Below are 72,089 nucleotides of genomic sequence, written 5' to 3' on the forward strand. Positions count from 1 at the left end.
CATTGCGCTGCGGGGAGGGAGGGGCGCTGCTTTCCCTGTGTACGCTGCTCAGGCTCCCGGCTGCTCTATATGGAGGGTGCCCTGCGTTGCGTGCGGTTCCAGTTTTCGGGTACTCCACAAAAGCGCGGACTCAGTTGCACCTGTGTTTTGTGCCTTCCCCTGCCGGAGCAGCTCAGGCAGCCAGGAGCTTGACGGGCGCACTCTCCCTGGGTGTGGTGCGCCTTCTCCCCTTCGCGCCCCCAGCCTCAGTTTCTGCCTGCGCGGGTAGGGTGCGTGTGCCTTGTGTTTAGCTGCGACCCTCCCAGCAGATGTCGACCATCCAGAATCTCAGGAAGTCTTTGGTTAGAAACTGGAGGATTGTTTGCAGTGTGGTAGGGAATGCCGTCTTGGGGCCGTTTTCCCCTTTCCCCTCCCCCCTGCCTCCTGACTCTGGCGGGGATGGGCCGGTCCGCAGCTGGCTAGCTCTTCTCTGGACTTGCTCAAACCCTTTGTTCTGCAAACGGCCGGCAGTGTGTTCGGCCAGTTAATTTTCTCTCTGTCTTTTGCTATCCCACAGTTTAAGTTGCTATCTCACAAAAGCTCCCTCCGATTGTCCTCAGGGCACTCAGGCCCGGTTCTTACCCTAAGCAATGCTGCCCGCTTCTCTCCGTTCTGCCCCCACTTGCTGGTGGCAGATGCAGGCGTCTGGGGTACTTTTCTGCTGGGAGTTGCTTTTAGGCACGTAATCTGTGGGTTTTATTTATTTTTCCCCCCAGTTAGGTTGCCCTCCGAGATTCAAAAACTTCCCCCAGACCTGCCAGTGCGAGGGTTTCCTGGTGTTTGGAAACTTCCTCTATTAAGACTCCCTTCCTGGGATGGGTCTCCATCCCTAGCTCCTTTGTCTCTCTTTTTATCTTTTGTATTTTGTCCTACCTCCTTTCAAAGACAATGGGCTGCTTTTCTGGGTGCCTGATGCCCTCAGCTAGTGATCAGAAGTTGTTTTGTGAAGTTTGCTCAGCGTTCAGTTGTTCTTTCGATGAATTTGTAGGGGAGAAAGTGATTTCCCCGTCCTATTCCTCCGCCATCTTGGCTCCTCCCTCGAAATTTTGGTTAATGACTAAGGTTAAAAAAAATAAGACTTGCATATTAAATATATCAATGACAAGAATTGAGTGTGATGGCAAATATAGTGGCTTCTAGAATTAGGTAAAGAAATCATCTTAACAAATTGTGACCATGGGCTGAATCTAACCAGATGCAATTTAGCAGGGGTAAGTGTATTCCCACAGTGTTAAGCACTATACATTGAATATGGTGAGAGCCTCCTATCCCTATCTCCTACAGTGAATTGCATTAATACAAGATAGCAGTACAAGATTGATTAGTACCACATGAGAAAGCCATTTAGGAGGTATAATTAATAATGAGTAGTTACTTGCACCTAGCCCAGTGCCTGGCAGTAACTACTCGAGGAAAGGAAAAGGAAAGAAAAGAAGGGAGGAAAGGAAGGAGAAAGGGAAGAAAGCTTGGTACAAATACAAAGAAAGATAATGTAATTTTAGGTTGAATTAGCAGGAGTTGATTATCTCAAGAAAATCCCACTACATTGATATTGCTAGGGGAGGAATAGTTGGAAGGTGGAGGATACCTTGCCACCCAAATCTTGCCCCATCTTCACTCTATGTGCCAGGACATAGGCTATCACTAGATCCTGTGCTAGTGAGGAAAGAAGCTGATGGTTGAAATTTACTCTGTGGTGCACCAAAGGCACCCCAAATGACACATTTTAAGGGAGGAACTAACAAATTAGAATTTGCTCTGAGGTCAGAGCTCAGAAACCGAAGGACCACCCTAAACTCTGCCTTCACGACCCACACCTCCTATCCAGTCTACCTTTTTCCTTTTATTACAACGGAAACTTGAGTGATTGCAATAGCTTCCTCTATGCTCTTCCTGTCTCTATTGTAGCCCCCATTCACACTCACCGTCTCACTGGAGCCAGAGGACTCTTTAAAAAGGCAATTCTGATCTTCTGTAACTTTTATGTTTAAAACTCTACCGAAAGCCTGCACTGTTAGTGATTCCGATACAGCCTTCTTTCTCCTCCTCTCCTTTTCGGCTGTCACCCCAACCGCATCCCTCCCATTATAAGATGCTGTCCTTCTCTGCCTCTCCCACTGTCAAAGTACTCTTCTCTGGAAGAATATTTCTTGAGCTTCCTTCACTGAATTATTTATCTATGCTTCCTGGAGCTTGACAAACCATCTCATTAAAAGCCCTGGGTGGGGGTGAGCCCCTCCCCCCTGCCCCCCATCCCAGCCTGCACAGCTAACAGGAGAAAGAGCCAAGGGGAGGAAGAGACATGGTGAGTGGAGTGGGAGTCCCCCCCCATCCCCACCACAAAGGGCCTGTAGACAGAGTCCATGAGACCCAGGGACTCAGGAGGGTGATGGACACAGGTAGGCTCCAGACTCCAGGGTGACCAGCGTGCTAGTCTGGGCCATTATCCTTCTTGAAAGCTTTGGACAAACACAGAAGGCCTGAGCCCACCATGCCTCTCAGCCTAAGAATGTCCGAGTGCTGAGCAGTCAAAGAAATAGTCATGACACTGAGGAGAGCTCCTCTGTCTCTGCCATCAGGACTCAGTAAAGTAGGACAAGTTATCCATCCTGATTGCACCTAGAGGGACAGAGCCATGTGGGGAAGAGAGTGGAGTGGGGACAGGAGACCTAATTTCTGTTTCCAGCTCTGCCATTAGCCAGCTATGTGACACTGGGCACACCACTTGGCTTCTCTGTGTCTGAGTTTTCACTTGTACAAGGGAGGCAGCACACACAGTGCAGCAATTCAGGGCATGGGCTCTGGAGCCAGGCTGCCAGGGTTCACATCTCAGCTCTCTGTGTGACAGTGACAAACCCATTTAGCCTGACAAAGCCTCAGTCTTCTTATCTGTAAATTGGGGACAACAATAGTGCCCGCCTCAAAAGATTGCTGCAAACTATATAGCAATCAGCACACAGCCTTGAGAGACACTCAGAGATGGTTGCTACATGCATCTCATCAGAGATCCTCGTTCTCCAGAGTCTGATCTGTTCAAGTCACTGGGACCTGGCTCTTCATTCCAGAGGGAACATATCATTCTGGTGGTGAGGAGACATGGTTTGCAGGTGGCCTGGGCCAGCCCTTCAGAATAAGGTGAAGGCACATCATGTGTGATGTTCTGCAAACCTTCATGTGGCTCTCCTCATTCTGAGGCATCCTGGGGAACCAGTGGAGACCAGTGCTCCCAGGCTTCCAGGACATTTGCCCATGACTCTGCATAGGATAGAGTAAGGGCTGTGAAGGAGGAAAAATAATTTCCTCTCTATCCTTCTAGGTTCTTGACTGAGGCCCCTCAGTTCACTTTAGTTCAGTTGCTCAGTCATGTCTGACTCTTTGTGATCCCATGGGCTGCAGCACGCCATGCTTCCCTGTCCATCACCATCTCCCAGAGCTTGCTCAGACTCATGTCTGTTGAGTCAGTGATGCCATCTAACCATCTCATCCTCTGTTATGCCCTTGTCCTCCCGCCTTCAATCTTTCCCAGCGTCAGGGTATTTTCCAATGAGTCAGTTCTTCACATCAGGTTCCCTGAGGCCTCTGGCCCTGTAATAAAAGACAGATTAACAGGAGAAAAACATACAGACTTTTAGTAACCTATGTACCTCCTGCATTCATGGGAGAGACCCAGGAAAATTGAGTGACTCCCCAAAATGGTCTAAGCCTCCAACTTATATACCATCGCCAGCTAAAAACAAAAGAAGATGATGAGGGAGTGAGGGAGAGCCAGTGATGGGAGGTTTTCAGGAAAAGCTCAGGGAACAAGAGTAAGATTGTCATGCATATTTAACAATTGCTGTCTTCTCCACTGATAAGAGTTTCTTGAGATTAAGTCATCCTTCTCTTCCTGGTCCAGCAAGGGAGACTCACTTACAAATGGAGATTTCCGTTATAAATGTAAATGTTTCTTACAACATAGTAACTTCTGCTAGGTTTCCAGAGCTTTTCTAGCTCTGCTGTTCCTTAAAAATAACCAGCCTAAGATAAACCTTATGCCAAAGAGATAAATTTTGAGGTGGTGAATTCTACCCATGCTCTGTGCCTACCCCAGGGGAGCCACAGCCGGGGAGGCCAGGGCCAGGGCAAGAGGTCAGCAAATCCAGGCCTCTCCTCCCCTGGCCTCTGGGTACTCAGCCAACCAACCAGAAATGTGCCGCTTACCTTGGCCTCTTACCCCAGACCTGGCTGCCTTGGCTTTGGTTTGCTTTCCATGATTTGCTTTCTGATTCTGCCAAGATTTGGGAACCTACAAAGAAAGGGCCTGTGCTTTAAGCCATTAATGGTGTCATGAGCAATCTGGCCAATAGAGCAGCCAGGACTGGCCCCACAGAGGTTTGCCACTCAGCACTGTTGTCCAAGCTGGGGCTGCCACCAGTGCCTCCCCATTCATCCACCCATCCTTCCATCCACCCAACCATCCATCCATGTACCCATTCATCCTTCCATCCACCCATCCCTCATCCACCCAGCCAACCATTCACCCATCTCTCCATCTAGGTACCCATCCATCCTTCCATCCACCCACTCATCCTTCCACTCATCCATCCATCCATCCATCCTCCCATCCAGCCACCCATCATCTAACCATCCATCCATCCATCCATCCATCCATCCATCCATCCATCTTTCCATCCACCGATCCATGCATCCAACCACCCACCCATTCACCCATATATCCATCTAGGTACCCATCCATCCTTCCATCCACCTGCCCACCCGCCCACCTATCCACCTATCCATACACCCATCTATCCACCCATCCACTCATCTATCCATCCATCCATCCATGCATCCATCTCCAAATATTTAGCTGCAGCTTATCTTGTGCCTGGCCCTGTACCTGGTGCTGTGGGAACTCAGCAATGAGAACAACACAGGCCTGGACCTCAGGGAACTTACAGTCTAGTTGGGGGAGGGGAGGGGCTTTATGAGGAGCCGCACACATGGATGTGAGATTACAGACTGTGAGAAATAGAAAGAAATAGAGGTTTTCTGAATGCCTGTAAGAGTAGGAAACCAGGAAAGAAGTACAAAGAGGTGATGCTTATGCCTGACCCCAAGGGAGAGAAGGCACCAGGCAGGCAATGATTGAGGGGAGAGGATGCAGGAGGGCCGAGTTGTGTCCCTGCACTGGGCCAGGGTGTTTCCAAGCCCTTTGCCTTGGTGGGTCAGGCTCTGGGTTCTGGATGCCTACTGGCTTTCACTTGACAAACAAACTCTTCAACTGCCACCATCGAGGTTTCTCAACCCCAAGCCCTCAGACGGTGGGCATCAGAGTCCAAGAGAAAACTTGATATAGGTAGGTGCTTGGGCTGCACAGCCCACAGAGACCTGAATTTAGCAGATCATGGTGGGTTCAAGTATTTGCATTTTCAATAAAGTCTCTAGGTGGTTCTGTTATAGGTGGTCTGCTGCTCTGTGGGCCATTCTTGGCCATTCTATGTCTATAGACATAATTGACATGTCTATAACACAAATTTGAGTTTCACATCTGTTTGTTTAAAAATCTTTCATTTATTGCCTATTATTTTAAAAATACATCCACATTCCTTAGTAAGGATTAAATGGCTTTTTGCGTTTTTGCTTCTGCCTCAACTTCTGCTCCTGCTGCTTCCCATTTACCATCCTCATCCTCATACCTTTAATAGTGCCTGGTACAGGGGAGACACAAGACAAAAATTTACTCATTACCATGAAAATGAGGAATTTAAAACATATCATATCTTGCTTAGGGACCTGGGGATATTTCAAGTCAGAAAAATAGAGCTGTTTTCAAATACTGGAAGTCTATTCCATGTAAAACACTTGTTTCCTTTTTTTTTTTTTTTAATTTAGAGAAGAGACATTTTTATTTTGGACTACTGTAATTCAGATTTGGAATATGCAAGTCTAATTCTCTTCCTGTACACTGCATATATGTTGTATATATACACAACCTGTAAAACACTTGTTTTGAATAGCCCTAGGACCAATCAGTGGAAGTCATAAGAAGTCAGAATTTGACTCCATGTAAGGAAGCTTGCACCATCTTTGCAAAGATTAATCACCTGCATTGTAAAAAGGTTACATTTCTTGCCCCCTGTAGTATTCCAGCATTGATTCTATAGCCACTTGGCAGGTATTTGGTGAAACTGGGAAGAAATAACCTACCACTCTTGAAACAGGATTCTATGGGGAAATAAAGCTAAACGGGAGAAGGAAAGAAAATAAACTCCCCGTTTCAGGTAAGGAGAGCATTATGGTTTACATTACCATACACACCATACCAATATACATTATATATGAAGTACCTGTTTTTCATACTGCAGAATAGACCAAACAAAATTAATATCCCTTATTTTTTCTTTGTTGTTTCCGTAAATAACTTAGCCTCTTACAATGTCTATGGGTCTCCATTACAAATATTAGTTCTCATAATATTGAAGTGTGGAAATGCCAGGTAACAAAAATCTCTGCCAAAATGTAAGATATTCAGCTTTTGTTACTGTAACAAAAGAAGTATTCTAGAAAAAACAATAAAGACATGCGTCATGCAGAGACAATAATTCTTCAGCTCAATTTATTATGTTCCAATTTTTTTTTTATTGTGACAAACTAAAGAATAACACTACAAATCAGAAAGCTAGATCAGAAAGCTCACTTGTCTCAGATACAGCTAATAACAAAAGCTAACACTGGTACATAATTAACAGCAATTTTCATGATTGATTGCCAATAACGGAGGAGAACATGGGACTGAAGGACAGGATTTTCTTTTTATTTATTAATTTATTTATTTTTAGGATTTTCTTTTTAAACTCTCCATCAGGTATCTCTTTCCTTGCTCTGTTTATTAGGAACTTAGATTTTAGTCATTTGGGTAATTTTTAGTCAGACTTTAAAAGACTTGGGGTGCTAACAAAACCTGGCAGCTCTGATTTCAACAACAATTTTCATTTTCATTTTATTTTATTTATTTAATTTTTTTCATTTATTTTTATTAGTTGGAGGCTAATTACTTTACAATACTGTAGTGGTTTTTGCCATACATTGACATGAATCAGCCATGGATTTACATGTGTTCCCCATCCTGATACCCCCTCCCCTCACACCTCACTCTCTATCCGATCCCTCTGGGTCTTCCCAGTGCACCAGCCTTGAGCACTTGTCTCATGCATCCAACCTGGGCTGGCGATCTGTTTCACACTTGATAATATACATGTTTCAATGCTATTCTCTCAGATCATCCCACCCTCGCCTTCTCCCACAGAGTCCAAAAGTCTGTTCTATACATCTGTGTCTTTTTCTGTCTTGCATATAGGGTTATCGTTACCATCTTTTAAAATTCCATATATATGCGTTAGTATACTGTATTGGTGTTTATATTTCTGGCTTACTTCACTCTGTACAATCGGCTCCAGTTTCATCCATCTCATTAGAACTGATTCAAATGAATTATTTTTAATGGCTGAGTAATATTCCATGGTGTATATGTACCATAGCTTTCTTATGCATTCGTCTGCTGATGGGCATCTAGGTTGCTTCCATGTCCTGGCTATTATAAACAGTGCTGTGATGAACATTGGGGTGCACGTGTCTCTTTCAGATCTGGTTTCCTCAGTGTGTATGCCCAAGAGTGGGATTGCTGGGTCATATGGCAGTTCTATTTCGTTTTTAAAGAAATCTCCACACTGTTCTCCATAGTGGGTGTACTAGTTTGCATTCCCACCAACAGTGTAAGAGGGTTCCCTTTTCTCCACACCCTCTCCAGCATTTATTGCTTGTAGACTTTTGGATAGCAGACATCCTGACTGGCGTGTAATGGTACCTCATTGTGGTTTTGATTTGCATTTCTCTGATAATGAGTGGTGTTGAGCATCTTTTCATGTGTTTGTTAGCCATCTGTATGTCTTCTTTGGAGAAATGTCTGTTTAGTTCTTTGGGCCATTTTTTGATTGGGTCATTTATAGCTTTTGTTTGTTCAGTAAGGCAGACGCTGTGGGGAGGCACACCTTTTCAGTAGTTCCTAGGGTTGCTTCCTTGGGGGGAATAGTAGGGGCATGACTGACTCAATATTTCTCCCAGAAAAGAGCTGCTTGCTATTTTTTGACTTCTTCCACTATCTGAAGACTGAATCTTGCTCTGTTTAGAAACTTACCTTCCTTAACTTGAAACTTACCTACCTTTCCTTTCTTTGCCCCTCTGGCTTCATTTCCTCCCTGTCTCTATCTCTTCTGCATCTTTCAAACTACATCAGATGAATAAGTTCTGGGGAGCTATTGTGTGTCCTGGTCATGCTCAGTCGCTTCAGTCATGTCCGACTCTTTGTGACCCCATGGTCTGTAGCCTGCCAGACTCCTCTGTCCATGGGATTTTCCAGGCAAAAATACTGGAGTGGGTTGCCATTTCCTACTCCAGGGGATCTTTCCCACCCAGGGATCAAATCCTCTGTTCCTGCATCTCCTGTGTCACAAGCGGATTCTTTACTGCTGAGCCACCAGGGAAGCCCTATTGTAAATGTGGCAACTTGACTTAATACTGAGTCATATACTTGAAAGTTGCTAAGAGGGTAGAGCTTCATGTTCTCACCATAACAAAAACAACAAAATGGTAATTATATGAGGTGAAGAATGTATTCACTAACTTTGCTGTAGCAAATATTTCAAAATATCTAAGTGAATCAAGTCATAATGTATACCTTAAACATATACAATGTTATATGTCAATTATTAATACATCTCAATAAAGCTGGAAAAAATGAAAAAAATATCCTGGCCCCAGACAGTGAAGGGTGCTGATCTGTTACTGGCCAGTTGTGTGGCCTTCAGGAATTTGCTTAACTTCTCTGTTCCTCAGTTTTACTATCTGTAAAAAGATGGGATTGGATCAGTTCCAAAATTTTATCTAAAGTAGCACACACATTACTTTCCCTCAGGCCTTTCTTTTGCATTGGCCACACATGAGGAGAGCTAAGTCAGGACCCTGACTGGATGCTCAAGACTCCTTCTCTGAGGGAGCCCTTCTCCAGTGCAGCAAATCAAGGATACTTCATTGTCTTTAGGCTCTTTCTACTTAATGGAACTTCCTTTATTGTTATTTGGTGTGAAGTGAAGTGAAATCACTCAGTCGTGTCCAACTTTTTGTGACCCCATGGGCTGTAGCCTACCAGGCTCCTCAATCCATGGAATTTTCCAGGCAAGAATACTGGAGTGGGTTGCAATGTTATTTGGTGTGAAGATAGTGTCAAATGCAAACTTTTGTTGGTTTTCTTCCATCTTCTTGACAATAAATTCTTGCCTTGTAAAAACAAACAAAAACAAACAAACAACAACAAAATTAAGTAGCACACACATTACCATGCTTTATATGCCTCACTGGAATCATTTTCCAGTTTTTGAAGTTCCTCTAGGAAACTTGTTTGTCTTAAAGAGGGTCTTTATGTCTATTGAATACTACAACCCTTTGCCAATTCCATCACAAGAACCCATGTTGTGAAGTTTTTTAAAAACCATTTTTAACCTCTGAGCACATTTAAAATTCATTGTAAATACTTCAGTAACAGTCATGAGAAGAGAAAAAAATCTACTCTGGTATGTGTTTCTGTTCTTAATGTGAAATAAATATAGATGGAATTGTTGATTAATATCTTGAAGGAAAGAAAGAATTTCTCATCTACTCTGTGCCAAGAACATTGCTAGGTCCTTGTGAATATTATTTCTGGTAATCCTCAAAACAACATGGTAAGGAAGGCATTTTCTTAGTACACAAACTGAAGAAAATGAAGATCAGCAAGTTTACAGGAAATGGCAGGACTGGGATTTGAATTCAGAAGATTAAAACCTATGTGATTGCAACACTGTGAATATACTAAATGCTATTGAATTTTACACTTTAACATGGTTAATTTTATGTGATTCTTACCTGAAAAGACAAAAAGAAATTTAAAATCAGAAAAAAAAAGTATATGTTTATAGTTTGTATCAATGTAACTAAATCACAATATGGTCAACTGGAAAATGCTTAAGACTCAGCTCTGACTGGCCAGCTCTGTGACCACGAGCAAGTTATTTCACCACTCCAGGTTCCAGTTTTCCCCATCTATAAAATAAAGAGAAGGTGGACTAGCTGGATGATTTCTAGGCGCCCCTTCAGCTCTTAACAGTTTGCAGTCTTGTTTCATCTACCGCTGAATACTGGTCTTCATTGCCCCCTAGTGGGTGAAAGCTGAACTGTCACTGTTTCTGTATTCGTATGAGATTTCAGAAAAATCGTTAAAATAACAACAAAAAACACAAATGGAACCAGCCTTTGACATCATGCAGATAAAGAAGTTGAATATTTTGCTATCAATTTTTTTGTCATGATGACACAAGATTAGACTCATAATCTTTCTAAACAAAAATAAGTGCATAGTCTCAAATGTGGTCAAGAACAAAGAACAGATCATGTAGGCATTTCTCTCTCCTCCACCACCCTGTTAACCCTTTCAATAATCTTTCAACATTTAAAAAAATATTATCAACAAAATTAAGAAGGAAGATGTATAGGAGAGGACTGCAGAAAACCAGTAATACAGATATGGTGAAAGGTTAATGCATATAATATATATATAAAAAAGGAGTTTCTAGAAATCAATAAGAAACAAAAATGACTATTCCCCAAGTGTGCTAAGGACTAGAATGGGCTATTCACTCAAGAAAAAATAAAAATAGTCAATAAATACATGAACAACTATTTATTCTCAAAGATTGAAAGAAATGCAAATCAAAACGAGATTATTTTTCATTCATCAAATTAGGCATATGTGGTTTGTGAAGATAATATTCCATTAAAAATTGAGTGTTTATAGAAATAAGCCTTCTTTTATTTTACTGTTATTGGTGTAATTTGGGACAACTTTTCTTCTAGATGACAATTTGATAATGTATATTAAAAATCGTAAAAATATTCATTCTCATTGACCTAGAATTTTACTTATAGGAAATAATAGAAATGTGAATTGATTAATATTAGGGACATACATTGCTGCTTTACTTTGTAAAAAGGAGACCATTGGAAAACAACCTATATGTCTAGCAATAAGTGTCTGAAAATATCGTGGTTTTTTTTTTTTTTTTTTCAGAAGCAAAGGAAAGCTTTATTCTTCAGTCAAAGAATGGAGAGATATAAGCTCCAGGTTTAGAGAACCAACTCTTTCCTGATTATATGTATTATGGCAAATCCTTCAATAGACTATTATGCAAGCATTAAATATAATCCCTAGAAGAATATATAATGACCTAGTGAAAAATGTCATGTTTGGTAAGTGAAAAACATTACAATCAGCTTGTGTAGTATGATATCAATTTTATTTCATAAATGTGTTAAAACACACACATACTCACTAAAAAGTAATATTAAAAAATCTGCTTACCTCAGAGTAATAAGATTAAAGGAAACGTTCATTTTCTTTATCTTGCTTTTCTGTTTCTTTTTTTCCTTCAGGTATTTTTGGTTGTTGTTTGTTTTTTACCATGGGTGTGTATGACTTTTGTAATCAGAAAAAAAAACAAAAAACCAAAATTTTAGTGTCAGCTGGTGACACTGTTTTCCTGTTGGGAACAGATGAAAAAAGAGACAATTCAAAGGATATACCAACACTTGTTCTTCCAACTCTATGCTGAACAATATATTACAGGACACACCCTTGGCCGTAATGTTTCTAAGTCAGCCAGGAACAACGAAAGAGAAAAGAGAAGAGATGAGCCTCCCTCTTGCTTCCTCATGAATGAACCACAGGAAGGCATGATTTGTATTTTAATTCTAATCAATATAGCTAGCATTTCTTTCATCAAAGCAGAGTTTCTCAATTCCTTTTCATCAATCATTAAGTAAAAGAAGCACAGCTTGGCATGTCTGGCTAAAATTCAGGAGTGCTATAATGAAATTCATTACACATTGACCCATAATTCATAAACTATGAAAAGAATTGACAGATTGTTCAAAAATACACATACTTGCACTCACAAAACCCGCCATTTAAAAGGGCACTTAAATATGGCTGAACCAAAATTCTGTGTTGCCTTGGAGAAGACAGAGTGATTTATGAAGATACAGGGATCACTGTAGCAATTCCTACACAACTAAAGGTGATGATTCCTTCACATCTTGAGTTGTGAAGACACTTGTTCTAGCTGGGAAAGCACGAAATAACCCTTCACTCCCTTAAAAAAAAGAAAACCATAATAACTCTCCTACAAACATCACCACATCCATGAGTAAAATAAAAGCTAGATCCTTGCTTACCAGTTTTTGCAAACATACCACTAAGGAGACATTTAATACTAATAGCCTTATTTTCATTCTTTATACCTAGTTTCTATCATTATCCTTTCCTTTTCTTAAAGGGAAAGGAGTAAAGAATGAGGGCTTTATTGGTGATGTTAAATTGAGGAAATTAAAAAGCCAGCCAAAGAAAAGGTAACTCTGAAAGGTGATAGATATATTAATTAGCTTGACTGTGGTGATTATTTCATAGTGTGTATGTACATTGACTCATCAATTTGAACACCTTAAGTATATACAACTTTTATTTGTCAATTATACCTCAATAAAGCTGGGAGGAAAGAGAGATCAGATTGCAAAAAAAATGCACATATGTGAATATTTAATAAAAAAATTGTATCACAGTTTACCTGTCCTAAAGATCAAATGTAAGAAAAGCACTCTGTGGTAATGAATCCTGTATCTCCATAGCAAAGAGATAAAAAAGTGAAATGATTATGTGGATGACTAAGTTTAAAGTATATATATATACATTGCCATTCAGGAGATGGGACTGGAGCCGCTGGTTCAATCTCTGGGTCAGGAATATCCCCTGGAGTAGGAATTGGCTACCCACTCCAGTATTCTTGCCTGGAGAATTCCATGGACAGAGGAGCCTATGGGCTATAGTCTATGGGGTTGCAAAGAGTCAGACACAACTTACTACTAAACAACAATAGAACTACTTCAGGTAATTCAAATGAAAGTAGAGATGTTGAATTTTGTCAAAGGCTTTTTCTGCATCTATTGAGATAATCATATGGTTTTTATCTTTCAATGTGTTAATGTGGTGTATTACATTGATTGATTTGTGGATATTAAAGAATCCTACATCGAAACATGTATATTATCTAGGGTGAAACAGATCACCAGCCCAGGTTGGATGCATGAGACAAGTGCTCGGGCCTGGTGCACTGGGAAGACCCAGAGGAACTGGGTGGAGAGGGAGGTGGGAGGGGGGATCGGGATGGGGAATACATGTAAATCCATGGCTGATTCATGTCAGTGTATGACAAAAAACACTACAATATTGTAAAGTAATTAGCCTCCAACTAATAAAAATAAATGGAAAAAAAAAAAAGAAAGTAGAGATGTCACTTCCAGCCTGAAATTACTCATATTGGTGCTTCAATTTTCCCAGTGTGTTCTAAATATTCAGTTATAGAATTGAGAGGAAATCATCTATTCCACATTTCCTGGAAGAACTATAGCCAAACTATTTCCACAGTGGATAAGAATCTGCCTGCCAATGCAGGGGACATGGGTTCTATCCCTGGTCAGAGGAGATTCCACATGCTGCAGAGCAACTAAGTCCACATGCTGCAACTTCTGAGCCCATCCTCTAGGGCCCATGAGCTGCAACTACTGAGTCTGTGTGTCATAACTACTGAAGCTCATGGGCCTAGAGGCTGTGCTCCACAACAAAAGAAGTCAACTGTAATGAGAAACTCACTCATCATAAGGAAAAGTAGCCCTCACTTGTCACAACTGGAGAATGCTCACACGCTCACGTGCAGCAATGAAGAGCCAGTGTGACCAAAAGAAAATAATTAAAAATTAAATGAATAAATTTATAAATAAATAAATAAAATAATAAAAAATTAAAAAAGAAAACCTGCAAAGACAGAAAACTAGTTTTTAAAGTATCAATTTTGGATGAGCAAATCCTTTTTAAGAGCTTGGAGATCTATGACAAGATTCAATGCTTTCTGAATGGTGGTGTTGGAGAAGACTCTTGAGAGTCCCTTGGACTGCAAGAAGATCCAACCAGACAATCCTAAAGGAAATCAGTTCTGAATATTCATTGGAGGGATTGATGCTGAAGCTGAAACTCCAATACTTTGGCCACCTGATGAGAAGAACCGACTCATTGGAAAAGACCCTGACGCTTGGAAAGATTGAAGGCAGGAGGAGAAGGCGACAACAGAAGATGAGATGGTTGGATGGCATCACCAACGCGATGGACATGAGTTTGAGTAGATTCTGGGAGTTGGTGATGGACAGGGAAGCCTGGCGTGCTACAGTCCATGGGGTCACAAAGAGGTGGACATGACTGAGCAACTGAACTGAACTGAGATCTATGATCTTCTAGCTTAAAAGTGACATCATTATAGCCCAATCAAAAGGATTTCAGATGCTTGTAGTTGAGGTTGGTCTGATAATTTATTACATAGTTTTCCTTAGTGAGGGAAACAGTACATGTGGCAAAAAATCTGTTTTTTTTTTCCCCTTGTGATTTTGACTGCTGAAAGTTCCAATAGGCAAAATAGAGGGCAGGAGAGAAGAGGACTAAATCTGTGACAGATGGAATGATGTAGAAATGATGTGCTGTGGAGAGACTTGTGCTGATGTACTGGATATTCAAATCACTTGATTGATGCTAATCCAAGTCTCTTTAAGGTCCAATATGTGGGAGGCAATAGAATATTTAACAAAATTATCCTTTGCTTTCAGATTTGTTTTGTCTATATTTTCATATTTTCCTAAGATCTGGACAGTAGGCCAGTCAAGAAAATAAAGGGAACATTTAAGCTCTGTTTCTATTTTGTGATGGCTTACTTTTGTTTTAAATGATGAAGGAATAAAGTGGAGAGTCAAGATCCAATTTCTAGTCCCAATACTCTTCATGAATTAAAAACTGGCATAAGATAAAAGGAAATTTCCCACCTTAATCTTTTGAGTTTGCTTCCCAATCAGTGGAACAGTGTCTGTCTGATCAATAGGTAGTGGCTGCTTGAAGTACCACGTGAAAAAATGATTCAGGGGCCACATGTAGGACAGTCTGAATGAGTGACTTGATAGATGAATATGCTCTATCACACTCACCAGTTGTTTGAAAAGGGAAAGGGAAAAAAGAAGCACATACATTGTATACTGGTTATTCAAAATGCACTTTTTATTCACTTTAACACAGATGTTTTTTTTTTTACAGTTGAAACAAAATATCTGATACACAATTTCCAGTTTTTAGCAGCACCAGCAACAAGAGGACTGTGGAATACCTCAGGGTACAACTGAGATGGCTGAGGCAGGCACAAATTAACCTGAAATTCATCAATCCACTGAAGATATATGAAAACTGAGGCCCCCTGAATGTTAGCTTAATACATGAAAATAAATTAATAGATATTCTGTATGATGTTTTAATGGACCATTGAAAAACATTATAGTTCCAATTAGAAACATCTTGTTCCAAAAAATTCAGTGTTCATGAAAAAAACACCTACTGAAAATATTGCACTGCACATTCTAGAGTATATAATTTTCTATATGCACAGTTCCTGATATTCATAGATATCAGCCTTTGGTGTTTTTTCTTTTAATCTTAACCAAACTCTATGTCAGCACCCCACTGAGTGTTACTTACCAAAATGCCGCCACTTTTTGTCACTTAATATTAAGTGTTTTTGTTAATATATTATGTAGTGATTTGGTAGAAAAAAACCAGTATGGCTAAGAGAAAAGGGGCTTCAACTGACCTGCCAATAAAATTAACACTTGTCTTGGATGGACAGGAGGCCTATGAATGGGATACCCAAGTAATTTTTTTTTTTTTTTTGCTTAAATGATCACGTGCCATTCTCATAGTGACAAGTACTTTTGTGAGTGGATGGAGGTCTTTATGAAGGCCTGAGATCTACAAATAGAAACTATTATAAGCTGAGTGCAAGTAGAAAGAGAAGGCCCCAGGTCTCATGCACTTAAAAACAATTAGCAATTAACAGTTCTGACATACAGATTTTCACTCTAACATGATTGTAGCAAAATGATCATAGTACTTGGAAACCAGTGTGGCTGGCTATAGGCATAGGCAGGATAGGGACCAATACTTAAGAGCTGTGGGGTCCCAGTTCTGGCTTCGACTTCTGGCATCAAAGTTAGTTGGACAATGGGGTCAGGACCATATTTAAATTGGAAATATTGGGTATGACTGGATTAAAATATCATCTTCCACTTAATGTTGCCAAAAAGTCCCAGAGCTCTTAAAGTACACAAGGTCCCACTTGTAAGGCTGATTCCATATGTGGCTACATTGGAGAGTTCTAGGCTATATTCCTGTGAAAGCTCCTGCCCCCTTCCTGACCTAGGTCTTTTTTACGGTCATTTTTAACTGTCCCTCATTACCTTGGGTCACTACTTTATCACTGATGTTGTAAAAGTACAGATTAAAAGCTATGCAGGACAAATAAATCAACTGACAAGAACTAGACTGCATATTCATAATAAAGTATATAGCTAGCAGTCATGGTAATCAAACTTTGATAAACTGTTTTTGTATTTTAATGTGGTATCTTCAGGATGTTTATATTTGACATGTAATGACTACTTGGAGTTCAAGAATTTTTCCTGCCACAGTGCAAAAGCAAAAGAAAGAGCTATGTAGTTGCTGTTAAAGGCTGATCCCAGAATAGTTTGAGAACTTTTAAAGACCCTTTCCATAGTCATAGCTGTTATCTTAAGATATATCTAACTATAACATGGCACTTAAACGTAGCTTGTAGCTCATAGATTCCTAGAACTTAGAGCTGAAAAGGACCTTAAACCAAACATCTAGCCAGTATAGAAATTCTTTTTATGGTATTTTAACAGATGGTCATCTAGCATCTCGAATATTTTCACTGGAAGAGGGTTCACTATTAAAGCAGACCATTCCACTGCTGGACAACTCTAATTATGAGTTCATGCTAATGCTGGGTTAAAGCATGTTCTCTTGTTACTTTCAACATCCTAGTTTGGCCAGCTGAACATACAGTGCAACATACAATAAATCAGTTCCTTCTTCTACAATAAATATTCGAGTTAAGGAACCTTATGAGAAAAGCCCAGTATCCTCCAATCTATTCTGAAGGCTTCTCTGAGAGCATAGTATGGTAGACCAAAGGACCATCACAATTATGAGCAGAGTGCACTGGATTAAAAGCCATATACTAAGCAGCATTGCTAGATAAGAGGTTGTCAGAGAAGCAACACCCCTGTGCAGCAAAAGTAGACTTACGAAGTAAAATCAAACCAACCATTTATTTGCAAGGGTGATTGGCATAATGAAGCATAATCCATTCACTAGGACCCTGTTACTTCAAATACAATGAGTATAATAAATTTCCAGAGTCATTAGTGTATCTCTTACCGAGATGGCATTTTTTTAAAGCTCAGAGGGGAGCAAACCATACACAAGTGTTTAAACAAGGCAGTGTACATCATTCATTATACTTAGCACTTCTAATCTTTACAACCTCTTTATAATTCAAGCTTAGGACATCCTAGTTTGCATTATTATCTTTATTGTAGTACATCTCAGAGCCTTATTTTTCTCCCCTTTGGCAGACATGTCAGAAACTGCTTGGTAAGAGTCAATGGTGACATTTGTTAGTTGATTAATGAAACGCTTTAAGGGATAGCTGTAGCTCTTTAACTCCTTCATGCGGCTGGGTTCTAAGATTAAACTGTGATTTGAAAAATATTTAAATCTCTCAGGACTAAAGTTTTCTGAAATGTCCTGATACACACAAGAAGGAAATAGCAGAAATTACACAAAATACAATTGGCTTGATAAAGCTTTTTTTTTCCCTTTAAATTGCTCTACAACTTCAACTTGAAAGGCTCTGGTTCACATCAGAAACTTATCTCTCATCCTTTTGTATATGTGTGCACTAATAGAGGGGCACAGTGATTCTCACACTACTGACTGATCAATTTGGGGCACATTTTTAAAAGGCTTCCTACTTTTAACAGCATGAAGATCCTGCTTTGGAACCACTGTTCAAGTCAATAGTGTGACCTAACATGCAATGCTCCAGTTGTTCCTCTACAGCCAACACCTGCCTGACAGCTTCTTCAAAGGCCACTGTCACATTAGTATCATCTTTGGCACTTGTTTCTAGATAAGGGTAATCTCCATTCTCCATGCACCAGGACTGCGCCTCCTCAGTTGTCACTTGCCTATCCTCTTTGTCTACTTTGTTCCCCAGAACTACAAAGGGGAAGTGCTCAGGGTCTTTCACATCTGCGTAGTAGATGAATTCTTTCTGCCAATTACCCAGGTTCTCAAAGCTCTGCCGGTCATCCACGCTGAAGGTCAAGAGGCAGCAGTCTGCTCCCCTGTAGAAGGGTGTCCTAAGGCTCTTGAAACGTTCCTGCCCTGCAGTGTCCCAGATCTGGAGAGTTACAAAACGTCCATCTACCTCCAAATCTCGATTTAAGAACTCTACCCCTATGGTGTGAAAAGCCTGGGAGTCAAATTTATTGGTTACATAACGGTTCATGAGTGAGCTTTTCCCAACTCCACCGTCACCCAAGAGAATGACCTTTAAGAGCAGGGATTTCCCACTCATTGTTGCAGCACCAGATGGAGAAGAGTTTATAACCAAGAGGTCCTGAAAATAAAAGAAAAAGTAGGAGGGAAAACAGTTAAACCTGAAACTGAAATTAACTTCATAGTAAATCAACTTCTTCTGAATTATGAGGCCTTCTTATTTACCTGCTCTCTATTTCATGTTCATTAAATGATATAGCAGAAGGAATAAAATTCTTTTTTGCATAAGGGAGAAAATAGGTCTTGTTTTTCTGAAGTCTCTTGCCTGTGCCAGGAAAAATGGCTGAATGCCATGGATAAATGGACTAGCAGATGGTGGTATAATCTGGTTCAGTTCTGACCCTATTCTACGGAAGAAAGCCTAGAACAGGAATGCTACTCAAATGTGTAACATCTTAACTTCTGGTTTGGACAATTCCAAACAAGAGGCAAAGAGTATGAAATTGATTAGAGGGGTCTGAAGTCTGTTCCTGATGGACCCAAGAACAACTGAGGAGAGAAAGCTGTGTAGGCTGGAATCTTGAGTTTGTTAGTAGAGGTTTTGGTTAGGATTACATTGGACCCCAGAACTTGAGAAGAAGAAAAAGATTAGCTTTCTTCAGGCATTTGCCCCATTATATTAATACTTGCATTGTTATGGATACCCTTACAAGTAAAGGATCTTCCATAATCTTTTCTTCATGGAACAATGGCACTCAAGTTGATGATTGTTGACTGGTATTATTATAAACAGCTATCATTAAGGAAGAGAATCTTGGATAGCTTATTAAATTCTGGATTTAGGTTCTAATTCCATAATGACACCAATGAAAATATACTGTAAACTCTAAAGAGCTAATGATTATACAGTATCTTTATTGTTACCTCCACATGTCTATACATGGACTATCTAGAACATATCTTAAAAAGATCAAATGTTTACTGAACAACTATCTTGTACTAGAGTCTGTTAGGTTCTTTCAAATTAGGTCCATTGTGGAAACTCAACAATGACGATGTTTATTGGGTGTTATTTATAAAAATGACCCAAATAGATGAAAACTAATCACTCATCAAAAGAGCACTTGTTATATCTCATATTTACACTTAGGTGATGATAATACTGCATATATATACTGCATATAGAATTTGTAGTGACAAATAAAATGATTAGCATACAAAAAATTTTAAAACAACACTAAGAAATGAGCACATGAAAAAGAACACACACATTTGAAATGTAGCTTGAAAACCTCAGTAGTCCTTAGAGTTACATTGCTGTGTAGGTGTACTATGTATTTTTCTAAATATTCATTTTAAGAGATCCAATAAAAACATATAAAACGATACCTACCCAATTGAGAATAAAATGTAAACCTACCCAGTTGGGTCTTTGTCACAATTTTAGTCTTTTTCTTGTTGTTATATTCTCTCTTTTTATGATTCTAAAAAACAGATTGGGAAACATTATTTTTAAAAATTTATTTAAAAATAAAGTTCAGTTCAGTTCAGTTCAGTCTCTCAGTTGTGTCCGACTCTTTGTGACCCCATGAATAGCAGCAGCACGCCAGGCCTCCATGTCCATCACCAACTCCTGGAGTCTACCCAAACCCATGCCCATCAAGTCGGTGATGCCATCCAGCCATCTCATCCTCTGTCGTCCCCTTCTCCTCCTGCCCCCAATCCCTCCCAGCATCAGGGACTTTTCCAATGAGTCAACTCTTCACATGAGGTGGCCAAAGTATTGGAGTCTCAGCTTCAGCATCAGTCCTTCCAATGAACACCCAGGACTGATCTCCTTTAGGATGGACTGGCTGGATCTCCTTGCAGTCCAAGGGACTCTCAAGAGTCTTCTCCAACATAAAAATAAAGTTAAGGCTATCTATATAGAAATACTCAAGTCAGGAAAAAGACCAATCTCAATTTACCTACAGAGGATGCTTTTCACAAATATACTTAAGAGTTCAAATGGCTAAAAATGTTTATCATGGACAAAATAATTTTATTGGATGAACATTAACTCCGTCCTAACTTGAATGTACTTTATATGGACTGCAAGGAGATCAAACCATTCAATCCTAAAGGATATCAATCCTGAACATTCATTGGAAGGACTGATGCTGAAGCTCCAATGCTTTGGCCACCTGAATCGAAGAGCCGACTCATTAGAAAAGACCTTGATGCTGGGAAAAATGGAAGGCAGGAGGAGAAGGGGACAACAGAGGACAAGATAGTTGGATGGCATCACCGGCTCAATGGACATGAGTTTGAGCAAGCCCTGGGAGATGGTGAAGGACAGGGAAGCCAGGCGTGCTGCAGTCCATGGGGTCACAAGGAGTTGGACATGATTGAGCGACTGAACAACAACAAAAAATGTTTTACATTGTCTCTCTATTGAGCTCTCTATTCAAAGTAAAAGTAAATTAAAGAAAGTAGATGATATTAAGGAAAGGGAAAGCACAGAGGAGTTTAAGATATGTTGAAATTCTAAGTCAGACATGAAACTCCTTCCCTTTCTACCTACCAATGATCTCCAAGAAAGTTATTAATGTATTCATCAATCTGCCTGGAGGGTGTCTCTGCAATTGATTCCACAAGATCAGAGAGGAAAAAAATATGTTTGGGGACTCCATGTTTACCATATGTAGTCTTGGCTAATTTACTCAATTTTGTTCATCTGTCTTAAACACAGGTTTTAGCATTTAACTGGCTTTGTTAAATTCAAATACAACTTCATTTAAAATTATAATTAATTATGGCAAACATCTTATTTCAGCAACATCAAGAGTACTGATCTAAAAAGAAAAAAACAGTTCCTAGTTTGTTGAGTGTTCTAACTGAGGAATTAAGAAGTTTTTAAGAAATCTCCATTGCTTAGCAATCTCATGTTAATTTTTATATTGGTCTGTAGGAAAACTTTACAGAGCAGAACTCTGGAACTCTCACTTGAAGAAAGTACTTAGGCACAATTGACAGTATAAAGGGCCCATGCCAAGTGAGCGTCCTTAAGTTCCTAGCAAACAGGTGTTCACATCATTAAACAACTCACTAACTCTACTTTCCCAGCTGCTGCAGATAAACTCAAATGACGGGTCAAGGACCGAGTGAATATGGAAACCAAACACTCAGCTCCAGGAATAATGAGAAGTATTAATAACTATCTGAGATAGTGCTACAGTTGCTTGTGCATCCCCTATTTGGTTGTGTGCACACATAACTTCTGGGTGCATAGGCTCTACAGCAGGGAAGAGCAACGTGGTTCAATGTCAAGTGCACTGGGCTGGCAGCAATCAGGACACAAGAGTCTTCATCACTACTTTCCTACTCATTTATTTTATGAACTTGGGCAGGTCACTTAATCTTGCTGTGTTTCTTCCTGTATAAAAATAGAGCTCATAATACCTACCCTACTTAACTCACAGAATTTGGGAGGAAATGAATAACTTAAGAAATTTGCAAAGATTTGTAAGCATTTATTGAAATTTTTGGCTTGAGGTTTTTGTTCCTCTTGCTCCTCACCTCCTTTCATTCATTCACTGGTGGGGGCCTTGTGACTCCATATTAACTCTTCTCAGAAAGGGCCTACCAGTGGGAGGATAACACTTCTTCCTTTTCTCTTTCTTCCATATCTGAGAATGTCCTGTTCCCCAAAAGTTTGGATTATCTGCATATACCACAGAATCTTAGCATTGGAGGGACCTTATGGGTCTTCTGGCCCAATACTGCAACTGACGCTTGAGAAAACATTTGAGTGCCTGTCGTGTGCTCTGTTCTTACTAAGGTGATCCTCCATTTTCCTCTGTTGTCTCCAACTCCCCTTTGTTTGCTGGAGGTAAAAATGGATACAGTTTAGGCTTGTCTCCTTGCCTTCAGTCACTAGATCCTGCTCATTTTTCTTTGTGATATCCTTTTTCAGTCTTTTACTACTATCCTCATTTTGGTCCACATCTCTTTGTATCTAATCTATTGTGAAAGCTTCTTAGCTTCTTAGCTCTTGCCTCCCTGCCTCTAGTTTCTCCTTACCTAATTCATATACTTTGCAAAGCTTCCATCACTTGAGCACCCACTGGGTGTAGACCCTGTTGGAAAGCAAACATGTTTGAGGCAAGGTCTTACCTTCAAGGAGTTTATAATTTGACATATAAGCTTCAGACCTCCTAGTTGACAGTTGAAATAATATTATACTGCCTTATATTGTTAAAAAAATCTTTTTTTCCTGCACAACCAAATTCTAAATTTCTGGATCCTAGGGCCCTTGTTTGTATATGTCTTTGAAGTCCCTTTATGTGGCACCAGAGGGATAATTGATAAGTATTTGTTTATTATTTAGGTAAATACCCAGAACTAATGCCTCTGAATTGATGCAAAGACACAATAGATACACAGTTCTGTAAGACATCCAAATATTATTAGTTATAAGGTGACTAAAGAGCAGAAGTCATGGGCTTACCTGGATCGCTTTCTAGATAGACGGGACTTAACAGGAATTCCACCTGTTGAAAGTCAGTGGAAATGCTCCAGTTTTCCTCCCTTTCCCCTCACATTTCCAATATACAAATTTCTCAATTTTCAACAAAAACCAGAGCAGAATAATTATCCCCACTTTATGTTTCCAGTGGGTGCTAGCATCATCATCATCATCTGAGTATGATACTCTTTAGAACATACTTTAAAAGAACTAGCACAGTATAAAAGTAAATCAAATGATTTTTTTCTTCAGGATATGCCACATTTATACCAAATATTAAAAGAGGGTAGCATTAAGTAGGCAAGGAAATTCTTGGATAACCCTGAGTGCATTTAGTAGGAAAGTCAAATCCCTTATACCTCCCTTAAGGGTCCCTTATTAGTTTAGGATTTGGACTAAAATGTTTATTCTAATTTTGGCCCTATTCAGAGAAAGATCTGCCTTTAAATGACTGAGACATCCCAGAGATACCATTCCCCTTTCCTACTTCACTCCCCAAAACAGATTAACAAATATTTTCTAAGGATAGTTTATTCACTTTTTTTCACCCCAAATAGGGTCTCGGTCTTAGACAGTAAGGTGAATTAGGAATTGACATAAGTGATACTCCCTAGCTTTCTTTGTTCTCCCACACTTTTGTTACCTTCTGAACCTGTTGTACCTGCACCCACATAGGCTTATTAAAATTATTGTATTTGGTTGAGGATGCTTAGGGGTGGAGATGGAGGTGCGTGAGGAGGCAGTACAATGGTAAGAAAGAGGTTGAACCTTTGAAAATAGTACATTTCAGTGTGATGATGGAGAGAAAAACAGAAAAGCAAATTGGAAACATCAGTTCGGCTGCCATGAGTAGGATGATGCTCAGATCCATAATGCAGATTGTTTGGGAGCAAGTTTTGAGAGAGATGTGTACAGCAGGGCTGAGGGTAGCGGGAAGAGAAGCTGAGGAGGGCTAGGCAGTGGGTGAGAGTGGCTCTGGTAGCAATCTGCACCAGGGGGAGGAGCCATAGTTAGAGCTGTGGGGAATGCCCACCTTATGGTGACACATCGGTTGAGGCTATTCGACTCACTGTGGATTCCTGGCACAATATTTGGAAATACTACACTGGCGAATTGAGTGGGGCTTTCCTTAATCTACATAAAAATCAATGCAAATAGGAACTGACTGGATCTTTGAGACCCTCTACTTGAAATGGTGTAGATTGTTTCCAATACAACCTGATGCTTGGGGTTGGGAATAGGGGATGGTTCCGAAGCAGGGAAGCCCTCTGACGCACTGGATTCATTTTGCAGAGCTAAACAAGTTATCAGCTACATCCATACTCTGAGTCCAAATGCCACATCTGTCATTGCCCCTGAAATGCTATTTTTACATTTATGCCCATATTTATATCTTACATGCAACTAGAAGGGTCCAAGGTGGAATCTCACCTCTAACCTCTCCTCACAACGACGGCTCTGGGGCTATGAGCCCGAAGGCAAACTAGAAAGCAATTTGGCACTGTCCCCAGGCCACTTCTTCCTGAGTAGACAGCCTGGAGAAGAATAGGTAAGGTTTGGGTGACATTAAGTGAGCAGGGTACAGGGAAAAGAAGCTTCCTTAGGAGTCTGGGAATGCTGGCATCTCCGTGATAGGGGTCCTGTTAGCATCGGAGACCCAGAAAGTGAAGATGTCACGCATAGTTCCAGCTACCTCGGACCCAGGTCATCTCACTGCACCCCTAGCTCTGAGAACCCGCGGCTGTGGCGCATGCGCACTGAGCCACACCCGCTCCCCACGGAGCCCTGCGCCTCTGCCTGGCTTTGGCAGCTGCTCTGGATTACTCAGCAACGCCCCCCTCCACCATCACCTACCCCCGCCCCTGCAACTCCGACGCCCGCGGTGCCCAGGCCCCTTTCACAAGGTGCAAGTGCCCCCGGGTATCACCCAGACCTCCCTTCCTCCCTCTGCCCCCGGGGGCCCCATCTCCCCGCCTCCCGGGTCCTCCAGCCGCTCAGCCCCTCTCGCTGCACCCTCGCCGGCATCTTACCCAACACAATGGGAGCGAGGCGGGAGAGGGCCGTGGGGGCCAGGCCGGTGAGCCCTCCGTGCCGGCAATCCGGTTCCGCGGCGACACCGTCACCGCTCCTGCCGCCTCCTCGTCCTCAACGGGGCGGCAAGTGCAGCTTGGACCTCGGTAGCCTGACAGCTGCCGCTCGCGCCCGCCGCTGCCGCCGCGCAGCGTCTCGCGCTCGCGCCCGCCAGAGGAGGGGGCGGGGCCCGCGCCGCCTCCTATCGCCCTTTTCCCGGCGCGGAGGACCCGGCGTAGCCGCCTCCCGCCCTCGCCGGTAGCCAGCACTCTCTGGCTCGCTCACACTTCTTTCCGGCTCAGTGGCCAACCCTGGTTTCCTTTGTCTTCCTCCCCTCCCCTCGCAGATCAGTAGGCACAGCGACAATGGACCCACAAACATTGCTCTCCCACTTAGCTCCTCCGTAGCCACAGTCCCATTTCTGGCAATTACCTTCGACCTACTGCACAACTTAGCGACTAAACCATCACCTACCTCCTTTACCCTACCTTCAAACCCGCTGCTTTTCTCAAGATGATAGCACATACACTTAATTATTCTTGTTTAAAATAATTCAGGGAAATACATGATCACGACACATTACTAGGCCCTGTAGCTGGCTAATGCTCATGAAATTCTCAAGGCAATCCGAGAGGAAAGGTTCTCATCTGTAGCTCAGGCATAGAAAGCACACTGCCCTTTACCTTTACAGGTTACCGTTCTGGAGGGCCACCCTGAGAGCATTACCTGAGGTTCCCAGAAACGTTACTGGGGTAGAATGAAATGTTCCAATTTGGCCTATACACCCACCCAATCACTTCTTTTTGTCTCCTGTGCCCCTCTGGTGTTGTGATGTACTGTGCTTTGTCCCTCAGTCGTGTCCGACTCCTTGCGACTCCATGGACTATAGCTCGCCAGGCTCTTCTGTCCATGAGGATTCTTCAGGCAAGTTTACTGGAGTGAGTTGCCATGCCCTCCTCCAGGGGATCTTCCTGACTCAGGGATCCAACTCAGGTCTCCCTCATTGCAGTCGGATTCTTTATTGACTGAGCCACCGGGGATGCCCGTGCCCCTCTGGTACCTCCAACTAATTTGTGATTTTTTTTTTCACCTGAAATCAAAGGAGGATGGAGCTTCTGGGGTCATTTAGCCTGCATTCCATCTTTGTCAAGCAGATTCATCTCTGAAGCTTCCCCGTTGCCTGATAATCTGTCCCTAATGTGGCACTACGCCTCATTCTCCATGTGCTCCCTCAGGGCCTTCAGGTACCCTCCCTCTAAGAAGGCCACACTCTCTCTACCTCTTCCCAAGTTAACCACTCAGTCAAGCCCATAGGTCCCAGCTTAAATATCACTTCCTCAGGGTAGCCTTTCTCAATCCCAGAGTAGAGAAAGTGCTCCAATTTATTCTCTTGTAGTCTGCTGTATAGCCTGCTGTACTTTTCTTTGTAATTCTTTGCAGTTTATGATGAGATATTTTTTTAATTTTAAAATTTTAATTGGCATATAGTTGATATACAATATTGTGTAAGTTACAGGTGTACAACAGAATGATTCACAATTTTATACTCCATTTATAGTTATTATAAAATATTGGTTAAATTCCCCATGTTGTACAATATATTCTTGTAGCTTATTTTATACATAATAGTTGCATCTCTTAGTCCCTTACCCCTATCTTGCCGCTTCCCCCTTCCCTCTCCCCACTGGTAACCAATAGTATGTTCTCTTTATCTGCGTGTCTGTTTCTTTTATTATATTCACTGGTTTGTTTTATTTTTTATATTCCACATATAAGTGATGTCATATGGTGTTTGTCTATCTCTGTCTGACATTTCACTTAGCATAATACCCTCCAAGTCCATCCATGTGTGGGTGCTCAGTTGCTTCAGTCATGTCCTACTCTTTGCAAACCTATGGACTGTAGCCCACCAGGTTCCTTGGTCCATGGGATTTTCCAAGCAAGAATACTAGACTTGGTTGTCATGCCCTTCTCCAAGGATGCATGCATCTTTTCAAATTAGTGTTTTCATTTTTTTCCGGATATATGCCCAGGAGTGGAATTGCTAGGTCATATGATAGTTATATTTTTAGTTTTTTGAGAAACCTCCATACTGTTTTTCACAGTGGCTGCACCAATTTACATTCCCACCAACAATGGACGAGGGTTCCCTTTTCTCCACACCTTTGCCAATATTTGTCATTTGTGTTCTTTTTAATGATAGCCATTCTGACAGGTGTGAGGTGATATCTCATTGTGGTTCTAATTTGTATTTCTTTTGATAATTAATGATATTGAGCACCTTTTCATGTGCTTGTTGGTCACCTGAGTGTCCTCTTTGTAAAAATGTTTATTCAGATCTTCTGGCCATTTTTGGATGGGGTTACTTGAATTTTTTATGTTGAGTTGTATGAGCTGTTTATATATTTTGGATATTAACCCCTTATCAGTCATATCATTTGCAAATGTTGTCTCTCATTCAGTAGGTTGTCTTTATGAGGAGATATTTAAGTGTATAATTATTTGTTTGATACCTGCCTTCCTCCACTGGGATTCCCTTGTAGCTCAGTCGGTAAAGAATCTGCCTGCAGTGCAGGAGACCCAGGTTTGATCCCTGGGTTGGGAAGATCCCCTGGAGAAGGAAATGGCAGCCCACCTTAGTATCCTTGCCTGGAAAATCTCATGGACAGAGGAGCCTGGTGGCTGCAGTCCATGGGGTCACAAAGAGTTGGGCACGACTGAGCGACTAACACGTACTTCCTCCACTAAACTATATTGCATTATAAAGTCAAGAACTGTGACTGTGTAGATTCATCAGCATATCCACAGAGCCTAGGGCAATGCTTGTTACACAGGACATGCTCAGAAAATATTTGTTGAATATGAATGTTGTTTCATCAATAGTTATTGTTAAAAAGAAAATGAATGTATCTAACTGAATTCCTTGTGCTCCTACATAAATCAATTCTGCTCCCTATACACACTGAAACACTCTTCTGTTGAAGAAGTGCTCATAGTCCTTTAAAGCAATTGCTTTACTCACACATTCTTATCTGTAATATTAATGAAAGAGAACTTTTCAGCATGGGCCCCAATGTATGTATATGTATTTATAGATTTCATACTTGTACTACTGTGCATATCTACTTTGTATATTCATTATAATACATATACATTGAAAATATTCCAACACAGAAAATTGAAAAGAATAACAAAAAATTGTTAGTGTTCCAATGCTTTCTTTCTGCACTGTATTGAACTGTTTAGTGAACTGCTCAAAATAGCAGTCCTTCATATTTGAGCAGAGAATTCGATGGCACCCCACTCCAGTACTCTTGCCTGGAAAATCCCATGGATGGAGGAGCCTGGTAGGCTGCAGTCCATGGGGTCACTAAGAGTCGGACACGACTGAGTGACTTCACTTTCACGCATTGGAGAAGGAAATGGCAACCCACTCCAGTGTTCTTGCCTGGAGAATCCCAGGGATGCAGGAGCCTGGTGGGCTGCCGTCTATGGAGTCGCACAGAGTTGGACATGACTGAAGCGACTTAGCAGCAGCAGCAGCAGCAGCATATTTAAGTCTCTCATCCTTATGGGAATCTAGTTTATCTTTGTTCTTTTCTCACAGATGCTATTTTCCAACAGTTTGATTATCTCTGAAAATCAAACCCTCCCAACCTATTTGCAAGTTTTATGGGCCTTTTAATTTCTAGACTTGGACACCCAGTTCTGTAGTCAGGAGCTCATAACTGCTGAAGACATTACATATTTGCAGAATGTTGGAATCCTTAGAGGGTAATTAATTAATCCATAGGGTTAAGCAAAATTCTATGTTAGCCCAAAGTTTCCTAAACAAATCCGATATTAAAAGAGTCTCTAGAGACTATTTCAAAAGCATCTACCATCCACATAGACTAGAAGAAACATGATTAACACTAATCATGAGGGAACAGCACAAAGCAAATAGCTCAAAGTTTCAAAGTTCCAGCTGTGGGTTTTGGGACTCTCAGACTGGACTATTCCAAATGATCCATCATTGAGATCTGTCAAACTATGCCCTCCATCAGTGATAATTCCATGCATAATGAAATAATATAATCCTATCTTTGTAGCATAGTGACACACACACAACTTTTCTATCAAAACTACAATCATACTGTAGTTGGTAGATTGAAGACTAAAGAAAAATTGTCTCTAAATACGAAAGAAAAGGTTACCTTTGGAGAGTGACACACACATGCAAAGATCAGCATTTAGTGTATGAAATCTATTTCATCCAAAAGCGCCCAATGCTGATTCGGTTTTAAATACATTGATATGGGCTTAAAGAAGACATAATTTGAATGTGATTAGTATAAAAGAAAAGACTGATGTTGTGTTCATAAAGTGCTTATGAACAAAAGAGTTTCTTTTTTATTTTATTTTATTTTTTTTATTAGTTGGGGGCTAATTACTTCACAACATTTCAGTGGGTTTTGTCATACATTGACATGAATCAGCCATGGAGTTACATGTATTCCCCATCCAGATCCCCCCTCACACCTCCCTCTCCACCCAGTTCCTCTGGGTCTTCCCAGTGCACCAGGCCCGAGCACTTGTCTCATGCATCCAGCCTGGGCTGGTGATCTGAATCACTATAGATAATATACATGTTTCAATGCTGTTCTCTTATAACATCCCACCCTCGCCTTCTCCCACAGAGTTCAAAAGTCTGTTCTGTACTTCTGTGTCTCTTTTTCTGTTTTGCATATAGGGTTATCGTTACCATCTTTCTAAATTCCATATATATGTGTTAGTATACTGTAATGTTCTTTATCTTTCTGGCTTACTTCACTCTGTATAATGGGCTCCAGTTTCATCCATCTCATTAGAACTGATTCAAATGAATTCTTTTTAACGGCTGAGTAATATTCCATGGTGTATATGTACCACAGCTTCCTTATCCATTCGTCTGCTGATTGGCATCTAGGTTGCTTCCATGTCCTGGGTATTACAAACAGTGCTGCGATGAACATTGGGGTGCATGTGTCTCTTTCAGATCTGGTTTCCTCTGTGTGTATGCCCAGAAGTGGGATTGCTGGGTCATATGGCAGTTCTATTTCCAGTTTTTTAAGAAATCTCCACACTGTTCTCCATAGCGGCTGTACTAGTTTGCATTCCCACCAACAGTGTAAGAGGGTTCCCTTTTCTCCACACCCTCTCCAGCATTTATTGCTTGTAGACTTTTGGATAGCAGCCATCCTGACTGGAGTGTAATGGTACCTCATTGTGGTTTTGATTTGCATTTCTCTGATAATGAGTGGTGTTGAGCATCTTTTCATGTGTTTGTTAGCCATCTGTATGTCTTCTTTGGAGAAATGTCTGTTTAGTTCTTTGGGCCATTTTTTGATTGGGTCATTTATTTTTCTGGAATTGAGCTGCAGGAGTTGCTTGCATATTTTTGAGATTAATCCTTTGTCTGTTGCTTCATGTGCTATTATTTTCTCCCAATCTGACGGCTGTCTTTTCACCTTACTTATAGTTTCCTTTGTTGTGCAAAAGCTTTTAAGTATCACTAGGTCCCATTTGTTTATTTTTGCTTTTATTTCCAATATTCTGGGAGGTGGGTCATAGGGGATCTTGCTGTGATTTATGTCGGAGAGTGTTTTGCCTATGTTCTCCTCTAGGAGTTTTATAGTTTCTGGTCTTACATTTAGATCTTTAATCCATTTTGAGTTTATTTTTGTGTATGGTGTTAGAAGGTGTTCTAGTTTCATTCTTTTACAAGTGGTTGACCAGTTTTCCCAGCACCACTTGTTAAAGAGGTTGTCTTTTTTCCATTGTATATCCTTGCCTCCTTTGTCGAAGATAAGGTGTCCATAGGTTCGTGGATTTATCTCTGGGCTTTCTATTCTGTTCCATTGATCTATATTTCTGTCTTTGTGCCAGTACCATACTGTCTTGATGACTGTGTCTTTGTAGTAGAGTCTGAAGTCAGGCAGGTTGATTCCTCCAGTTCCATTCTTCTTTCTCAAGATTACTTTGGCTATTTGAGTTTTTTTGTATTTCCATACAAATTGTGAAATTATTTGTTCTAGTTCTGTGAAAAATACCGTTGGTAGCTTGATAGGGAGTGCATTGAATCTGTAGATTGCTTTGGGTAGTATAGCCATTTTGACAATATTCATTCTTCCAATCCATGAACATGGTATGTTTCTCCATCTGTTTGTGTCCTCTTTGAGTTCTTTCATCAGTGTTTTATAGTTTTCTATTATAGGTCTTTTGTTTCTTCAGGTAGATATACTCCTAAATATTTTATTCTTTTTGTTGCAATGGTGAATGGTATTGTTTCCTTAATTTCTCTTTTTGTTTTCTCATTGTTATTGTATTGGAATGCAAGGGATTTCTGTGTGTTAATTTTATATCCTGCAAATTTACTGTATTTGCTGATTAGTTCTAGTAATTTTCTGGTAGAGTCTTTAGGGTTTTGTATGTAGAGGACCATGTCATCTGAAAACAGTGAGAGTTTCACTTCTTCTTTTCCTATCTGGATTCCTTTTACTTCTTTTTCTGCTCTGATTGCTGTGGCCAAAACTTCCAAAACTATGTTGAATAGTAGTGGTGAGAGTGGGCACCCTTGTCTTGTTCCTAATTTTAGGGGAAATGCTTTCTCATTGACTCTTTTTTATTTCTTTAAGGTCCTTGTTAAACATTTCCCGCATCTTCTCAATCCTTGCCTCCAGGCTATTTATCTGTAACTCCATTTTGTTTTTAAGATTTTGAATCATTTTTATTATCATTATTCTACATTCTTTTTTAGGTAGATTCCCTATCACCTCCTCTTTTGTTTGGCTTGTTGGGAATTATTCATGTTCCTTTACCTGTTGGGTATTTCTCTGCCTTTTCATCTTGTTTAGATTACTGTGTTTGGGGTGGCCTTTCTCTATTTTGATGGTCTGTGATTCCTTTTTATTGCGGAGGTTTCTCCCAGAGGGTGGGGTTGGACGATTGGCTTGTCAAGGTTTCCTGGTTAGGGAAGCTTGTGTCGGTGTTCTGGTGGGTGGAGCTGGATTTCTTCTCTCTGGAGTGCAATGGAGTGTCCAGTAGTGAGTTCTGAGATGGGTCTATGGGTTTGGTGTGACTTTGGGCAGCCTGTATGTTGACACTCAGGGTGATGTTCCTGTGTTGCTGGAGAATTTGCATGGTATTTCTTGCTGTGGAACTTATTGGCTCTTGGGTGGTGGTTGGTTTCAGTGTAAGTATGGAGGTTTTTGGATGATCTCTTTTTACTTAATGTTCTCTATAGGCAGGAGTTCTCTGGTGTTCTCAGGTTTTGGACTTAAGTCTCCTGCCTCTGGATTTCAGTTTTATTCTTCCAGTAGCCTCAAGACTTTCCATGCATACAGCACTGATAAAAAAACTACTAGGTTAATGGTGGAAAGATTCTCCACAGTGAGATACACCCAGAGCGGTTCACAGAGTTACATGAAGAAGAGGAGAGGGAGGAAGGAGATAGAGGTGAGCAGGAGGAGAAAAAGGGGGACTCAAGAGGAGAGAGACAGATCTAGGCAGTACTCTGTCCCCTAAGTGTTCTCCACAGTCCTGAACACCCACAGAGATTCACAGAATTGGATTGAGAAGAGAAGGGGTGGGAGGAAATAGAGGTGATCTGGGGGAGAAAAAGGAGTGTCAAAAGGGGGAGAGAGTAATCATCACACTCCTGAGTAAAAATGGGTACTGAATATTGGATTCCTAAATGTCCAAAATTGATATCAAATTCTGAAAAACAAAGATTAAAAATCTAGAGTAGAGGTTAGACTCTTAAAAATACAATATTAAAAAAAAACAAAAAATTTAAGAAATATATATGAAGTTTGCTTTCAAAATAGCGTCCCCTTTTTGTTTTGCCAGGTTATAGTGCGTTATATAAATGAAAATTAAGGAGTAATAGAGGAGTAATAGGGGACTTTAAAAAAAAGAAAGAGAAAAATATTTTTTAATTAAAAAAATAATAATAGTAAAAATATATCTAGGAATTTCTCTGGAGCTGTTGCGGGCAGTGTGGGTTCGGTTCAGTTTCAGATAGCTCCTTGTGCCAGCTTACACTTCTCAATCTCTATAGGCCCCTTCTTGTGTAGTCGGTGTTAACTATAGGGATTTTAATCTGTTGCACCTGTCACTTCTAAAGCGATTCCCTTTGTTTTTTTGGCTTCTGTTTGCAGGTCTCTACAGTGTCTAATTTCCGCCCTGACACAAGGTGGTGGAGGTCGTCTCTTGTTTAGGTTCACTTCTTTAGTTGTGCTGTGGGGAGGGAGGGACACTGCAGACAAATGTCACTGGTGTGTGGGCGGAATACTTGCAGTGTTCTGGCACACCGAGTTTGCCCCCGCTCATGGCGTGTGTGCTTTCCCCATCTACACTGCTCAGGCTCCAGGTTGCTCTACAGGGAGTGGGCCCTGGGTTGTGTGCACTTCCCAGGCCTAAGCCGCTCAGGTTCAGGTTTTCGGGTATTCCACAAATGCCCAAACTCGGTTGGGCCTGCGTTTGTGCCGTCCCCATCAGAGCAGCTCAGGCAACCAGAAGCTTGACGAGCGCACCCTCCCCGGGTGCAGTGCACCTTATTCCCTCTGTGGTCCCAGCCTCAGTTTCTGGGCGCGCCGATTGGGTGCACCTTGTGTCTCTTCTGGGGAGCTGGTTCCTGGCTGCGATCCTCCCGGTGGATGTCAACCATCCACAATCTCAAGAAGTCTTTGATTAGAGACTGGAGGCCTGTTTGCAGTTTGGTAGGGAGTGCCGTCTCTGGGGCCAAGTTTGCCCCTTTCCCCTTTCCCCTCCCCCCTGCCTCCTGCCTCTGGCGGGAGATGGGCCAGTTCACAGCTGGCTAGCTCTTCTCTGGTACTCGCTCCGTCCTTTGTTCTGGGAATGGGCGGGTAGTTCCTAAGTTGAGGGCTTTCCCCAGGTTAATTCTCTCTCTCACTATCCCACAGTTTAAGCAGCCATGAAGAGATACCCCACGTCCAAGGTAAGAGAAACCCAAGTAAGAAGGTAGGTGTTGAGAGAGGGCATCAGAGGGCAGACACACTAAAACCATAATCACAGAAAACCAGCCAACTTGATCACAGGCCCACAGTCTTGTCTAACTCAATGAAACTAAGCTATGCCATGTGGGGCCACCCAAGATGGTCGGGTCATGGTGGATAGGTCTGACAGAATGTGGTCCACTGGAGAAGGGAATGGCAAACCACTTCAGTATTCTTGCCTTGAGAACCCCATGAACAGTATGAGAAGGCAAAATGATAGGATACTGAAAGATGAACCCCTCAGGTCGGTAGGTGCCCAATATGCTACTGGAGATCAGTGGAGAAATAACTCCAAAAAGAATGAAGGGATGGAGCCAAAGCAAAAACAACACCCAGTTGTGGATGTGACTGGTGATAGAAGCAAGGTCCAATGCTTTAAAGAGCAATATTGCATAGGAATCTGGAATGTTAGGTCCATGAATCAAGGCAAATTGGAAGTGGTCAAACAGGAGATGGCAAGAGTGAATGTCGACATTCTAGGAATCAGCGAACTAAAATGGACTGGAATGGGTGAATTTAACTCAGATGACCATTATATCTACTACTGTGGGCAGGGATTCCTTAGAAGAAATGGAGTAGACATCATGGTCAACAAGAGTCTGAAATGCAGTACTTGGATGCAATCTCAAAAACGACAGAATGATCTCTGTTCATTTCCAAGGAAAACCATTCAATATTATGGTAATCCAAGCCTATGCCCCAACCAGTAATGCTGAAGAAGCCAAAGTTGAATGGTTCTATGAAGACCTACAAAACCTTTTAGAACGAACACCCCCAAAAAGATGTCCTTTTCATTATAGGGGACTGGAATGCAAGAGTAGGAAGTCAAGAAATACCTGGAGTAACAGGCAAATTTGGCCTTGGAGTACGGAATGAAGCTGGGCAAAGGTTAATAGAGTTTTGCCAAGAGAACGCACTGGCCATAGCAAACACCCTCTTCCAACAACACAAGAGAAGACTCTACACATGGACATCACCAGATGGTCAACACCGAAATCAGATTGATTATATTCTTTGCAGCCAAAGATGGAGAAGCTCTATACAGTCAGCAAAAACAAGACTGGGAGCTGGCTGTGGCTCAGATCATGAACTCCTTATTGCCAAATTCAGACTTAAGTTGAAGACAGTGGAGAAAACCACTAGACCATTCAGGTATGACCTAAGTCAAATCCCTTATGCCTATACAGTGGAAGTGAGAAATAGATTTCAGGGACTAGATCTGATAGACAGTGTGCCTGATGAACTATGGATGGAAGTTCATGACATTGTACAGGAGACAGGGATCAAGACCATCCCCATGGAAAAGAAATGCAAAAAGGCAAAATGGTTCTCTGGAGAGGCCTTACAAATAGCTGTGAAAAGAAGAGAAGTAAAAAGCAAAGGAGAAAAGGAAAGATATTCCCACTTGAATTCAGAGTTCCAAAGAATAGCAAGGAGAGATAAGAAAGCCTTCCTCAGAGATCAATGCAAAGAAATAGAGGAAAACAACAGAATGCGAAAGACTAGAGATCTCTTCAAGAAAACTAGAGATACCAAGGGAATATTTCATGCAAAAATGGGCTCAATAAAGGACAGAAATGGTAGGGACCTAACAGAATCAGAAGATATTAAGAAGAGGTGGCAAGAATACACAGAAGAACTGTACTAAAAAGATCTTAATGACCCAGATAATCACAATGGTGTGATCACTCACCTAAAGCCAGACATCCTGGAATGTGAAGTCAAGTGGGCCTTAGAAAGCATCACTACGAACAAAGCTAGTGGATGTGATGGAATTCCAGTTGAGCTATTTCAAATCCTGAAAGATGATGCTGTGAAAGGGCTGCACTCAATATGCCAACAAATTTAGGAAACTCAGCAGGGGCCACAGGACTGGAAAAGGTCAGTTTTCATTCCAATCCCTAAGAAAGCAATCCCAAAGAATGCTCAAACTACTGCACAATTGCACTCATCTCACATGCTAGTAAAGTAATGCTTAAAATTCTCCAAGCCAGGCTTCAGCAATACCTGAACCACGAACTTCCAGACGTTCAAGCTGGTTTTAGAAAAGGCAGAGGAACCAGAGATCAAATTGCCAATATCTGCTGGATCATCAAAAAAGCAAGAGAGTTCCAGAAAAACATCTACTTCTGCTTTATTGACTATGCCAAAGTCTTCGATTGTGTGGATCACAGTAAACTGTGGAAAATTCTGAAAGAGATGGGAATACCAGACCACCTGACCTGCCTCTCGAGAAACCTGCATGCAAGTCAGGAAGCAACAGTTAGAACTGGACATGGAGCAACAGACTGGTTCCAAATAGGAAAAGGAGTTCGTCAAGGCTGTATATTGTCACCCTGCTTATTTAACTTATATGCAGAGTACATCATGAGAAACGCTGGGCTGGAAGAAGCACAAGCTGGAATTAAGATCGCCAGGAGAAATATCAATAACCTGAGATATGCAGTTGACACCACCCTTATGGTAGAAAGTGAAGAGGAACTAAAAAGCCTCTTGATGAAAGTGAAAGAGGAGAGTGAAAAAGTTGGCTTAAAGCTCAACATTCAGAAAACTAAGATCATGGCATCTGGTCCCATCACTTCATGGGAAATAGATGAAGAGATAGTGGAAACAGAGTCAGACTTTATTTTTTTGGGCTCCAAAATCACTGCAGATGGTGATTGCAGCCATGAAATTAAAAGACGCTTACTCCTTGGAAGGAAAGTTATGACCAACCTAGATAACATATTAAAAAGCAGAGACATTACTTTGCCAACAGAGGTCCGTCTAGTCAAGGCTATGGTTTTTCCAGTAGTCATGTATGGATGTAAGAGTTGGACTGTGAAGAAAGATGAGTGCCTAAAAATGGATATTTTTGAACTGTGGTGTTGGAGAAGACTTTTGAGAGTCCCTTGGACTGCAAGGAGATCCAGCCAGTCCATCCTAAATGAGATCAGTTCTGGGTGTTCATTGGAGGGACTGATGCTGAAGCTGAAACTCCAGTACTTTGGCCACCTCATGGGAAGAGCTGACTCATTTGAAAAGACCCTGACGCTGGGAAAGATTGAGAGTAGGAGGAGACAGGGGATTAGATGGCTGGATGGCATCATTGACTCGATGGACATGAGTTTGAGTAAACTCTGGGAGCTGGTGATGGACAGGGAGGTCTGGAGTGCCACGATTCATGGGGTCACAAAGAGTCGGACACTGCTGACTGACCGAACCAAACTGAACTGAGATCTCATGTGACTTCTGCCAATAGAAGTGTGGGCTGAAAGGAGCCATTTTGTCTTCCTGCCATGGTGAGCAGGAGGGACCCCTGACTTCCCGCTTGCCAAATTATATGTGTTTGTCTTTTCATTATGTGCTCACCCCTATTTCAGGTCTTTCTCACCTACTGTGCAGTACGTGGCAATATATAATGGAAGCTAGAGTAGTTTGGGTGAAATATGTTTCTATAATTATTTGGAGGAAGCAGTTGACATCATGGAAAAATCATGAGACCAGTTGTTAGCATGCCTGGGTTTTGATGCTGGCTGACTCTTATAGGATGTAGGTGACCTCTGCTAACCTCTCAATCCTCAGTTTCTCCACTTATAAAACAAGGGTGACATTACCTACCCTGCCATCATCATAAAGTTGCTAAATGAGATAATGTCCATGAAGCATTTTGGAAAATGAAAAGCAGTATCCAAATATATAAATTTCATACATTAATTAGTTATTGAGGTTTTTAACAAATTAATTTATTTATTTTGGACTTCCCTGGTGGCTCAGACAGTAAAGCATCTGTCTACAATGCTGGAGACCCGGGTTTGATTCCTGGGTCTGGAAGATCCCCTTGAGAAGGAAATGGCAACCCACTCCAGTACTCTTGCCTGAAAAATACCATGGACGGAGGAGCCTGGTAGACCATGCAGTCCATGGGGTGATGAAGAGTCAGACACGACTGAGCAGTATCCAAATATATAAATTTCATACATTAATTAGTTATTGAGGTTTAAAAAAAATTAATTTATTTATTTTAATTGGAGGTTAATTACTTTACAATATTGTAGTGGTTTTTGCCATACATTGACATGAATCAGCCATGGGTGTACATGTTATTGAGTTTTAACCTGGACAGGGTAGGAAGAGGTTATCCTCTCTACAGTTCTGTAATTCTTTCATAAGAGAATTTTAGAGCATTGATAACTACAGTTTGTATATTGGTTTAAAGTTTCAGAAGCTATTTTTAAAAAAAATTATGCCTCCTGAAAAAAAAATCATGCCACCATATGATGAGAAGAAGAATAGAGTTTTTGTTTTTTTTAGATGAATTTCAGTCAAGGGAAACTGAGGAAAGACCTCACCTCTTGAAATAACTCTCGGTGCTGCTAAGTAGCATCAGACGTGTCAAAGTCTTTGCAATCCCATGGACTGTAGCCTGCCAGGCTCCTCTGTCCACGGGATTCCATAGGCAAGAATACTGGATTGGGTTGCCATGCCCTCATCCAGGGGATCTTCCCAACCCAGGGATCTGACCCTAGTCTCTTATGTCTCCTGCATTGGCAAGCAAGTTCTTTACCTCTAGCGCTACCTGGGAAGCCTGAAACAACTCTAACTGCAACTAAAGCAATTTGTAGGAAAGGTTTATGTCGTGATCTTCTCACTATTATTTCACATTGCTGTTGAATTTCAATGCATTTCTTTGAAGCATTTTTAGGGCCTACAAAAAGAGAAAGATCACATAAGTATTTTTTAAAATAAAAACAAAGTTGAAACAATATCACTAATTATGGGTGGACATCCGGGTAATACAGAAAGTACTGCAGGTAAGTCAGTTAATGGAACAACTCAGTCATTAAAAAAAAGAAAAGTCTCAATGTTTAGAGGGGATAATAAACAACTCAACTACATTTATCTTCATGATTATCTATTTTTAGTATTCAGAGTTATGATCTCTGTGTTCTTCCTGTTCACTTACAAAGTATCAGACAACAAACAGCATCAGTTCAGTTCAGTCGCTCAGTTGTGTCTGACTCCTTACGACCCCCTGGCAGCACGCCAGCCTCCTCTGTCCATGGAATTTTCCAAGCAAGAATATTGGACTGGGTTGTCATTTCATACTCCAGGGGATCTTCCTAACCAAGGGGTCAAACCCACATCTTTTGCATCTCCTAAATTGGCAGGTGGATTCTTAACCACTATGCCACCTGTGAAACTCCAGATCTACCCTCAGTTGTTTACAAACACTCTCTGCAACCACATGGATGGCAGCAAGCCAGGCTTCCCTGCCCACCAACAACTCCCAAAGCTTACTCAAATTCATGTCCATAGAGTCAGTGATGCCATCTAACTATCTCATCCTCTGTCATCCCCTTCTCCTCCCACCTTCAATCTTTCCCAGCAGCAGGGTCCTTTCCAATGAGTCAGTTCTATGAATCAGGTGGCCAAAGTATTGGAGTTTCAGCTTCAGCAACAGTCCTTCCAATGAATATTCAGGGATAATTTCCTTTAGGATGGGCTGGTTGGATATCCTTGCAGTCCAAGGGACTCTCAAGAATCTCCTTCAACACCACAGTTCAAAAGCATCAATTCTTCAGCGCTCAGCTTTCTTTATAGTCCAACTCTAACATCCATACATGACTACTGGAAAAACCATAGCTTTGACTAGACGGAACTTTGTTGGTAAAGTAATGTATCTGCTTTTTAATATGCTGTCTAGGTTGGTCATAGCTTTTCTTTCAAGGAGTAAGCATCATTTAATTTCATGGTTGCAGTCACTGCCTACAGTGATTTTGGAGCCCCCCAAAATAAAGTCTCTCTCTGTTTCCACTGTTTCCCCATCTATTTGCCATGAAGTAATAGGACCAGATGCCATTATCTTAGTTTTCTGTATGTTGAGTTTTAAGCCAACTTTTTCACTCTCCTCTTTCACTTTCATCAACAGTCTGTTTAGATAGACTCTCGCTTTCTGCCATAAGGGTAGTGTCATCTGCATATCTGAGGTTGTTGACATTTCTCCCACCAATCTTGATTCCAGCTTGTGCTTCATCCAGTCCAACATTTTGCATGATGTACTCTGCATATAAGTGAAATAAGCAGGGTGACTGTATACAGCCTTGACGTACTCCTTTCCCAATTTGGAACCAGTCTGTTGTTCTGTGTCCAGTTCTAACTGTTGCTTCTTGACCTGCATACAGATTTCTCAGGAGGCAGGTCAGGTGGTCTGGTATTCTCATCTCTTGAAGAATTTTCCACAGTTTACTGTGATCCACACTGTCAAAGGCTTTGGCATAGTCAATAAAGCAGAAGTAAATGTTTTTCTGGAACACTTGCTTTTTTGATGATCCAGCGGATGTTGGCAATTTGATCTCTGGTTCCTCTGCCTTTTCTAAATCCAGCTTGAACATCTGGAAGTTCACTGTTCATGTACTGTTGAAGCCTGGCTTGGAGAATTTTGAGCATTACTTTATTAGTGTGTGAGATGAATGCAATTGTGCAGTAGTTTGAGCATTCTTTGGCATTGCCTTTTTTTGGGGTTGCAATGAAAACTGACCTTTTCCAGTTCTGTGGCCACTGCTGAGTTTTCCCAATTTGCTGGCATATTGAGAGTAGCACTTTCAAAGCATCATCTTTTAGAATTCGAAACAGCTCAGCTGGAATTCCATTAACTCTACTAGCTTTATTTGTAGTGATGCTTCCTAAGGCCCACTTGACTTGGCATGTCAGGGTGTCTGGCTCTAGGTGAGTGATCACACCATTGTGGTTATCTGGGTCATAAAGATCTTTTTTGTATAGTTCTTCTGTATATTCTTGCCACCTCTTCTTAATATCTTCTGCTTCTGTTAGGTCCATACTGTTTCTGTCCTTTATTGTTCCCATCAAAGTATTGGACCTGATAGAGTGACTGAAGAACTATGGATGGAGGTTTATGACATTGTACAGGAGGCAGTGATTAAGAAAAAGGCAAAACGATCGTCTGAGGAGGCCTTACAAATTGATGAGAAAAGAAGAGAAGTGAAAAGCAAAGGAGACAAGGAAAGACAGACCCATTTGAATGCAGAGTTCCAAAGAATAGCAAGGAGAGATAAGAAAGCCTTCTTTGGTGATCAGTGCAAAGAAGAGGAAAACAGTAGAATGGGAAAGACAAGAGACCTCTTCAGGAAAATAAGACATACTGAGGGAGCATTTCATGCAAAGATGGGCACAATAAATGACAGAAACAAACAGCATCAAACACCAGCAAATATCACATGCATGTCTTTCACCTTGTGCGTTATATGGTATGAGTGCTGCCAATGGTACCAGAGGTCTGAAATCTACTTCAGGTGCAATAATTTTCTACTCCTCACACTCCCTCCTCATTGCTACCACAAAATAGAAGAGCTTGAAATAATCATGCAAGAACAAGCAATGCAGAATTTTTTGTGATGAATATGAATATATGAATGTGAATATATAATATGAATTGATGATTATTGACACGTGGTTACACTATATGTAAGCATTAGCCTCACCTGGAAACTTGTTAGAAATATAAATTCTCTGTTTTATTTGAGACCTACTGAACTCTGGGCATGGTATTCAACAATATGCATACTTACAAGCCTTCCACTTTATTCTGATGTACATTAAAGTTTGAGAACAGATAGTCTGAGCTATCCTGGAGACAAGGATCTGTGATGTCTCCCTGGTCTGCTATTGAGGATAAATGCATTAGTGAACTGTGATCAGGAGATACCTATGGGTCTTCAGAAGAGAAAGACTTTGTTCTCTCAGTTTTACAGCACTGCCTTTTAGCTCTCAAGAAACTTGTAAATCATTGCACTGTCCAACCACTAATTTGGTAAGAAAATGATTAGGTAGTGTAAGTCTGAATGTAAAAAAAAAATCATTTTTATAAGGATCGAGTATGACAGATCAGTATCCATGGTATGTTCTGAACCTTGACTCTGGTGGAGGTTACACAGCTCTATGCTTTTTAGTCAGAATTCATAGAAACTGTACAGAGGAAGAAAGAGAAAAAAATAAAGAAATATTACCATATGTGAAATTTAAAGTAAATTTTAAAATGTGAACACCATAAAAATAAAATTGTTTAAAGCAAACAATGCCTACCTCCCCAATATATTGTAGAAGTAAAATATATGACAATAATAGAAAGGACTGGAATGGGGAGAAGAAAACACACTGTTGTAAAGTTCTTCCACTATGTATTAAGTGGTATAAATTTACTTGAAAGTTGATTTAGATAAGTTAAATTGTAATAAGAAACACATTATAAGTGTCAGAGCAACCACTAAAAAATATACAACAAAGAAATATAGTTAATAGGCCAATTGTGAAGATAAGATAAATGATTGAGAAAAATCCAATTAATCTAGAAGGAAAGAAAAGAAAGAAAAAAGGAAAAGAGAACAGATAGAACAAGTATAATATTAATACAAATTGCAAGACTTAAAACCAACCATATCCATAATGACATTAAATGTAAATTGTCTAAATCAGTGGTCAGTGAACTTTTTCTGTAAAGGATCAGATAACCAATAGTTTAGATTTTGAGGGCCTTTGAGTATCTGAATTTGTCAACTCTACTGTTGTAATATGGAAATACTCATAGATAATATATAAAGGAACAAAACTTATTTTATTCTAATAACATTTTATTTACAAAAACAGGCAGTAGGTTGGGTGGGAGTTGGCCTACAGGCCATAATTTCCTGACCCTTGGTCTAAGTATCCCCAGTTAAGAGGCAGATTGTCACATTTCATTGATAGAAAACACTTAAACTAGGAGTAGAAGGAAAATTCCTCGATGTGATAAAAAAGCATTCACAAAAACCCTACAACCAGCATCATACTTAATGGTAAAAGACTGGAAGCTTTCTACCTAAGTTCAGGAACAAGACAAGGGAGTCCACTCTTGTCACTTCTACTTAACATTGTATTTGAGGTTCTAGCCAGGACAAATAGGCCAGAAAATGAAATAAATATATCCAGATTGAAAAGGAAGAAGTAAATTTATCTCTTTTGACAGATGACATGACCTTGAATACAGAAAATCCTAAGAAATCCATTAAAAATCACTAGAACTAATTAACAAGTTTAGCTAGATTTCATTGTTGTTTTTTAGTCTCTAATTCACGTCCAACTCTTTGCAACCCCATGGACTGTAGTCATGCCAGCCTCCTCTGTCCATGGGAATTTCCTAAGCAAGAGAACTGGAGTGGATTGCCATTTCCTTCTCCAGGGGATCTTCCCAACCCGGGGATTGTACCCACATCCCCTGTATTGCAGGCAGATTCTTTACTGCTGAGCCACCAGTAATTACAGAATATAAAGTCAATATATAAGAAACAAATGCATTTCTATACATTAGCAAAGAATAGTCCAAAAAGGAAATTAATAAAACAATTCCCTTTACAACTGCATCTAAATGAATACTTAGAAATAAATTTAACCAAGTTCAAGACATACATATAGAAAACAGCAAAACACGATGAAAGGAAATTAAAGATCTAAATAAATGGAATGACATTCCATATTCACTGACTAGGAGATATAGTATTGTTAAGATGGCAATACTCCCCAAATTGACCTGAAAAACCAACACAATCCCTTTCAAAATCATAGCTGCCTATTTCTTTAAAACAGAAATTGACAAATGGATGCTAAAATGGATATGGAAATGCAAGGGACCCAAAATAGTTAAAACACTTCTGAAAAAAGAAAACAGAGTTGGAAACTCATACATTCTGATTTCAAAACTCACTATGAAACCACAGTAATCAAGACAGTGTGGCACGAGCACAACATCAAGCAGAGTTAGGTGTGCGTTTGAAGTTTGAGATTATGGATTTGAGAAACTTAGTTGATTCAGTTGTGAGATTTTTCTCTAGCAAACTTTGCTTACTTGAAGTCAGGCACAGAGAAGGTGAATGATAGGTTTTAGCCAGCGTTTTGATGATGAGAGAGAAGGACAAGTACAATTATGTGTATGCAAAAGAGTGGTTACTTTTTAAAAAAACTTTATTTATTTACTTACTTTTGGCTGCAATGGGTCTTTGTTGCTGCCCGAGGGCTTTCTCTTGTCGCACCGAACTGGGGCTACTTTCTAGTTGCAGTATGTGGGCTTCTCATAGTAGTGGCTTCTCTTGTTGCAGAGCACGGGGTCTAGAGTGCCAGCTCAGTAGTTGTGGTGCATGGGCTCAGTTGCCCCGTGGCATGTGAGATCTTTCTGGACCAGGGATCAAACCTGTGTCCCCTGCATTGGCAGGCAGATTCTTAACCATTGAACCAGGGAAGTTCTAGTTATGCTTTTTGACCATGGAATCTAGAGGAGACAAGTGAAGCTAGGAGATGGATAGGAAAGAAGGGTTTATTTTTTCTTCTAGTTTTCAGGTAGAAGGGTGTTTTATCTTTCATAAAATTATAATAAAATATAACATATATACAAAAAATACAAAAACTATTCTGTACACACACTGACAAATTTTCACAAAGTGAGCATATTCTGTAACCAGGCCCCAGATCAAAAACCAGAATGTGGCCAGGCTTAATTCTGTTTGGTGATGCCACTATGTTTCTCTGTGAAAGTGTTAGTTGCTTAGTCATGTCTGACTCTTTGCGACCCCATGGACTGTAGCCCTCCAGGCTCCTCTGTCCATGGAATTCTCCAAGCAAGAATACTGGAGTGGGTAGCCATTTCCTTCTCCAAGGAATCTTCCCAACTCAGGGATCGAACCCAGGTCTTCTGCATTGCAGGCAGATTATTTACCATCTGAGTCACCATGGAATGTTTCTTTAGGAGGCTTCAATTCATCTCTTCCCATTGACACTATTGCAAACCTTTTTCTCCCTCACCGAGTCTCTCATATCTCTTCCTTTATTTTCGGTCCCATGTGTTGACCTTGATATGTATTTTTAAATTATTTTTTTTAACACCTAAAGCATTTTGTATTGGGGTATAGCCAATTAACAATGTTGTGATAGTTTTGGGTGAATAGTGAAGGGAATCAGCCATACATATACATGTATCCATTATCCCCCAAACTCCCCTCCCATCCAGGCTGGCACATAACACTGAGTAGAGTTCCATGTGCTATACAATAGGTTTTTGTTGGTTATTTATTTTAAATATACAGTGTGTACATGACCTTCCCAAAGTCCTTAACTATCCCTTCCCCTTCCAAACTATCCCTTCCATGAGTTCATTTTCCAAGTCTATGAGTCTCTTTCTGTTTTGTAAGTAAGTTCATTTATATCATTTCTTTTTAGATTCCACATACAAAGGATGTCATATGATATTTCTCCTTCTCTGTCTGACATGCTTCACTCAGTATGACACTCTCTAGGCCCATCTATGTTGCTGCAAATGGCTTTATTTCATTCTTTTTAATGGCTGAATAATACTTCTATACACACACACACACACACACACACGACAGCTTCTTTATCCATTCCTCTGTCAATGGACATTTAGATTTTTTCCATGTCTTGGTCATTGTAAACAGTGTTGCAGTACATGCAGTACATGTATCTTTTGGGGCCATGTTTTAATCTGGATATGATTTGTATTTTATTGAGAAAATAGAAACCATTACAGAAAACTCCCACTTCTTTCCACCATCAAGTCTAAAATCCTATCTGTACCTTCAGCCATATTTTCCTTTTACTTTCTGTTACAACTGAGTAATCATCCCTCCTCCTACCAAAGACCAGTGTCTCAACATATGCTTTGAAGGTTATCCTTCTTACCTCTCAGGACACTTGCTCTTTGAATTGGTTAGTCCGTCTCTCTTTTGTGTCAGTTTCTCTGTTTCTATACAATCATTTCCATCAGCATAAAACATCTTCTACAAGTTCCAATTCTTTTAAAGAAAAGAAGTTTTGAATCTAGGTCATCTTGCACCCACTGTTCTGTTTCTCTGATTCCCTTTACGATAAAATTTCCCAACTGAGTTGTCTGTAGTTGATGTCTGCATATCATCACCTCTTTATTTCTCCCCAGCCCACTCTTTTTCAGCTTCCACCCCCATCAGGTTCTTGAGGATACTATTCTTGTCAAGGTCAATAATCACCTCAGTATTGCCAAGTTCAGGTCAATGTTTTGTTTCCATTTTACTTGACTCCTCAACAACACTCCTTTTCTTGAGATATTCTCCTCATGTGTTCTGTGTTAGTCAGATCAAGCTGCCATAACTAATACCTAACTAATAACTAGTAGATGGGGTGGCTTTAACAATAGAAATTTATTTCTCAGAGATCTGGAGGCTGGGAAGTCCAAGACTGATGTCCAACAAGGTTTGATTTCTGGTGAGGGCTCCCTTTGCATGAAATATTCCCTTGGTATCTCTAATTTTCTTGAAGAGATCTCTAGTCTTTCCCATTCTATTGTTTTCCTCTATTTCTTTGCACTGATCACTGAGGAAGGTTTTCTTTTCTCTCTTTGCTATTTGGAACTCTTCATTCAAATGGGTATATCTTTCCTTTTCTCCTTTGCTTTCTGCTTCTCTTCTTTTCACAGCTATTTGTAAGGGCTACTCAGACAGCCATTTTGCTTTTTTACATTTCTTTTTCTTGGGGATGGTCTTGATCCCTGCCTCCTGTACAATGTCACAAACCTCCGTCCATAGTTCATCAGGCACTCTGTCTATCAGATCTAGTCCCTGAAATTTATTTCTCACTTACACTGTATAATCATTAGAGATATGATTTAGGTCATACCTGAGTGGTCTAGTGGTTTTCCCTACTTTCTTCAATTTAAGTCTGAATTTGGCAATAAGGAGTTCATCTGAGTTCATCTGAGCCACAGTCAGCTCCCAGTCTTGTTCTTGCTGACTGTATAGAGCTTCTCCATCTTTAGCTGCAAAGAATATAATCAATCTGATTTCAGTGTTGACCATCTGGTGATGTCCATGTGTAGAGCGTTCTCTTGTGTTGTTGGAAGAGAGTGTTTGCTATGACCAGTGTGTTCTCCTGGCAGAACTCTATTAGCCTTTGCCCTGCTTCATTCTCTACTCCAAGGCCAAATTTGCCTGTTACTCCAGGTGTTTCTTGACTTTCTACTTTTGCATTCCAGTACCCTATAATGAAAAAGACATCTTTTATGGGTGTTAATTCTAGAAGGTCTTGTAGGTCTTCATAGAGCTGTTCAACTTCAGCTTTTTTAGCATTACTGCTCGGGGCATAGACTTGGATTACTGTGATATTGAATGGTTTGCCTTGGAAACAAACAGAGATCATTCTGTCGTTTTTGAGATTGCATCCAAGTACTGCATTTCAGATTCTTTTGTTGACTATGATGGTTACTCCATTTCTTCTAAGGGATTCTTGCCCACAGTGTAGGTATAATGGTCATCTGAATACTGGCAGGAATACTGAAGTTTGCCATTGCCTTCTCCAGTGGACCACACTTTGTCAGAACTCTCCACCATGACCTGTCCATCTTGGGTGGCCCTACATGGCATGGCTCATAGTTTCATTGAGTTAGACAAGGCTGTGGTCCATGTGATTAGATTTGTTAGTTTTCTGTGACTGTGGTTTTCAGTCTGTCTGTCCTCTCATGGAGAAGGATAAGAGGCTTATGGAAGCTTCCTGATGGGAGAGACTGACTGAGGGGGATACTGGGTGGGGCGGGGCCATGCTCAGTAAATCTTTAATCCAATTTTCTGTTGATGGGTGGAGCTGGGTTCCTTCCCTGCTATTTGCCGCTGCTGCTAAGTCACTTTAGTCGTGTCCGACTCTGTGTGACCCCATAGGCGGCAGCCTACCAGGCTCCCCCGTCCCTGGGATTCTCCAGGCAAGAACACTGGAGTGGGTTGCCATTTCCTTCTCCAGTGCATGAAAGTGAAAAGTGAAAGTGAAGTCACTCAGTCGTGTCCAACTCTTAGTGACCCCATGGACCGCAGCCTACCAGGCTTCTCCATCCATGGGATTTTCCAGGCAAGAGTACTGGAGTGGGGTGCCATTGCCTTCTCTGTCCCTGCTATTTACCTGGGGTCAAACTATGGTGGAGGTAATGAAGATAATGGTGACCTCCCTCAAAAGATCCCATGCATGTACTGCTACAGTCCGTTCCCCCAACCCTGCAGCAGTTTACCATTGACCCACGCCTTCACTGGAGACTCCTGGACACCCACAAGCAAGTCCAGGACAGTCTCTTGTGGGGTCACTGTTCCTTTATTCTGGGTCCTGGTGCACAAGTTTCTTTTGTGTCCTCCAAGAGTCTATTTCCCAGTCCACTGTAGGTTCTTGCAGCTCTATGGTGGGGTTAATGATGACCTCCTCCAAGAGGACTTATGGCATACCCACACCCAGATCCCCTGTCCCTGCAGCAGACCACTGCTAGCCCATACCTCTACAGGAGACGCTATGCCAAAGCCTTTGACTGTGTGGATCACAATAAACTGGAAAATTCTGAAAGAGATGGGAATACCAGGCCACCTCACCTGCCTCTTGAGAAATCTGTATGCAGGTCAGGAAGCAACAGTTAGAACTGGACATGAAACAACAGACTAGTTCCAAATAGGGAAAGGAGTACGTCAAGGCTGTATATTGTCACTGTGCTTATTTTACTTATATGCAGAGTACATCATGAGAAACACTGGGCTGGATGAAGCACAAGCTGGAATCAAGATTGCTGGGAGACATATCAGTAACCTCAGATATGTAGATGACACCACCCTTATGGCAGAAAGCAAAGAAGAACTAAAGAGCCTCTTGATGAAGGTGAAAGAGGAGAGTGAAAAAGTTGGCTTAAAGCACAACAAAGAACATGGCATCTGGTCCCATCATTTCATGGCAAATAGATGGGGAAACAGTGGCAGACTTTATTTTTTTGGGCTCCAAAATCACTGCAGGCAGTGACTGCACCATGAAATAAAAAGACACTCCTTGGAAGAAAAGTTATGACCAACCTAGACAGCACATTAAAAAGCAGAGACATTATTTGCTAACAAAGGTCCATCTAGTCAAGGCTATGGTTTTTCCAGTGGTCATGTGTGGATGGGAGAGTTGGACTGTGAAGAAAGATGAGTGTCGAAGAATTGGTGCTTTTGAACTGTGGTGTTGGAGAAGACTCTTGAGAGTCCCTTGGACAGCAAGGAGAGCCAACCAGTCCATCCTAAAGGAAATCAGTCCCAAATGTTCATTAGAAGGACTGATGTTGAAGCTGAAACTCCAATACTTTGGCCACCTAATGCAAAGACCTGACCAATTTGAAAAGACCCTGATGCTGGGAAAGATTGAAGGTGGGAGGAGAAGGGGACAACAGAGGATGAGATGGTTGGATGGCATCACTGACTCGATGGACATTAGTTTGAGTAAACTCCGGGAGTTGGTGATGGACAGGGAGGCCTGGCATGCTGCAGTCCATGGGGTTGCAAAGAGTAGGACACGACTTAGCAACTGAACTGACTGACTGAACTGACTAACTGAACTGACCAAGGACTCTCTTCCTGACTTGCTGATGGGCACTTCCTCACTGTGTCCTCACTGTGCACACGTATGGAGGGAGAGGGTCTTCCTAGGTTGTGCTAGTGGCAAAGAACCCACCTGTCAATGCAGGAGACATAGAGACTCAAGTTAGATCCCTGTGTCAGAAAGACCCTGGAGGAGGGCATGGCAACCCACTCCAGTATTCTTGCATGGAGAATCCCTTGCAAGCTGGCAAGCTACAGGTGGAGCCTGGCAAGCTACAGTCCAAAGGGTCACAAAGAGTCGGACACGACAGAAGCAACTTAGCATGTGCTTGTGCATAGAGAGAGAGAGAGACCTGGTATCTCTTCTTCTATCTTATAAGGACGTTAATCCTATTATATTAGGGCCCAATTCTTTTGACCTCATTAAACCTTAATTATTTCCTAAAGACCAAAATACAGTCTGTGAAATTGTCTTCAAATACAATGACATTAGGGGTTAAGGCTTCAATTTTGTAGGAACACAATTCAGTCCATAGTAGCTTCAGTAACACTAGTCTTTCCTGTTTCTTGTTCCTGCCTCAGCTTATTGCTCTACCTCTGGTTCCTTTGTTGGCTTCTCATCCTATAACTGATTCTAAAAATGTTGGCATTCTTCCATACGCTGACCCTCTTCTCTTGCTACATTCTCTCCCTAGCAATGTTCATCAGTTCTTGTGGATTCAAATACCATCCGATGCAGATGATTTTCAAATTTTTACTTCGGATTTTCATGTCGAGATGTCTTCTTGAAATCTCCACTTTGATATCTCACAGTAGTATCAAACAACATGTTGAAAATGAGACTCTTTTCTGCTAAACTTTCTTCCCACCCACAATCTTTCCCATTCCAGTTAATAGCATCAGTATCCATCTACAGTTTTTCTAGCCAGAAACCTATGAATTCCATGATTCCTTGCTCTGAAATCTTGACTTGCTTTCTTCTTGCCTTACCCCTCCCTGAAACAGTTGCATCAGCTATTCATGCCAATTGTAGTGTCAACATGTATCTGGAATCCACCTCTGACTTCTACTGACACCATCTTAGTCACGCCACACCTGACTCACTGCAACAGAATCCAAACTGGTCTCTCTGGTTCCATTCTTGACTTGTCTAATTCATTCCCCACTCAGCAAAGTGATTTTTAAAAATGTTAATTGAATCTTATTACTTTATTACTTAGATCTGTTCAGTGACTTTCTACTACACTTTGAATAAAATTCAGAGTCAGGTATCATGACCCGTTAAGGCCCTGCATGATTGGACTTCTTTCTACTTCAACACCTTCATCTTCTACCTTTCTTCCCATCATGTACTCTCCTTCAGGCACACTGGTCTTTTTTTCACTGTCTTAAACAAGACAACTCCTTTCCTATTTCAAAGTCACTATGTATACTATTCCTTCCATTTAATGCTCTTTACTAACTTTTCTCAAGGCAAATTCCCTAGACCTCAGCATGAATCTTTTCCTCAGCAGATCTTTTCTCATCTTCTTATAAGGAATAATTCCTTCCATCCTTGCCTCCTCTTACTCTATCTCAACTCTTTGTTTCTTTTGTTAACATTTAAAACTTGCAATACTTTTACTGATGTATTTTTCTTTGTTTAATGTCAATATTTCCCAGTAGCCCAGGAGCTCCATTTTTGTCCATCTTGTTCAGTACCGATTTCATAGGTCCTAGCCTTGTACCTGGAATAAAATAAACTCTCAATAGATACTTGTTGAATCAAAAATTTTAAAATAGCAAGCATGCATTTAATTTAAAATTTATAAAGAAAGCATCTTCCTTTCATAGATTTTAGCAGTCCAACTTAATGGAATCCATTGAGAGAAAGAACAGGGAAGACACAGGAACCTCTGATAGTGAATTCAGCATGTTGAACAAGGGGTAGTCCTTCCCTGATCCACTTCACCCCTAAAGAGATTCAGCATGGCTCTCTTTAGCCAAGGTCCTTTAAGGTCTGTGCAGAGATTCTTAGCCTGGGGTCTATGAATAGGATCAGGTGGTTTATGAAATCTTTGAACTTGCATATAGTATTTTATGACATGTTAACCTGTGTATTTTTCTAGGGAAAAATCCTACAACTTTGATCAGATTCTTAGAGGAGTTCATGATGCAGAAAAGGTTAAGAATCACTCACTGAAGGGTCCTTCTCTGGGATAACTGTTCTGAACTGCTCTAATTAAAATGTAACTACAAAACATAGTTGAAGCAATGTTTCCTTAGAGTTTTTCCTGGAGCTATGATCAGACCTGTCTGAGCCTTCCATGGCTTTGGGGTTCCTTTTAGACTTTATATAATATGCTTCAAATCCTACCTGGTCATGCTCTGCCCTCATGAGCCACATTGAACAGGTGGCTGTTTCCTGCCTAATCTTAGATTCTGACCAGACCTGTGCCAGTATCACAATGATGCTGATGTCATCAGCACATCCCTTTGTCTGACTCAATTCTGTCAGGACTCTTCCCTGGCCCGAGATTGATGGATCAGACTTATCATGTCACTGACAAAGATAATAAAGTATGAGTGGAGGGAAAACTGATTCAAAAACTCAAGATCAGAAAACAAATCCTCTTTAGAGTTTCTCCAATTTGTTGGATCATATGAGTAACTTGGGGGCCTTGTAAAATGCAGATAAAACAGATTCTATCCATGCTGACCTACTGACTCACAATCTTAAGGGGGTGGGGGAGCCTGGGAATCTTTATTTTAATAAACGCCCACTGCAAGGTGAGTGTTATGATCAAGTAATTCGGGGAAGCATTATGTCTAGATTGCAATTCATCAGTCCATCTTAACACTTTACTCTCACAACCACAATTTGTGACATTTTAATGATTAGAAATGCTCGTATTTAACAAAATTAATTAGGTAGATTATTTTATAACAAGAAAGTGGGAATTCATAGCCAAATAGCAGGATAGGGGTCAGTGGATGGAAAATTACTAATAGGAAACATCAGGGGTGAGGGGGATTCTGGCAAAAGGAACCTGACAAGATTCTTGCTGAAAGCAGGCCAGCATGGTCAGACATGACCTGGGGGTGGTAGGAGTGAGGAACCCTATTATGTATAGGTATTGCACATGAGGGAAGATGGGAAATTCAGGCTAAACTGACTTGGCAGGATTCTTGCTAAATTAGACAATACAGAGATTACCGTTAAAGTCTAAGACAAGGCCTAGTTGAGAATTCAGAGGTGCCTAAATAAAGGTGACTAAAGAAGATTCTGTCACCTTGTGTTTTCAGAGACATGTTCCCCCTCAGAATTGAGCTGCACCCTCTCCACACTTCCCTCCTCTCCTTTCTGCCCTCCTCCTCCTCCTTAGAATGCTACCCCAAGTGATCTATATACTGGGAATGTTAAAATTAGGTCCTCTGGTTCATAGGTCTTCAAACTAAGCCCCCAGAACTCCAGTTTCCACAGAAATGGCTCATGGTTTAGAAATTATGTACATTTCAATTATTTAAAAATATGGTAGGGAATTCCCTGATTGTCCAGTTGTTAGGAATCAGCACTTTCACTTCCAAGGGACTGCAGTTTGATCCCTGGTCAAGGAACTAAGATACTACAAGATGAATGGCCAGTCTAAATAAATAAATAAAAATATAATAAATACATACATCATCTCAGTGTGGTATGCATCTACTTTGAATGAACTTGAGATGACCCACTCACGGTGTTGCCTCCAAATTAACTCGTTTTGGTGTAGACTTCAAAAATTCAATCTCCATGCTTTTGAACTTTGTATAAATGGGGTCATCAATTCAGAAAGCAATAGCTTAGGGTCTTTCTTTTTTTAAGTTAGGCTTGAGCATATCCACATCCATGAAATTACACAAGGGAGCACAGGACATCCCCCCTTAGTTATTTCTTAGTATCAGGATGTGCTTAACACTGTTCCACTCCAACGGACAACAGAAATTAACTGGACACAAAACAGATAAAACATTGTGATTATCATTCATAAGTCTCATTTTACATTTGGTGCTCAATTAAAGCAGCCTGGACCTTTAAAATAACAATGTACAGAAACCACAGTAGGTCCATACACAATGGATGCTAGGTAGCTGGTAAAATAAATGGGACTGTAAGAAACAGAGGGTAAAATATATCATTAAGCAAAAAAATCAAAGAGCAGAATGTTTTCTATTTTTGAGGAAAAGACTATCTCTACATACATACACGGGCTTCTCTGGTAGCTCAGTGGTACTTGCCAATGCAAGAGATGCTGGTTCAATCCCTGTATCAGGAAGACCCCCTGGAGAAGGAAATGGCAACCCACTCCAGTATTCTTGCTGGTGAAATCCCTTGGACAGAGGAGCCTGGTAGGCTCCACGGTGTCACAAAACAGACACAACTTAGCAACTAAACAACAAAAACAAGATTATTTTGAATAGTGTATGAAGGAAAATTTGTAAATTTAGCCTTAATCATTCAATTTAATTTATGTTCAAGCTGAAATATTCCATCTTCTCAACCTGTGTCAAATTGTTCTGTAGCTGATTTTCATCACTTTTTTTTTTTTAAAAGTATGACATCGGTTTCCCCTAATCTGAGAACTTTTAAGTTGTTGTTTACCCAATTTATGCTCAGGAATTTCTTCCTGAATAAAATTTAAACATCCCTTTATTTAGCTTTTTTTTTTTTTAACCACGATTAAGTCATCTTTGTATAAAGATCACTTTCATACAAACTGAGCCTCAAAACTCATACTTTGCAGATCAGGAAATGGACACTCAGAAAAGCTATTTGATTCACCCAAGACCATAGAGCTGTCTAGTAAGAGAGTCAAAGCATGAACCTGTTCATCTATTCTATGTTGATTGAACACTTACTTCATCCAGGTCAATGTACTGCTGATGGGAATACAAAGATGCAGAAGACTTAGTCCCTGACCTCAACGAAGCCCAGGTCTTCAGACTCTGAATTTAAAGTCAGGGAACCTAAAGAGGCTGGGCCACTGCTAATATCACTTGAACTCAATTAGAGAAAATTGCTTTTAATTTTGATTTCTGTAGTTATCAAGACAATCCTTGGGATTGTGGCAGGAAAAAGAGAGGTTGTGTACCATTGTTCTAGAGCCATGGTTTGTTTGATCTATAGTGCTTACATTTTCTTAAATTATTAGTTAAAAAAATGGGAGAGTTCACATATCATATGAATCACATATCTAGATTTCTAGATTCTCTTAAAAAAAAAAACCCAAAGATCTGGCCTTACTGGACCAATATTCCCTTGTGGCAATAAGTCTCTGGAGGTGAGGGGCTGCTGCCAAGTTTTGATGGACTGGTGCTAGCAGTTCACTTCATTGTTAACCAGTACCTTGCACACATTCCTATTGTCTACCCAACCCCTGGAGCATTTAAGTCTTCTAACTCTGTTCAGTAATTTCTGGGGCTACCAATTATTTTCTGAACTGTTCCTGACAGCAGATGGCAGCAATGAACTATGCAACTTCCTTGTCCCCTCTTATAGGAAAGCTGGACAGTAGAAACAATCGACTTCAGAAGCTTCTCTTTTTTCCTCAAAACAAAATGAAAAGTAACCTGCAGTCACTAGGTTTTAGCTAAACCAAATTTTGACAAAGTGACAAGAAAGGGATTTGGTGCCAACTGTAGCAACAAATGACTTCAGAGACTTTTCTTTTTTCTTCTTAAAAAAATTCCCAAGGTCACACTATATTTTAGGTGAGCCATATTTTGACTCATTGGAAAAGACCCTCATGCTTGGAAAGGTTGAGAGCAGGAGGAGAAGTGGGCAATAGAGGATGAGATTGGTGGATGGCATCGCCAACTCAATGGGCAAACTCAATTGAGCAAACTTTGGGAGATAGTGAAGGACAAGGAACCCTGCCATGCTGCAGTCCATGGGGCTTCAAAGAGTTGGACATGACTTAGGGACTGGACAACAACATATTTTGACAAAGTGGCGAAAGAAGGATTTAGTTTAAAAATTAAAAGCAATTTTCAGTTAGTGAGAGTTTGCCCATTGTGTGCAGCAAAAATTCGTAAGGCGTGAATAAGAACAGCTAATTACCAGCAAAATAATCCTGAAACTCAGAGGTAGGGTCAACTGGCTTGCAGTCACTTGTTGGGAACCTCTCCCCCACACTATACATAAAAATGAACTCAAAACAGATAATACATGTAAGAACTAAAATTTTAAATCTGTTAAAGAAAACAAAAGAGTTAATCTTTGTCTACTTTGGATTAAGCAATGGTTTCTTAGATGTAACACCCAAAGTGCAAGCAGAAAAAGAAGTAGTTAAATGGGACCTCATCAGTCATCAAAATTTAAAACTTTTGTGCTTCAAATTATATCATCAAGAAAATGAAAAGATATCCTGCAAAATGGCAGAAAATTTTTGCAAATCATATATCTCATAAACAACTTGTATATAAAGAACTTTTACAACTGAGCAATAAAAAGACAAATGACCTAATTTTTTAAAAGTCAAAGGATCTGAATAGCTTTCTCTAAGGAAGATATACAAATAGATAACAAGCATATAAAAATACATTCAACCTTATTAGTCATCAAGAAAATACAAATCAAAACCATAATGAGATACCATCTTACTTCCCACAGGATGGCTTAAAAAAACCCAGACAATAACAAGTATTGACAGGGATGTGGAGAAATCAGAACACTCAGGCATTGCTGATAGAATTGTAAATGGTTCAGCTACTTTGGAAAATAATTTGAGTATTCCTCGAAATGTGACCTAGCAATGCCATCCCTAGATATATGGCCAAGAGAAATGAAAACATATATCCACACAGAAACTTGTACATGAATATTCATAGCAGGGTTATTAACAATAGCCAAAATGTGGGAGCCACTCAAGTGCCCATTAATTGGTGAGTAAATAAACAAAATGTAATATATCCATACAGTGGAATAGTAATCAGTTACAAAAAGGAATGAAGTACCAAACATATTGCAGTATGGATAAACATTGAGAAATAATGCTAAATGAAAGAAGACAGACACAAAATGATCCCATTTATATGAAATGTACAGACTAGGTAAATATGTAGAGATATAAAGTAGATTAATGGTTGCCAGAGACTGTAAGGAGGGGAGATCTGGAAAGATTGCTAATGGGTACATGCTTTCTTTTTGGGGTGGTTAAAATATTCTGAAATTAAATAGCAGTGGTGGTTGAACAACTCAAGGAATATACTATAAACAACTGAATTACATACTTTCAAATGTTGAATTTTATAGTATGTAAATTATGTCTCAATAAATTGCTACTGTTTAAAAGGGCACATTAGTTATGTCTCCTGCAGTGCTTCAGGATCAACTGTAAGAAAATAATTTTCCAACACAGAAGGAATATAGTTCAGTGTGAGTGATTTATGGGTGAGGGGATGTGGGTTAAAGCAGCTATAGCTGTGGACAAGACTCCCTTCTCTGGCTTCTGGAGGTGATTAAACTGGCAGAGAGAACAGTGGCAACAAGGAAAAGTGGGAAAGTTGCAAAGGAGACCAAAGCTTAGCCTGGAATAGAAACTACCTTACTCTCAACAGATGAAAAAGATGAGGCCATAGAGCTCCCATCTCTCTTTGTGAGACAACAGAAATCATCCTGATAATAAAGTCCTTCCCACAAGAATAGAGCATGAGCAAAGTACATGTTTCAGCAAGGCAAAGGTCTTTGACATTTAACAGCAGTTCTTTCTGTTAAGGATTGCCTGACCAAAATTTCCTCATTTCACCATAAACCCACTGAGTTCCACTGAGTTTATACATACACACACACATGCACATGCACACGCATATACACACACACACACACAGAGAACCCAACATTTTATGGTGACCAAATTAATTATTTTGCTGGAGAAAATGATGGCATGGCTCTCAGCAGGTCCAGTAAAGCTAAATCTCAAAACATCAAGATTCTTAGTCACCCAGACTGCAAACCCTGTTGTTAAGGTGGCCCTCTTCCCTCTCTTAAGCTCTCATCCATATCTACTTAGTCATCATGGTCTATTGACTTATGTTTCCCATCTAATGTACCTCACATCTGTCCTTTTGTTTTCAATCCTCTTATCACTCTATCAGACCAGGTGCTCATCAACTCATGCCTGAAAAACAAATGAAATAACTAATGGGGAGAAAATAAAAGTGTCAGTTTAAGTGCTAAGTAACTACAAATTTCCTCTTAGGGGAAGAGATTTGTGTTTGTTTTAGCAAACACTTTGATGGATCATTTTGATTGCTCAAAGATTACCCTTGGGGCATGGTTGGAATAAACCTGAGCAAAACATTTCTGCTTGAGAAACTATTAGTATTGGCATAGTTTGGCATCTGAGGGAAAATAGGGGAGAGTGAAAGAGAGAGAAAGAGAATTGAGAAAACTCAGCCCTGTTAGAATAGCTAAGGAACTTTTAATGTGAAAGGTATTTAACATTTAATTTTAAGTTGTTTGCTATTATACTGTAAACACTTGGTCCTTCAGTAAAATCTGTGAACACACAGCTATAGGTAGTATATGGGAAAGTGAAAGAATCAAGGAGTGAGCAGGGAAGCAACACAGTACAGAAGAGGAACTATATATTCAGGAGGTACGCAAAGAAAATGAGAACACAGAAGCAGAAACTGATCTCAAAGTACTAATGGTAACTGACCTCAAAATGGCTCAGCAGTGAGGCCACCCAACCTGGGAACCCTTTTCTTCAACAGATTAATCAAGATTTTCACAAGTGATGTCTTATGGTGAATGTTTACCAATCTTTTTATGGCTGTGTAGCATTTGAACTCCCTTTGTGTCCACTGGAGAAAGGAATGGCAAACCACTTCAGTATTCTTGCCTTGAGAACCCCCAATGGAATATGGAAGAAGTGATGTTATGCCCATGATAGAGCTAATCTTTAAGAGGACACATGGCTTTTGCCTTGCTGTTTGTGAATTCTGAACTGACAAGTAAAATCTCTGTCTATCCTGTTGGACAATCTGATGGAGAGGTACCTCCATGACACCAGTATGAATGTCAGTTGTCTCTTACATTGCAGAGTAGCTTAGACATCAGCTGAATACCATTTAGTGACCCTTGCCTGGATTATATTTTAAGGGTCACTTATGATTCTATTTTGGACAATAAATGGGATAGAAAATGTGAAAGAATTTTGACCATAAAGATTCCTAAAATGGCTGACAGAGAAACCACGAATAGAAATGACCATTTAGGAAAATGACGAGTTGCAAAAAAAGTGTTAAGAAAAGTGCACGATTTTCCATCAAATAAATGACACAACCAACACATATTCAAGCCAAGTTGATGAAGTTTTTAATGTTTTTCTTGGGATAGAAATGTTTTAAAAATGGAAAGTAGGACATATGTAGAGAACCCAGAATGGATGTGGCTCTTCATTGCTACAGGCCTTTTTCCTCCAAGTGAATGGCTCTGAAATATTTGCAAAAGTATTAAAAATGTGAAATAGTTACCAGATTAAATTATTTTCTTAACATTCCTTTGGTCCCCCAAATACACTAAATGCTTGAATTGGTGAACAAATATTAGAGCTTTTAATTGAAATAGTTATTACTCTAGTTCCCTCAGAAGCTCCCATGGTGAAGGGAAAGAATCAATAAATGGGAAATATTATTAAAGTAGAAACATACTGATGGAAGCAAGTGCTTGAGTTATGGAGGTCAGTCAGCCTCTCTCATTTTCATTCTCCCACATAGATATAGGAGTATCATCCAGAGGTTTTTATGTGGGATATAGCAACCAGTAAAGAGCAGTGTGGGCTTCCTGGGTGGCTAGGTGGTAAAGAATCTGCCTGCAATGCAGGAGAGGCAGGTTCCATCCCTAGGTCAGAAAGATGCTTAGGGTCAGCTTGTGTAACGTATCTTCTGTGGTAAATCGCTTGCTCCTGGATTAACCTAGAATCAATCACCATAGCTTCTGATTATGTTTTTTGTTTGCTTGTGTGGATGATGGGATTGCACAGTGACAGTTCAGTTCAGTTCAGTTCAGTCACTCAGTTGTGTCCGACTCTTTGTGACCCCATGAACCGCAGCATGCCAGGCCTCCCTGTCCATCACCAACTCCTGGAGTCCACCCAAACTCATGTCCATTGAGACAGTGATGCCATCCAACCATCTCATTCTCTGTTGTCCCCTTCTCCTCCTGCCTTCAATCTTTCCCAGCATCAGGGTCTTTTCAAATGAGTCAGCTCTTCGCATCAGGTGGCCAAAGTATTGGAGTTTCAGCTTCAGCATCAGTCCTTCCAATGAATATTCAGGACTGATCTCCTTTAGGATGGACTGGTTGGATCTCCTTGCAGTCCAAGGGACTCTCAAGAGTCTTCTCCAACACCACAGTTCAAAAGCATCAGTTCTTCGGTGCTCAGCTTTCTTTATAATCCAACTCTCACATCCATACATGACCACTGGAAAAACCATAGCCTTGACTAGACGGACTTTTGTTGACAAAGTAATGTCTCTGCTTTTTAATACGCTGTCTAGGTTTAATATGCTGTCCTTTCCTTCCAAGGAGTAAGCGTCTTTTCATTTCATTGCTGCAATCACCATCTGCAGTGATTTTGGAGCCCCCCAAAATAAAGTCAGCCATGGTTTCCACTGTTTCCCCATCTATTTGCCATGAAGTGAGGGAACCCGATGCCATGATCTTAGTTTTCTGAATGTTGAGCTTTAAGCCAACTTTTTCACTCTCCTCTTTCACTTTCATCAAGAGGCTCTTTAGTTCTTTTTTGCTTTCTGCCAGAAGGGTGGTGTCATCTGCATATCTGAGGTTATTGATATTTCTCCTGGCAATCTTGATTCCAGCTTGTACTTCCTCCAGCCTGGCGTTTCTCATGATGTACTCTGCATATAAGTTAAATAAGAAGGGTGACAACATACAGCCTTGACGAACTCCTTTTCTTATTTGGAACCAGTCTGTTGTTCCATGTTCAGTTCTAACTGTTGCCTCCTGACCTGCATACAGGTCAGGGCAGGTCATAGTTCTCAAGGGCAGGTCAGGTGGTCTGGTATTCCCATCTCTTTCAGAATTTTCTACAGTGTATTGCGATCCACACAGTCGAAGGTTTTAGCATAGTCAATAAGGCAGAAATAGATGTTTTTCTGGAACTCTCTTGCCTTTTTGATAATCCATCAGATGTTGGCAATTTGATCTCTGGTTCCTCTGCTTTTTCTAAAACCAGCTTGAACATCTGGAAGTTCATGGTTCACATATTGGTGAGGCTTGGCTTGGAGAATTTTAAGCATTACTTTACTAGCGTGTGAGATGAGTGCAATTGTGCAGTAGTTTGAGCATTTTTTGGCATTGCCTTTCTTTGGGATTGGAATGAAAACTAACATTTTCCAGTCTTGTGGCCACTGCTGAGTTTCCTAAATTTGTTGGCATATTGAGTGCAGCACTTTCACAGCATCATCTTTCAGGATTTGAAATAGCTCAACTGGAATTCCATCACCTCCAACAGCTTTGTTCATAGTGATGCTTTCTAAGGCCCACTTGACTTCACATTCCAGGATGTCTGGCTCTAGGTGAGTGATCACACCATCGTGATTATGTGGGTTGTGAAGATTTTTTTGTACAGTTCTTCTGTGTATTCTTGCCACCTCTTCTTAATATCTTCTGCTTCTGTTAGGTCCCCACCATTTCTGTCCTTTATTATGCCCATCTTTGCATGAAATGTTCCCTTGATATCTCTAATTTTCTTGAAGAGATCTCTAGTCTTTCCCATTTTATTGTTTTCCTCTATTTCTTTGCACTGATCTCTGAGGAAGGCTCTATTTTCACTCTTTGCTATTCTTTGGAACTCTGCATTCAAATGTGTGTATATTTCCTTTTCTACTTTGCTTTTCTCTTCCTTTCTTTTCACAGCTATTTGTAAGGCCTCCTCAGACAGCCATTTTGCTTTTTTGCCTTTCTTTTTCTTGAGTATGTTCTTGAGTCCTGTCTCCTGTACAATGTCATGAACCTCCATCCATAGTTCATCAGGCACTCTGTCTATCAGATCTAGTCCCTGAAATCTATTTCTCACTTCCACTGTATAGTCATAGGGGATTTGATTTAGATCATACCTGAATGGTCTAGTGGTTTTCTCCCCTTTCTTCAATTTCTGTCTGAATTTGGCAATAAGAAGTTCATGATCTGAGCCACAGTCAGCTCCCAGTCTTGTTTTTGCTGACTGTATAGAGCTTCTCCATCTTTGGCTGCAAAGAATATAATCAATCTGATTTCGGTGTTGACCATCTGGTGATGTCCATGTGTAGAGTCTTCTCTTGTGTTGTTGGAAGAGGGTGCTTGCTGTGACCAGTGCGGTCTCTTGGCAGAACTCTATTAGCCTTTGCCCTGCTTCATTCTCTACTCCAAGGCCAAATTTGCCTGTTACTCCAGGTGTCTCTTGACTTCCTACTTTTGCATTCCAGTCCCCTATAATGAAAAGGACATCTTTTATGGGTGTTAGTTCTAGAAGGTCTTGTAGGTCTTCATAGAACTGCTTAACTTCAGCTTCTTCAGCATTACTGGTTGGAGCATAGACTTGGATTACCGTGGTATTGAATGGTTTGCCTTGGAAATGAACAGAGATCGTTCTGTCATTTTTGAGATTGCATCCAAGCACTGAATTTCGGACTCTTTTGTTGACTATGATGGTTACTCCATTTCTTCTAAGGGATTCTTGCCCACAGTAGTAGATATAATGGTCATCTGAGTTAAATTCACCCATTCCAGTCCATCTTAATTTGTTGATTCCTCAAGGAACTGATTCTCTTTTTTGTTTGTTTGCATGGATAATGGGGATAGCCCAGTGACAGCAAATGTATTAATATTTACTGTGAGGCATTTAAGAAGCAGCATTTAACTGACATCAGATTGAAGGAATACAATGGATAAGTGTGATATCTGCTCCTGCTGGTGCAGTGGTAAAGAATCCTCCTGAAAATGCAGGAGATGCAAGAGATGCAGATTTGACCGCTTGGTCAGAAAGATCCCCATGAGGTCACAAATAGTCCGACACAACTGAGCACACATGGACATACACTGCTCTTTGTGTGCTTGAATGCGTACTACGTCTCTTCAGTTGTATCCAACTCTTTGTGACCCTATGGACTGTAGCCCTCCAGGTAGAGATATTACTTTGCCAACAAAGGTTTGTCTAGTCAAACCTTTGGTTTTTCCAGTAGTCATGTATGGATATGAGAGTAGCCACAGTCTCCACAGTAGCAGCTAATGAGGGACAGGTAGCCCATGAGCTGATAAAACTGTTATTATCATAAAGAGAAAAAGGCTAGTTTTTATTACTAGTAAATGTAAAATGATGATAATTCAAAACAACAGACTGGTTCCAAATTGAAAAAGGAGTACATCAAGGCTGTATATTGTCACCTTGCTTATTTAACTTATATGCAGAGTACATCATGAGAAACGCTGGGCTGCAGGAAGCACAAGTTGGAATCAAGATCACCAGGAGAAATATCAATAACCTCAGATATGCAGATGACACCACCCTAATGGCAGAAAGTGAAGAGGAACTAAAAAGCTTCTTGATGAAAGTGAAAGAGGAGAGTGAAAAAGTTGGCTTAAAACTCAACATTCAGAAAACTAAGATCATGATATCTGGTCCCATCACTTCAAGGGGGAATAGATGGGGAAACAGTGGAAACAGTCAGAGATTTTATTTTGAGGGGCTCCAAAATCACTGCAGATGGTGACTGCAGCCATGAAATTAAAAGATGCCTGCTTCTTGGAAGAAAAGCTATGACCAACCTGGACAGCACATTAAAAAGCAGAGACGTTACTTTGTCAACAAAGGTCTGTCTAGTCAAAGCTATGGTTTTTCCAGTAGTCATGTATGGATGTGAGAGTTGGACTATAAAGAAAGCTGAGTGCCAAAGAATTGATGCTTTTGAACTGTGGTGTTGGAGAAGACTCTTGAGAGTCCCTTGGACTGCAAGGAGATCCAACCAGTCAATCCTAAAGGAAATCAGTCCTGAATATTCATTGGAAGGACTGATGCTGAAGCTGAAACTCCAATACTTTGGCCACCTGATGTGAAGAACTGACTCATTGGATAAAACCCTGATGCTGGGAAAGATTGAAGGTGGGAGGAGAAGGGGATGACAGAAGATGAGGTAGTTGGATGGCATCACCAACTCTATGGACATGAGTTTGAGTAAGCTTCGGGAGTTGGTGATGGACAGGGAAGCCTGGCTTGCTGCAATCCATAGGGTTGCAAAGAGTATTTGTAAACAACTGAGGGTAGATCTGGAGTTTCCCAGGTGGCATAGTGGTTAAGAATCCACCTCCCAATGTAGGAGATGCAAGAGATGTGGTTTCGACCCTTGGTCAGGAAGATCCCCTGAATAGGAAATGACAACCCAGTCCAGTATTCTTGCTTGGAAAATTCCATGGACAGAGGAGCCTGGCGTGCTGCATTCCATGGGGTCACAAAGAGTTAGACATGACTGAGAGACTGAACTTAACTGAACTGAAGGTGGTTGGCAGAGTTTATAAGCTCTGCTTTCCCTGACATCACCAATACTGTCCATATCTGATTGGATAAATTGCAATGTGGGGACACCTGTTACTATGGCAGCCCATGTCACATGTCACTGTATGCTTCCTGCCCCACCTGCCGTTTAAGTCCCAGTCAACCAATCTCAGTGAGTATCTTTAAACTTTCCATGACCTTCACCAGAAAATCTTTGAACTCTGGCCCATGTAGCAAACAGTCACCCATTCAACTCAGCTGAGTTATGTCTATTTATGCATAAAAACTTTGAAAGATGTCACCAAAGTCACACAAATTGGAAAAAAAAAAACCTTCCACTCCCAACATGAAAAATAACTTGATAAAATATACATTATTTAAAATGCTCAACTCTGTATGAAAAGTGACAGAAATTAATAATTCATTGAGACCTTAAATATGTATTTGATTGGATGACTGCACATTTAATATAAAAAACCTAGATTTTTCATAACGAAAAAAAGATGCCAAAGTAAATTCAGTCTCATGTCTTTGTGGGTGGGAAAAAGTCTCTTTGAGAGTTTGTAATCATAAGAGCTGTAGCTTTCAGGTTCATAGTAACACTGTCATCATGGCCCATATAATTCCCTTTTGTAATCTCTTTTCCATGAGTTCAGTTCAGTTCAGTTCAGTCGCTCAGTCATGTCTGGATATTAGCCAGAGGGAACAGTGACAGATATTATTTTCCCGGGCTCCAAAATCACTGCATATGGTGACTGCATCCAACTCTCTGTCACACTATGGACTGTAGCCAGCCAGGCTCCTCTGTCCATGGGATTCTTCAGGCAAGAATAATGGAGGGGATTGCCATGCCCTCTTTCAGGTGATCTTCATGACCCAGGAATTGAACCTGCCTCTCTTACATCTCCTGCATTGGCAGGCAGGTTCTTTACCACTAGCACCACCTGGTAAGCCCGTGTATGTTTTATATGACTATATTTTTTTCTGCTTTTGTTACATCTTTGGAGAATTTGGTTTTGCTATTTCTACTTTTCTGATTCACTAGGGATTCTAATGAGTATGGTAGGTAATAGCTGGTCAGTTATGTTCCTATGATTTTGACATGTCAGACAGTTCCTGCTCTAACCATGGTGGCTCAGAAATGGAAAAATAAGGTTCTGTGTTGGAGTCTCTTCAGCGATCTGCTCAAGCATATCCTTCACGAACGAATCCATGACGTTTCATGGGCTCGCGAGAGAGACTCAGGCCCTTGGGGACTTGCCTCAGCACCCTGGGGAAATAGATGGCGAAGCTCGCTAAGTTGTTGGGGCTGTGGCAGCGCCGGCGGCCCTTAGAAGAGGTTGGGCACCTGACCCGCTCCAACAAGCACCATAAATCAACCAGCGGAGAGATCCAGACAGCCATGCGTCTTCTCTTGCCTGGGGTGATCCGCAAGTACGCAGAGTCTGAGGACACAAAGTCGGTCATCAGATACAACACCTGCAGATGAGCTGCTTCAGGACCACTGGAACATCGCAAACCAAAGACTCTTCAGAGCCACTCACTTGGAGGGAAAAGACCTGTAGGGATGGAGAGCCACATTCGCTCTTTCCACTTTTAAAACATTTCTACCCCGAGAAAAACATTGAAAACCTCATCAACGTGGCTTCAATATGTTTTGGTTGTGTCATTTGTTCGATGGAAAATCGTGCACTTTTCTTTTCTTTTTTTTTTTATGCCAAAAACATACTTTATTGTCAGTAAAATGCCAGCTATCTCCAATGATATTTTTATATAAAACATAATAATACATATTTTTATATATATATATATATATATATTTTATTTTTTTGGTCATACATTGATATGAATCAGCCGTAGATTTACACGTATTCCCCATCCCGATTCCCCCTCCCACCTCCCTCTCCACCCGATTCCTCTGGGTCTTCCCAGTGCACCAGGCCCGAGCACTTGTCTCATGCATCCCACCTGGGCTGGTGATCTGTTTCACCATAGATAGTATACATGCTGTTCTTTTGAAATATCCCACCCTCACCTTCTCCCACAGAGTTCAAAAGTCTGTTCTGTATTTCTGTGTCTCTTTTTCTGTTTTGCATATAGGGTTATCGTTACCATCTTTCTAAATTCCATATATATGTGTTAGTATGCTGTAATGTTCTTTATCTTTCTGGCTTACTTCACTCTGTATAAGGGGCTCCAGTTTCATCCATCTCATTAGGACTGATTCAAATGAATTCTTTTTAATGGCTGAGTAATATTCCATGGTGTATATGTACCACAGTTTCCTTATCCATTCATCTGCTGATGGGCATCTAGGTTGCTTCCATGTCCTGGCTATTATAAACAGTGCTGCGATGAACATTGGGGTGCACGTGTCTCTTTCAGATCTGGTTTCCTCAGTGTGTATGCCCAGAAGTGGGATTGCTGGGTCATATGGCAGTTCTATTTCCAGTTTTTTAAGAAATCTCCACACCGTTCTCCATAGTGGCTATACTAGTGTGCATTCCCACCAACAGTGTAAGAGGGTTCCCTTTTCTCCACACCCTCTCCAGCATTTATTGCTTGTAGACTTTTGGATAGCAGCCATCCTGACTGGCGTGTAATGGTACCTCATTGTGGTTTTGATTTGCATTTCTCTGATAATGAGTGATGTTGAGCATCTTTTCATGTGTTTGTTAGCCATCTGTATGTCTTCTTTGGAGAAATGTCTGTTTAGTTCTTTGGGCCATTTTTTGATTGGTTCATTTATTTTTCTGGAATTGAGCTGCAGGAGTTGCTTGTATATTTTTGAGATTAATCCTTTGTCTGTTGCTTCATTTGCTATTATTTTCTCCCAATCTGAGGGCTGTCTTTTCACCTTACTTATAGTTTCCTTTGTAGTGCAAAAGCTTTTAAGTTTCATTAGGTCCCATTTGTTTAGTTTTGCTTTTATTTCCAATATTCTGGGAGGTGGGTCATAGAGGATCTTGCTGTGATTTATGTCGGAGAGTGTTTTGCCTATGTTCTCCTCTAGGAGTTTTATAGTTTCTGGTCTTACATTTAGATCTTTAATCCATTTTGAGTTTATTTTTGTGTATGGTGTTAGAAAGTGTTCTAGTTTCATTCTTTTACAAGTGGTTGACCAGTTTTCCCACACCACTTGTTAAAGAGGTTGTCTTTTTTCCATTGTATATTCTTGCCTCCTTTGTCGAAGATAAGGTGTCCATAGGTTCGTGGATTTATCTCTGGGCTTTCTATTCTGTTCCATTGATCTATATTTCTGTCTTTGTGCCAGTACCATACTGTCTTGATGACTGTGGCTTTGTAGTAGAGTCTGAAGTCAGGCAGGTTGATTCCTCCAGTTCCATTCTTCTTTCTCAAGATTATTTTGGCTATTCGAGGTTTTTTGTATTTCCATACAAATTGTGAAATTCTTTGGTCTAGTTCTGTGAAAAATACCGTTGGTAGCTTGATAGGGATTGCATTGAATCTATAGATTGCTTTGGGTAGAATAGCCATTTTGACAATATTGATTCTTCCAATCCATGAGCACGGTATGTTTCTCCATCTGTTTGTGTCCTCTTTGATTTCTTTCATCAGTGTTTTATAGTTTTCTATGTATAGATCTTTTGTTTCTTTAGGTAGATATACTCCTAAGTATTTTATTCTTTTTGTTGCAATGGTGAATGGTATTGTTTCTTTAATTTCTCTTTCTGTTTTTTCATTGTTAGTGTATAGGAATGCAAGGGATTTCTGTGTGTTAATTTTATATCCTGCAACTTTACTATATTCATTGATTAGCTCTAGTAATTTTCTGGTAGAGTCTTTAGGGTTTTCTATGTAGAGGATCATGTCATCTGCAAACAGTGAGAGTTTCACTTCTTCTTTTCCTATCTGGATTCCTTTTACTTCTTTTTCTGCTCTGATTGCTGTGGCCAAAACTTCCAACACTATGTTGAATAGTAGTGGTGAGAGTGGGCACCCTTGTCTTGTTCCTGATTTCAGGGGAAATGCTTTCAATTTTTCACCATTGAGGGTGATGCTTGCTGTGGGTTTGTCATATATAGCTTTTATTATGTTGAGGTATCTTCCTTCTATTCCTGCTTTTTGGAGAGTTTTAATCATAAATGAGTGTTGAATTTTGTCAAAGGCTTTCTCTGCATCTATTGAGATAATCACATGGTTTTTATCTTTCAATTTGTTAATGTGGTGTATTACATTGATTGATTTGTGGATATTAAAGAATCCTTGCATTCCTGGGATAAAGCCCACTTGGTCATGGTGTATGATTTTTTTAATATGTTGTTGGATTCTGTTTGCTAGAATTTTGTTAAGGATTTTTGCATCTATGTTCATCAGTGATATTGGCCTGTAGTTTTCTTTTTTTGTGGCATCCTTGTCTGGTTTTGGAATTAGGGTGATGGTCGCCTCATAGAATGAGTTTGGAAGCTTACCTTCCTCTGCAATTTTCTGGAAGAGTTTGAGTAAGATAGGTGTTAGCTCTTCTCTAAATTTTTGGTAGAATTCAGCTGTGAAGCCATCTGGTCCTGGGCTTTTGTTTGCTGGAAGATTTTTGATTACAGTTTCGATTTCCTTGCTTGTGATGGGTCTGTTGAGATCTTCTATTTCTTCCTGGTTCAGTTTTGGAAAGTTATACTTTTCTCAGAATTTGTCCATTTCTTCCAAGTTGTCCATTTTATTGGCATAGAGCTGCTGGTAGTAGTCTCTTATGATCCTTTGTATTTCAGTGTTGTCTGTTGTGATCTCTCCATTTTCATTTCTAATTTTGTTAATTTGGTTCTTCTCTCTTTGTTTCTTAATGAGTCTTGCTAATGGCTTGTCAATTTTGTTTATTTTTTCAAAAAACCAGCTTTTAGCTTTGTTGATTTTTGCTATGGTCTCTTTAGTTTCTTTTGCATTTATTTCTGCCCTGATTTTTAAGATTTCTTTCCTTCTGCTAACCCTGGGGTTCTTCATTTCTTCCTTCTCTAGTTGCTTTAGGTGTAGAGTTAGGTTATTTATTTGGTTTTTATCTTGTTTCTTGATGTAAGCTTGTAATGCTATGAACCTTCCCCTTAGCACTGCTTTTACAGTGTCCCATAGGTTTTGGGTTGTTGTGTTTTCATTTTCATTCATTTCTATACATATTTTGATTTCTTTTTTGATTTCTTCTATGATTTGGTGGTTATTCAGAAGCGTGTTATTTAGCCTCCATATGTTTGAATTTTTAACAATTTTTTTCCTGTAATTGAGATCTAATCTTACTGCACTGTGGTCAGAAAAGATGACTGGAATGATTTCAATGTTTTTTAATTTTTCAAGACCAGATTTATGGCCCAGGATGTGATCTATTCTGGAGAAGGTTCCGTGTGCACTTGAGAAAAAGGTGAAGTTGATTGTTTTGGGGTGAAATGTCCTATAGATATCAATTAGGTCTAGCTGGTCCATTGTGTCATTTAAGGTTTGTGTTACCTTGTTTTTTTTTTTTTTTGTGTTTCCTTGTTAATTTTCTGTTTAGTTGATCTATCCATAGTTGTGAGTGGGGTATTAAAGTCTCCCACTATTATTGTGTTACTATTAATTTCCTCTTTCATACTCGTTAGCATTTGCCGTACATATTGCAGTGCTCCTATGTTGGGTGCATATATATTTATAATTGTTATATCTTCTTCTTGGATTGATCCTTTGATCATTATATAGTGTCCTTCTTTGTCTCTTTTCACATCCTTTATTTTAAAGTCTATTTTATCTGATATGAATATTGCAACTCCTGCTTTCTTTTGGTCTCCGTTTGCATGAAATATTTTTTTCCAGCCCTTCACTTTTAGTCTGTATGTGTCTCTTGCTTTGAGGTGGGTCTCTTGTAGACAGCATATATAGGGGTCTTGTTTTTGTATCCATTCAGCCAGTCTTTGTCTTTTGGTTGGGGCATTCAACCCATTTACATTTAGGGTAATTATTGATAGGTGTGGTCCTGTTGCCATTTACTTTGTTGTTTTGGGTTCACGTTTATACAACCTTTCTGCATTTCCTGTCTAGAGAAGATCCTTTAGCATTTGTTGAAGAGCTGGCTTGGTGGTGCTGAATTCTCTCAACTTTTGCTTATCTGTAAAGCTTTTGAATTCTCCTTCATATCTGAATGAGATCCTTGCTGGGTACAGTAATCTAGGTTGTAGGTTATTCTCTTTCATTACTTTCAGTACGTCCTGCCATTCCCTTCTGGCCTGGAGGGTTTCTATTGATAGATCAGCTGTTATCCTTATGGGGATCCCTTTGTGTGTTATTTGTTGTTTCTCCCTTGCTGCTTTTAATATTTGTTCTTTGTGTTTGATCTTTGTTAATTTGATTAATATGTGTCTTGGGGTGTTTCGCCTTGGGTTTATCCTGTTTGGGACTGTCTGAGCTTCTTGGACTTGGGTGGCTATTTCCTTCCCCATTTTAGGGAAGTTTTCAGCTATTATCTCCTCGAGTATTTTCTCATGGCCTTTCTTTTTGTCTTCTTCTTCTGGAACTCCTATGATTCGAATGTTGGGGCGTTTCACATTGTCCCAGAGGTCCCTGAGGTTGTCCTCATTTCTTTTGATCCTTTTTTCTTTTTTCCTCTCTGCTTCATTTATTTCCACCATTTTATCTTCTATCTCACTTATCCTATCTTCTGCTTCCGTTAGTCTACTCTTGGTTCCCTCCAAAGTGTTTTTGATCTCATTCATTGCATTGTTCATTTTTAATTGACTCTTTTTTATTTCTTCTAGGTCTTTATTAAACAATTCTTGTATCTTTTCAATCTTTGTCTCCAGGCTATTTATCTGTAACTCCATTTTGTTTTCAAGATTTTGGATCATTTTTATTATCATTATTCTAAATTCTTTTTCAGGTAGATTCCCTATCTCCTCCTCTTTTGTTTGACTTGGTGGGCATTTTTCATGTTCCTTTACCTGTTGGGTATTTCTTTGCCTTTTCATCTTGTTTAGATTGCTGTGTCTGGAGTGGACTTTCTGTATTCTGGAGGTCTGTGGTTGCTTTTTATTGTGGAGGATTTACCCAGTGGGTGGGGTTAGACGATTGGCTTGTCAAGGTTTCCCGGTTAGGGAAGCTTGCGTCAGTGTACTGGTGCGTGGAACTTGATTTCTTCTTTTTGGAGAGCAATGGAGTGCCCAGTAATGAGTTTTGAGATGGGTCTATGTGTTAGGTGTGTCCTTGGGCAGCCTGTATGTTGACGTTCACGGCTATGTTCCTGCGTTGCTGGAGAATTTGCGTGTTATGTCTTGCTCTAAAACTTATTGGCTCTTGGGTGGTGGTTGGTTTCAGTGTAGGTATGGAGGCTTTTGGACGGTCACTTATTGCTTAAAGTTCCATGTAGTCAGGAGTTTTCTGGTGTTCTCAGGTTTTGGGCTTAAGTCTCCTGCCTCTGGATTTCAGTTTTATTCTTCCTATAGTCTCAGGACTTCTCCAACTATACAGCACTGATAAGAAAACTTCTAGGTTAATGGCTGAAAGATTCTCCCCCGTTAGGGACACCCAGAGAGGTTCACAGAGTTACATGAAGAAGAGGAGAGGGAGGAGGGAGATAGAGATGAGCAGGAGGAGAAAAAGGGGGACTCAAGAGGAGAGAGACAGATCTACACAGCTGTCTGTTCCCAGAGTGTTCTCCGTAGTCCAGACACCTACAAAGATTCACAGAATTGGGTTGGGAAGAGAAGGGGAAAGGAGGAAATAGAGGTGTTCTGAGGTAGAAAACAGAGAGTCAAGATTGGGAGAGAATAATCTTCGGTTTAAAAATAGGGCTTCTCTTCTTTTTTTTTTTTGTAAGATTATAGTGTATTGAAAATGAAAATTAAGGAGTAGTAGAGGAGTACTAGAGGACTTTAAAAGAAATAAGAGAAAAAGAAAAATAGAAAATAGAAGAGAAAAAGGAAAGAAAAAAAAGAAGAAGAAAAAAAAAGAAAAGAAAAAAAAAAAGAAAAAAAATTTTTTTTTTCCCTA

General features: G+C 40.4%; 1 protein-coding gene across 8 annotated transcripts; it reads right to left on the minus strand.

Annotated features, from left to right (window-relative positions):
• Positions 1 to 15,232: 15,232 nt before the first annotated feature.
• On the minus strand, positions 15,233 to 25,372 carry RAB9B (RAB9B, member RAS oncogene family). Of its 8 annotated transcripts, XM_043897328.1 has the most exons (6): positions 25,151 to 25,372; positions 24,552 to 24,655; positions 23,103 to 23,145; positions 22,676 to 22,731; positions 20,034 to 20,097; positions 15,233 to 18,734 (listed from the first exon to the last, which is right to left on the minus strand). In XM_043897328.1, the coding sequence occupies exon 6, from the start codon at positions 18,690 to 18,692 to the stop codon at positions 18,087 to 18,089; it is 606 nt and encodes a 201-aa protein (XP_043753263.1). In that variant the 5' UTR covers positions 18,693 to 18,734; positions 20,034 to 20,097; positions 22,676 to 22,731; positions 23,103 to 23,145; positions 24,552 to 24,655; positions 25,151 to 25,372; the 3' UTR covers positions 15,233 to 18,086. The 8 variants fall into 8 exon arrangements, with proteins under 8 accessions (XP_043753263.1, XP_043753262.1, XP_043753261.1 ...); XM_043897327.1 differs by lacking the exon at positions 23,103 to 23,145 and having other exon boundaries at positions 20,007 to 20,097; XM_043897326.1 differs by lacking the exon at positions 22,676 to 22,731.
• Between the last annotated feature and the right edge of the window lie 46,717 nt (positions 25,373 to 72,089).

The sequence above is a fragment of the Cervus elaphus genome, chromosome X (assembly GCF_910594005.1).
Source record: "Cervus elaphus chromosome X, mCerEla1.1, whole genome shotgun sequence".
NCBI lineage: Eukaryota > Metazoa > Chordata > Mammalia > Artiodactyla > Cervidae > Cervus > Cervus elaphus.

Coding starts and splice junctions, on each gene's coding strand:
- RAB9B (XM_043897324.1), bottom strand. CDS start 18,692: ATGAGTGGGAAATCCCTGCTCTTAAAGGTCATTCTCTTGGGTGACGGT.